Below are 65599 nucleotides of genomic sequence, written 5' to 3'. Positions count from 1 at the left end.
TGTTTATTTAATCATATAATTTATTCAGCTAGACTTTAATCTTCTTTTAATAGGTCTCAACTATCATTATGAATGAAGCAAATATCAACAAGACATCTCGGATTGGAAGACCTAGAAATGATCCTAGGCAAAAGAATATCAAGGATGCTTTTGGCCTAAAGCGAAGGGACGCCATTAACTTGAACGAGGAAGTTGTCAAAGCAAGTTCTCTTCGAGAGGAACATGACAATGTTGAGCCGCTTGAAAAGAAGGTAGAACTTTCATTCCACGATGGAAACAAATACATACATGGGCACATCCTTTTTTTGAAAATGGGAAAGTAAGAGTAAGATGCTTGTGGTGTAAAGAATTCATAATTCTAGATCTCCCACAGGCAACAAAATCTGATAATGTTAAAAATCAAATCAACATGTCCACCATTTGTAGTCCATCTCCCAATCAACCGGTCCCCCCACTGACTTTGCACCCCTAAGTTGCTCTAGACCCATTTCCCAATCTTAGCCCAGGCTCCCCTAATGGCAGGAAAATCCCAAAATGCATGCTTCCCATCTTCCAAGGTAGTCTTACATCTAGGGCAACATCCATTTGTAAAGTTCCTTTGAACTAGTGGGGGCAGAGATCCCATACACACTCTCCACAAAAAACCGGAGATTTAGTAGGTATTTGAGTCTCCCATATTGCCTTCCATTTCCTTCTCCAATAGCTTGAGCTCCAGCTCACTTTCCAGATTCTATTACAGTAGATGACATTATCCTCACTTATTCTCAAAGCATTGTACAAGACTCTGCTTGTTCCTCTGTGTAGCTTAGATCCATTAAACCAAGTCAATTCCCTAATATCTAGCAAGACTCATCACTGATGTGGATGTCCAGGCTTTCTCCACCTCCTCCAACACATGTCTGACAAGTTGATCTTCCCTATTAGATAAGGCAAGATCCATCTCCAGTTGCTCAGGCTCTTTCCAACCCACTGATGCCCCATCCCAGCAGCCAATAAATTTCCTTAAGAATTTGTTGTTCAACCTTTTGGCAATTCTAGGGTCTTGTAAAGCTAAAGGGGGGTTAAACTTATGAGTCCACCAAATCCCTAGACACATCAAAGAATTCCATGAAGCTCTACCACAAGCATCCCATGAGTTCCAACACCTCTTTCCAATTTAGTACAAGCATCCCATGAGTTCCAACACCTCTTTCCATTTAGTACAAAGCATCCTGCACAATGGAGGACCCTGTAACTTTGAGAGAAGCATGAGAAAACAATTTATCTTTCCAACCTAGACCTTGCCAAACTCCATCATAATAAATAGTTGAGCAGTCCACTAGTTCCTTTAGCATCCTTGAACAGATTTCCTTCTGTTGAAGACATTTGGGTAAGCATTGCCAACTTGGCAATAGTGTGAGAAGGGAGATGGAGAATGCCTAGACCACCTTCACTCTTAGGCAGGCTAATTATATCCCAAGCCAGCCAGGCCAATGCCCTTTTATTGGAACTAGCATTTCTCCACACAAAATCTCTTACAGGTTTGACTATCTTCTGCCAGTGCCCTTTTCCAAAGTCCAACACAAGGCATAGGAACATTATATAGGCATTCAATACAGTGTTGCATATAGCCACCCTATCATGGAAGGGGACCCTGATACCCTCCCATTTCTTGATTTTCACAAAGAATATGTCCAGTGCTCAATCTATCAACTGTTTGTTGGTCACATCCACCCCAAAGGGAACCCCTAAATACCTGACAACTTGACCTCTCTTCACCTCCTCACACCCCCATCTCTTTAAATCAAAGTCATTGTCCTCAGAAACACTGATTAATCTAGACTTGTGAATATTACATTTTGAGCCTGCATGAAATTAAAATTAAAAGGGAAGAAAAATGTACAAGATGGCTCATGCATGAGAGCCCCAATGTCCAGTCAAGCTAGTCACTATAGCTTACAATATTCATTTTGAAGGGTGACCACCCCGTGAAACTTTCATTCTTGCCTCCATCTTAGCAATTTATACACACGGTTCTAGGATGCATAAAATATGTATATATTCACCTCTAGAGTCTAGACTCAACCTTACGTTTACATCCTATAATTTAGACACAATCCTAGTATCAATTATCAATATTAAATAGCCGTTGAAATTTGGCAGACTATTGTTGTAACTACCGGCATTAGCATATTAGAGTCTCACTTAGGAGCTAGACTCTAGTAGCACCACGTTGCATCACATTCTCATTGTTAGTAGTTAATAGTTAATATATAGTAAATTATAACAAAGGCCTTAGACTTGAATAGTGACATATGGACTATTAATAATTATCTTATCTATACATGAATGCTGACAGGTGCAGGACTGAGGCTACATATTTTAGAATCTATTCCATTGATGACTTTAATTTTTTAAATTTCTATGTTAATTAGTAGTAGGCCATAACATATTCTTAACAAGATTTTGAAAATTAGTTTTTGAAGGTTAAATCAAATGATCAACCTTCTTTTGATAATTTTAAATATAGTATGGCTTTTTACAAAGGATTTAACAAAAAATTACATTTTATTAAAATTTAATTTATTTTCCACCCTTTTATATGAAGGGTAAACGACCCTAGGAAGGGCTGCGAAGGCTTCAGAATTGAGCCTTGCTAGCATTTATATCCTCATCTCAAGAGTCAAGACTCCACACTTGCAACAATCATTTACAGCCTATAGCTTAGACACATCACATAACCATACTAACCACATGATCTAAATACATGAAGAAAATTCTACCTTATTTATCTCCCTTATGAAACCATAAATATACACAAACTTAACTCCCCCCTGGAATAGACACTTCAAGGAAATGACCAACCTATAAATAAAGCAAATAATTTATATACATATATACAATGAGTGTTTTCTCAAATCTCCCTAGTAATAGTATCCAACTAAAGAAGTCTACGAACTTGGCTACCTTTGGAGTACCATCTCTATATTAAAATATAAGAGAAGGAAAGCATTGCCGGCACCCAAAGCCTCGCAAGAACAAAGGAAATTTGGAAGTGAGAAATTTTGTGGCATGGTTATGTGCATGGCTCTACACGTGGCTACCTTGCTCGTGGCTACAGTCGTGCTACGAACTCCAACAAAAATAATAGGAGAGAAATAGGGGAGATGTTTCTCCCCCGTTTTGCCTCTTTTTTTTAATGTAATGAACCTTGAAAACATTTAGATGTATATAACCCTTAAGAAAGACAAATATTGAGAGTCCAAAAAATAGCATAATTATCATAATTGTGCAAAGGAGATGCGAACAATGTATACATATAAGCCCAAAGAAAAAGTTACAAAAAAAAGCATTTCAATGAAGAAATGTTCTAATTATTAGGAGGTAAACTAATCTTCATAGTTTTTGTCCTCCTCATCGTCATCGTCCTCCTATCATGTGCTACATCTTCTTCACATCCTCTATCCTCATCCTACTTTATACACAATGAAAAATAAAAAAATAATTAGTAGTACATCAATTTCATACAAAGCTTCAAAGAAATTAAGACCATGATGATCAACTACTCTCTCCTCATAAATGCCGCTGACTCGTCAAATTGGACATCCTCCTTGGTTATTACTATTAAAATTGTTTTTTTAGTCATTCCCAAGTTTCATCTTCTTTATGGTGCTTACGATATTGATTCTTCCATTGCAACCAACTACCATTTCTTACAAATAATTACAAACGTACACAAGAAACAACATCATACATAGAAAATATGACAATTTAGCAATGCTTGAGAAACAACATGCATATGAATACAAAATGTATGGGAACTTACAAATCTGGTGATCCATGCTGCCTTTCCTCTTGAACCATATTTTGTGGTACCATAATTCTCCAATTAAGAATGATGTGTGCCTTTTGTGTGGGTATTGAGAGTACCATCCTTGTACTCTTTATATGCCTTATTTCAATCTTTTTCCACTTCCATGCAATGTGTTGGTAGAGACCCATTCCTTACCTCACATTTATCCTTATGCATGACCTCCTATTGTTGATTATTCGATCTCTAGCCCCATTCCTCAAAGAAACACACGCCCCGGGGATTGAAAAATCACTCATTAATGCATTGCACTATGTAGATGAAGTCTTTACTCCTTTTTTCTCCTCATGGTTGTTTGAAGGCATCCTTGTAAGTCAAAATCCCTTGCCTTTGATGTTTTTGGTTCTGGATTTAGGGGTAAGCTTCTTGCTCGTATAGGTATAGCCAAAAGCATAGGCATAAAGGATCCTCAAGAAATAGCCCAATCACTCCTTGAGCACACTCTGTCCAATAACAAGAGAAGGAAGCTCAATATTGTAAGAAAGCTTTTGTAAAGATGATGTATCACTTCTTATTATGAATACAATACAATTTTTGCAAGCTTATTTTCATCAAGTATATCATTGTTTTTTCTAGTTTGTACCATCAATGTTTTTGTGAATGCATCAAAAATGACCCTAGGAGCCTGGGGGAGTAGTGCCAGAACAGTGCGAATTTTGAGCCTGCACCTCTGTGTGAATTTTGAGCCTGCACCGCCGCTGTAGAACCTAAATTCGCACTGTTCTGGCATAGCTTCCTCAGTCCTCCAGGAGAAATTCTGATGCATTGGATGACAAACAATGTAATTTTACACATGATTAAAGCTGTTTTTATCTTATAAACTATTATTTCTCACAATTAGTGTACTCAACTTCATTATAAATGCATTAGAAATGATCTTGAGTGGCTGGGGAGCAATGCCAGAACAGTGCGAATTTTAAGCCTGCAACGCCGTGCAGAGCCTAAATTCGCACTATTCTGGCATAGCTTCCCCAGTCCTCCAGGAGAAATTCTGATGCATTGGATGATAAACACTATATTTTTACACATGATTAAAGGTGTTTTTATCTTATAAACTACCATTTCTCACAATTAGTATGCTCAACTTCATTATAAATGCATTAGAAATGATCTTGAGTGGCTGGGGGAGGAGTGCCAGAACAGTGCAAATTTTGAGCCTGCACCGCCGCCGTTGCAGAGCCTAAATTCGCACTGTTCTGGCATAGCTTCCCCAGTCCTCCAAGAGCAATTCTGATGCATTGGATGATAAACACTATATTTTTACACATGATTAAAGGTGTTTTTATAAACTACTGTTTCTCACAATTAGTGTGCTCAACTTCATTATAAATGCATCAGAAATGATCCTGAGTGGCTAGGGGAGAAGTGCCAGAACAGTGCGAATTTTGAGCCTACATCGCCGTTGCAGAGGCCAAATTTGCACTGTTCTGGCACAGCTTTCTCAGTCCTCCAGGAGCATTCCTGATGCCTTGGGTGACAAACTGGCACATGATAGACACTTCATGTTAAACAAACATGATGACACCAAGACATTGTAAGAGAAACTTAAAATTTTAATTATCAGAAGGTTACAAATGAAAGCCAGATAGGCTTGTTACAAAGGGGGGTTTGAAACAAAAGAGTTGCTTCAAAAAAAAGGTTAGCATCTAAGATCTCTAGATCATGTCTCGCTCGCCTCGATGCACCGAGCTAGTTGCATGTCCTTGGCAGATATGGTAATCCTCTTTATATGTATTACAAGGAGGTTGGTGTCTTCAAAAAGCCCAACAAGGTAAGCCTTGGAGACTTCTTGTAATGCTTCAAGGGCAATCCCCTGCACACGGAACTTTGTTCTATATCGTTGGAGAATCTCCTTCACTGTGTGAGCGCGAAAGTTATCAGCAACTTAGTGTTCCTCTGTGATAAAACTTGATTTCTTGTAGAGCCCTATGCCCTTGGCGTATCCTTCTCCTTGGGGCTCTCTGTGTTGTGTTAGTGCGTTGGTGGGGTTGGGACTTCCTTGGCTTGAAGAGCTTGACCTTTCTACGCTTGCATGCACTTGCAAGAACCTCCTCTTGGTCTCTCTCATAGTCTGAATCCTCCTCCTCCTGTTGCTGTGGTATCTGTGTATCAAGTTCCTCCCGGGTAGGTAGGGGACCCTGTCCTAGTAGTAGGGTCTTGCCACCTATGGTGCTACACAATGTAGGAATGTTTTCACCAACCCAGTCGAACTGCTCATCATCGGCCTCTCTGTCTTGATCTCTCTGGGGTGGCTACATTGTGGTGTCTTCTTCACACACTTGCTCCCACTAGAAGGGCCTGCATGTGTGTGCACTAGTGTTGCTGTGGGAGGAGGGTTGGTGGACTCTAGTGATCCCATTGGGCATGTCCTAGAATCCAAGGGGTCACTCTCTTCCGTGGTGTCGCCAGTATGTGGTCGTTGGGTGCCTTGCACTGTGTTTTGTGAAGGCATGGTAACACGTGCGGTGTTCTTGGTGCGTTGGCATATCCATGTATACGACTATGCTAACATGGTGATGTGCTGGTGTCCTTACGTGGGTGTCTACGTAGATCTTGAGCTCAAGCTCTCTAAAAAAGTGAAATGAAAATGAAGTGAGAGAGAAGGAACTATTAATAGTTTTTTTAAGGGGGAAAAAAAAAACCTAACTAAACTTATTTTCTCAGCCTTATTACATCTAGATTTATGCTGGTGCATGCACAACCCAACGCCTCCCTTGTCTCCTCATTCATGCACGCCAAGCACCATGCATATGGGGAGCATTGGTCTACAACCATTCAAGCCGAGCATGACTTTTTGCAACCTTGCGTGCCTCTTGTGCAAGCTTAGATTGTTGGGCCCGCTCCCTAACCAATAACCTTCCAAAGGTTGTGCGATAAAACCAATTGAACATCTCTTGTAGATAGTTTGTACGTGTTCCTCGTGTAGAAGCTCCACCTCCATGTCTTGTATTTTTGAAATAACCCCCTCTTGCTTTATAATGTGATTTCTCCATCCCTTGGGTACTCCACATGTCGAGCTTTCCATACTTGTTCATAAAATACACACCATGCGCATAAACTATGTGCTGTACACATGACAATAGAATTTTATTAGAAAAAGTCACGGTTAAAACACCATTTTATTTTTTTATTGTATAACTTACCATATAGTGTGTTACTTTACTCTCTCCCTAAGCACCTAGCACACTTTTGGTGAATTCTATGATATGTTTTTGGAATGATGCTCGTTCTTGGGTAGTTGTGCTACTTTGATTCATAATGCGAACCATGTTATTGAAATTTATCCAAAGCTCTTTGCGCATATTTACAAGAGCTGGCATTGGACAATCTACATTTGTGGTGATTGCACACAGGTCTCTCCAGAGTCCCCAAGTCTTCTTTGAATTCTCTATGTTTGCAAGCTTCTCCAAAAATCTCCTTGCCTTTGATCCAGTCATGGAGACCTTTTGAGCAACCTCGTATGACATACCAGAGGCCTGATTATTCACTTCAATTTTCACGTTTCCGTCAAGGCAATCCAGAGAATTCAAAAGATGCTCTAATTTACCAAGGGTTACAACTTTCCTCTCTTGTGTAGGCATTGTGAATGCATAATCGATATGGCACTTAAGCAATCAATCTTCAAAGATTCTCATGAATGCATGAAGTGTGCAAAAGTGAATATTCTTTAGTGGAAAATTAATGATGGGGCTCCAATTTGAATTCCTGTTTGGTTCTCCTAGCATATCACGAGACATGACACCTTCCACACACCCATCTTGCATTTGGTTGTTCCTCATCTTCATCATCAGTTGACTACTCGGTTGGATCTACTGCATCTTCTTATTGCTTCTTCCCTTTCTTGTTGGGACCTTTCAAGGCATCCTTCCCAACAGCACCAACCTTCTGTATACCTTTTCCATTCGTCTTTTTCTTCCTAGGAATATCAATCTGAGCATTGCAGTATGGACAAGGCCATCTTGATGTCGCGCCTTGAGCACAACCCATCATGCATTTAATTGTCTTCAAATCTCTCCCAAGATGCCAATCCACCTTGAACTTTCCTATGTTTTCTACATCTAAAAGTTGACCATCAATTTGCTTTTTGATTGCATCTGTTATCCAGGGAGTCCTTTCAAACATCCATGTCAATACCTCATGTGTCTCCTTCGGTACCTCGAATGCACCAAGCCACCAGACCTCTTTCTCAAATTGCACACTAAAACTTGGTTTGGTAGTCTTTTCCCATGCACAGATCATGGCCTCATTCATGAGCGTAATGCTCATATGTTCTAGCTTCCGACCTTTCACAATTTGGCACTCTTCTAGCTTGAGCACAAATGAAAGTGTGCTCCCCAAAACTGTAAATAAATGGTAATTTTCAATATTCAAAACAAAATAATCGTCTTCATTTTCTACTGAAAAACATGAATAGTAGTAATTGCAATTTCTCACCTTCTGGTGAAAGACCATAGAGCTTCAACATAGCTTGTTGTAGTCTCTCAATATGAACAAAGATGTTATTGTAAACATCATAGTGAAATTCTGTACTTGTTGTCTTGATTTTCTTTCTGCTCGACCCTGTGTCTCATGTTAGTGTTCCCTCAACGTGATAAAATTGTCCTATAGCTCGCTGCACATCATCATTATTGATACGCTTGACATTGTGAATCACCTTGAGTGTAGGAAACAAAGTGCCAGTGATTCCTTGTCTTAGAAATGCATCTTTTACAACCTGACGGATTGCTTGGTACCCTTTCATGCTGATTCCAGCCGCATCACAAGCATGTTGAATTAATGAAGAATCGATGGAGGTGGTAATCTCGCTCACTACATTGCTGACAATAGCTTGGCGTATTTTAGGATGATGAGGGTCAGTAATAATTGAGAGAATATCCTTGGTATTCAAAATTGGTATTCAGAATGGCTTTGACTAAATCCTTCCATCCCTCTTCATTAGAACCACACACCTCTTGCAAAAAATTCCTGGCAGAACACAAATCATGACTTTTGTTTAAATCGCTCGCTCGCGTGCGTGCGTGCACAAGGAAATAGCAAGATTGAATACACAATCTTTCCTCTTTCTCCGAGGATGGATTGTGGCATGATGTCGACAAAAGTGGATGGGCATTGTAAATGTGGTTCAATTGAGTATAGGTTATGTAAATGAGATGCCATTATGGATGCAATTAGCAAGGAGTATACATCATCTTCCTCATTTATAATCTCAAAAGCTTTAAAATTGAGATTAAGAAAAATCAAGGGTTAAGGGGTGACTTTCTTCCATCATTTCTTCATCAAAACATTCATGGTGACTAAGCAAAATCAAGGGTTAAGGGGTGACTTTCTTCCGTCGTTTCTTTATCAAAACATTCCTGGTCTCTTTGCACTACCCGCCAACTGACTTCTTTGCCTTCGTTATAATAGCTAAGCTATAGCTTAGCTAGCTTATAGCTGACTTAAAGCTAAGTCTTAGCTTTGCTAAGCTCTCTAAAAGCTATAAGCTTCAATACTAAATCTTATAATTTTAAGTTTTCTTTTAGGAGCTAAAATTAAAAGCTTATCAAAGACATGCTTTTGTGCAATTTTTTTATTAAAAAAAACTTCAAAACTTGAAGCAAAAAATCTATGTGAAAGCTTCTTCTTGTGACACAAGGAGAACTTCAAAAGGACTTTTCAAGGATTACTATCTTGGGAATTGTCAAAGTATTTTGAGATCAAGGTTCTCCACATTTCAGGCTCCTTTAATAACTTTTTTTTTTAGTACTACCAAGCTCACAAAACCACTTATGGGCTTTTGGACACTTGAAGCTATTAATTATTACTCCACAAAAGTTGGCTTAACCTATGACTTTCACCAAATTTGAAGCAAGGCCATAAGTATGATCTTGCACATTATTTTCTTACTTCTCATAATTACTATCAAGTTTTTACAATTTTATTTTTCCTTCTTTATTCTACATTATGTCAAACCCATAACCACCTTCTATTCCTAAGATTAATTAAATGATGACGAGCAAAGAGAAAGGAGTTGGAAGAACTAATCTCTAGTAAGAAATGAGCCTGAAGCGTTGAATTTGAACTTGACGTTCAACATACCATCAAGGAGACTTTCTGAGAGCAAGAACAACAAAAAAGAAAGAAAATCGGCCATAAAGCTTTTACGTTCTAGAATTTTTATTGTAAGAAGGATGCAAGGATGGTGTTGTCATGGATTAGCTAGGTTGATGATTATTTTTTGGGGAAGAATTTACTAAGAGGAATAAGCTACAAATCATTTGGTCTGAAGTGCATCATTATGGTGGAATGTAATCAAGCAAGGATAAGAAAGCCCAAAAACTTGGAAGGAGTTCTAAAATCTCATCAAAAGGAGTTTTGTGCCACCTCAAGCTAAAGCACGTCAACAATGGGACATGCTTTGAGACAACTTGACAAAGAGACTATTCAGGTATACATGGACAAGTTTTGGGAAATTCTCATCCAACTACAAGCCATTGACGAAGTGAGATCAAAGAACCAAAAGCCAAAATTTATTACTGAAGCTTCTTAGAGCAGAGATCAATATGTTTCAACCTCATTCTCCATTCTCTTTCGCTTACAATTGTGAGAGAAAGAATGGAGTGCAAACCACCTCAAGATTCTCATGCTAACAAATTTAAAAAGTTTTCTCCTTTTTGTAAATTTAACAAGCACACCAATGATATCATGGTGCTAACAACAACAACAACAAAAAGGGTGATGACACAAAGAAGAAGTAAGATTATGTACCTAAAAATGTGGTGTTACAACTGTGGACAAAGAGGACATATCACACCCAATTTCCCAGAGAAGAAGAACCAACCAACTATATGAGCCAACATGATTGATGGGGTGAGGAAGATGCGGAGGATGGAGGATAATGACTTCTTCTCTCTCAAGCAAGAGGGTGATTTCAAACATGAAGATATTTTTGATGATCTAGGTATGTAAAAAAAGTTTCACCTCATATGCTTCTAAAAATGAGGAAAACTTAAGAACAAGGAAGTAAATATATTTCATAATGATGAAAGTACGCATGACTTCATTTTTGCAAAGCTTATGCATGCTCTTAAGTTAAATGCTAATGCTATTCCTTCAAATTACATGATTAAGTTGCTTTTCAAGGAACAAAGTATAATTGTACTAAGACAGTGCTTTTCAAGGAACAAAGTATAATTGTACTAAGACAGTGAAAGATGCGATTTTATCTATTGCACCATATAGGCAACCTAACACTTTTCTTGTTGCACCTTTGCACTCATATGATGTTATTCTCGGTATACCATGGAGACACGAGAAAAATCCTTGCATTGATTATAATTCTCATGACTTATCTTTTGCATTCAATGGTGAGAATGTATGTTTGAAAGGATTACGAGAATCTAGTGGTTATATACTCAACCCATATCCAAGCTAGCCACATGAGGAAAATGAAAAAGGCTTACCTATTTATGGTTAATGAGGTTACTACCTTTAAACCAAATTCTAAGGACACCGCCACATGAGCCATTCATTTCATGATTTTTAGATTGTTTTTATGAATGAGTTGCCTCTTGGATTGCCTAATTCTAGAGTGAGAAACCATAGGATAGACTTTATCCCTTGTAGCATTCTACCTTGTAGAGTAAATTTTCTAGAGAAGAAAAGAGATCCAAAATCAAATTGACGACCTAGTCGATAGAAAACTTATTAGGCCTAGTAGTTCACCATATGGAGCACATATTTTTCTCGTCAAAAAGAAGAATGGAACATTTTGCATGTGTATAGAGACTAACGAGATTTAAATAAGAATAGATTCCTATCCCATGTGTATAGAGACTAACGTTTTGCATGTGTATAGAGACTAACGAGATTTAAATAAGAATAGATATCCTATCCCATGTGTGGATGATCTCTTAGACAAGTTAAGAAGATCCAAGGTGTTTTCCAAAATTGACCTTAAATTAGGTTCTCATCAGGTTAGAATGGTCAAAGAAGATATCTATAAGACTGCCTCTCACATGCAAATGGGTTATTATGAGTATTTAGTAATACTTTTTAGACTTACTAATGCTCTGGCTACATTGTTCTGTGCACCTGTGGTATGATATAGTTAGGATTAATGTGTTTAATTAGCTTTATGTCCTAACTAATATTATTTTAATGTAGGCGATGATTGAGTGGTAGACTATTTGTTAGTTAGAACATGCGTTGGACCACAATGAGATATCTTGGAAGACATGTGAACACCTATTATGGTTACATATTTGGCATTTATATTTTTGGAAGGCTAATGCATCAAATCTTTATATACACCAATTAGTATTTATGCTTTTAGTAGAAAGACTTGATATTTTTAGCTTGTGATATTTTTTGAAGAGCTTGAACGCTCAAGAACTCAAAAAGCTCTTAAGCTTTGTTTTTGGATTTGTCTTTTTGGAAAAGAAAGAATTAATATATTATAATATGGATGGGTGGTACGATGGGCCACACTCATCTTGGGGAGATTGAACCCAATCATGTGTCGATAGTGACCTCTCTCTTATTTTCAAGCTTTCATGTTTATCTTATCTCTCCTTGAGAATTGATGCTTCCAAGGTACTAAAGGTCACTTAACTTATCATCCAAGATACCATCACCTAGATACTTCAAGAATCTCTCTCCCAAGTTGATCACTTTTTGAGATTTACCCACTTGATTTCATCTTGGGATATCAACACCCAGATACAAGGCTTACACACTGGAGACACAACATCCTGTATTTGGGAAGCTTTCTACCGAGGATAAGCTTAATGGGACTAACTACCTATTGTGGTCCTATATGATATGAAATGTATTGGTCACCAAAGGGCTTTGGAATGTGATTTTTATGGCATTAATGCATACCCTATCTCACCCCAATACTACACATACTTTAGATGGTGATACGAGTTCTGATGTAACTATGGCGTCCACCTCCACACGTCCCATGTTGGAACAAGCCAAGATGCACATGGATATTCGCTCAATGACATGTAAAACTATGAATCATGCTTGGAATGTGCTTGCTACACTTTATGATGTGTGTAGTAAGGTAGAAGTGGGCTAATTTCACGAGAAATTACAGTCCAAGCATATGAATGAGGGAGATTTAATGGATGAGTTCCTCTTGAGGACTAAAGAACTCGGGGATCACCTTGCATGTATTGATGAGGCCTATCTGGATAGTTCTTGGTGTCTACTATTCTCACAACTCTACCCAAATTCATACGAGGGTTTTGCATCTAAACTTTGACTCATGACCTTACTTTTGATTAGTTGTTGGTTGCAGTGCTATTACTTTTTGATTAGTTGTTGGTTGCAGTGCTCTTGCAAGAAAAGCAATCTTGACAAAACCAAACTAGTGTGCATGCGAGAGATCAAGCATTTGTTGCCAATAAAAAAGCTAAAGGTAAAGCCTTTTTTGAGGGTAGCTAAAAGGAAAACCTAGATTCAGCCCAATATTTTGCAAAAGATGCCACAAAGGAGGGTGATAAGCCCTTTGCAATACTCTATGACTAGGGTTACTTGGCTCTTATGAGGTCCTAGGGAGACTAAGATGCGTGAAGAGAAAACCTAGAATCAGCCCAATATTTTGCAAAAGATGCCACAAAGGAGGGTGATAAGCCCTTTGCAATACTCTATGACTAGGGTTACTTGGCTCTTATGAGGTCCTAGGGAGACTAAGATGCGTGAAGAGAGATTCCTCTTGAGAAGATGCTCCTGATTCAATATCGTTTGAGGCACTCTCTTCAAGTGGGGAATTGAGTCCCAAAATCCTTCCTGATCTTATTTACATGTAAGGGTGATTCGCTTAGAGCGCATCCTTTACCGACACAAGTCATGCGATGGCCCTAGATATTCTAGATTCAGCTAGATTTTTTTATGTTTTATCTTTGTTTAACTTGTGTACGTGCATTCATAAGACTTAGTTGAGAACATGCAATCCCACTTGAGTATGTGCGTGGCTAGTGAGTTGGGAATGTGCATGGTTAGGTCCTAGTTAGACTTGAGAACATGCATTCATAAGTTTGGGAACATGCATGGGGAACCACAAACATGCACGGAGATCTTGAAACATTACAAAGCCAGCTAAGGTAGAAACATACATAGCCAGGTGAGAGCCAGGTAAGGTAGGAACATGAGTGGCCATGTGTGGCCCTTGGGGAATTCATAAGGCATATCTTATTGTATCACGTGAGTGTAAGGGATGGGGGTTTTAGGAAGGTGGGACTTAAGCTTATAAGTTAGGGGGGTCTATGGGGTTTTACGAGCGGTTTACAGAGGGGGAGAATGGAAGCAAGGGAATACTTTCTAATTATAGTTTACAATATGTGATATAATGGTAAAGGTTCAAAATTTGATTTGTTTAGTAATCTTATAAGCTGACCACCAATGCATACAATTTTAGGAGTACTTCTTAAGTAGAATTTTCTTAAGTAGAATATGTGCTTCTAATGTGCATCTCTACTACTAAAATGGGTTACAGCTTGCCACCACATGTATTACACCTTAATTAGGGGATACTTTAGTTTCATAAGTGGGACTTATAAGCTTAAAAAGGGGTATAGTTTATTTTTAAGAGAAACTTAAATAGGGGGTTTTTATGAGTCTCATGCATGCATATGACATCCCCTTTATATAAGAAGTGAATCCCCAGGGCTTGGCCAGCTCTTGCAAATGTACAAAGCTAAATAATGTAGGAACATGCGTGGCCAAGTGTGAACATGTGGGGCTAGGTAAGGTAGGAATGTGCAAACATGCAAGGGCCAGCAGGTAAGGTAGGAATGTGCATGGCTAGGTCTTGTGAATGTACACATGTAATTTTGACATATTTTGGCGACAGACATAGTCTTCACTTCCAATAAGCAGAAAGCAACTTCAAAGAAAAAAGCCAAAGAGCCACATGCACAAGCCCCAAAGGCTATAGTGGGCCCCTAAAAAGGCTAATGAAGCAGAATCAAAGGTCCAAAAGAAGGACCTCAAAGAGTATGTGGTACCACAATGTAGATTGGTTTTCAAGGGTAATGATGCTGTAACCATTGAAAATGGTTTAGATGAGAGCTTTGAAGCTACCTCCCTTTTGCAGAGATAGCCAGTGATATCCCACTAAATCCTTCCCTTCCCAAGGAAAATAAGTCTATAGAATATAAATACCTTTCGAAGAAACTCAAGGAGTACTCCAAACCCATGTTGGAGAAAGAGAGGATGAAACAAGCACATGATCTTGTGAGGAAGGTGCAGTTTAAGCAAGTGGTAAATTAGGAACCCCACTTGGGCATATCCCACACCCTATCCTAGAGCTAAAACCTCAAAGTTTGCTAAAGGACTCAGACAAACTGTAACCATTCTTTAGAGGCTATAACTAGAACCACTTCTAGAGCCTCTACCTCTCTGGAGCCAATCCAACCAAGCCCCACATTGCTAGATGCAATGAGAGAGGTCTCAATGGTAGGAGGTGAAAGTTGACCTTCCAAGTCAATGATAAATTTTCTCTAGAGGTGATCTGTAATGACTTGATCTCCTCCCCTTCAAAAAGGAACCACCTCATAGGGAAGGATCAATGCGCATCCTTATAAATAGTGGGTCCTAACCCACCTCAAAAGTGCGAGCATCGCACGTGCATAGGACGTAGGAGGCCTCATAGCCTTCTTGCCCTCGGAAGTCTGAGTACTGACAAGCTCTCTTATACAAGAAAGAGACTAGTCTCATGGGATGAATGGAAAGTTAAGAGAACACATAATTGAACCTGAAACTGAGGAGGAGGATGAACTATTCCCTATTGAGAATCCTCCCTCCATAACCAAAATCAAAGGATGACTACAAATGCCCATGAACAAGATGGGTTACTATTTTGAAAGTGATGAAATAAACCCTCTATTACATGTTCTATACAAGGGACTTACGGTCTCCTCGATCTTCGATGGTAATCCTAGTGTTGGCATAATCACCAAGGATTTCTTGGAAGCCCGAGTTACCCACACCAGTTATAGGCACAAGCGTCAATGTAGTGAAGCTTGCCAATAGGAACACATCCAAACCCTTAGGCATCCATGTAAGATGCAAGAATCATGCCCCATGTCACCACCCATCAATTATAAGGTGGTGCATAGATTCATGGAGCATGTAGGATGCTATAGAAGATTCATCTTCTTATATACCATATATGCCAGCTATAAGTTATTGATTATCTTCAAATAGACATACAATTGCCAATGCGTATACAAAAAACTTAAGAAGGCATTAGAGACTGCACCCATCCTGAGATCCCCCAACTAGAATCTAACTTTTCATGTAAATATTAACACTTCAGCAGCATTTGGCTATTAGATGTGTGTTAGCAAAATCCAAGGAGCGCAGCATGAACTTCACTATGACCTTTTGTTAGTCGTCAACTTAATGACATATAACACTCAACACAATTACACAACCACCATTGAAAGAGACATGCTACATCTGTGAAAGAAGTACATACATTACCTTCTAGCTACCAAATTTATTTTCTTTGTCAACCACCATCAAGCATTGTTGTATTTAGTGAATAAGCCTTGCACCACTGGACACAACACCAAATGGTTTCTTATTCTTTTGGATTCTGATTTCACCAAGGGGCTATACTCCTTGAGTGTCATGCTTGTCAATAATATGGCTATGGAATCCCCTTCTTCTATTAGTTCCCCAACAAAGAATGATAAATTTAAGCTTATTTTTGAATTCTTTTGTTCAGTCCCAAACAATTTCTCTTTCGGCTTGTTTGAAACCTAGGCTAGGAAGGTCATGTGGAGGTGAGACCTAGGCTGAGAGTAGTCTTTTATGTGGTATTTGACCCTAGATGGATTCAAAATAGCTCTTCATGGGATTGTATTTGGCATGATCTCAAACTAGGGGTCTTGGCCACAATGGCATGGTTAACGGCTATTGTTGTTGCCGATAGTGACAAGTAGCCATTTTGGCTTATCTGAAACCTAGGCCAAGAAGGTCATGTTGTGGAGGTGAGACCTAAGCTGAAAGTAGTCTTTTATGTGATCTTCAACTCTATCTATATGGATTAAAAACACCTCATCAAGATTGAATTTGTAGAACCCTTGAACTAGGGAGCTCGACCACGATTTTGGAGTTGACAGGGCTGCCTGCTGCCAGCAGTGAATGACAAGTAGCCATTGACAAGTAGCCATTTTTGGCTTGTTTGAAACCTAGGCCAAGAAAGTCATATGGAGGTGATACCTTTTATGTGATCTTTAACTTATCTCTAGATAGATTCAAAATAGCTCTTTGGGATCGAATTTGGCAACCCCCTAACTAGGGACCTCGACACGATGGTGGCAGTCGATAGCAGTGGTTGTTGCTTTACTGCTACTACCGACAGTGTGACAAGTAGCCATTTTTGGCTTGTGTGAAACCTAGGCTAGTCCTTTTTGCAACACCATTCTATTGAAAAGTGTAGTTACATGTGTCAATTGCCTCTTGATTCCCTGCTTTCTTAAGAAATCTCTAAACTCATTGGAGAAATATTTTCCCACCATCTGATCTTAGGTATTTGATTTGCATACATTTATCGTTCTTGAACGATAAGGCTTTAAATCTTTGGAAATAAGCAAACACCTCATTTTTCTTCTTCATGAAGTAAACCCACACTTTCCTAGTATGATCACATCAATGCATGTAACAATCTGCCAATTGTTGCTTTATTAGTCGATTCCCATTCATCAGAATGTATAACATTAAATGGCCTTCCACTAACATACTTTTCATGTGAGAAAGCATGTTCGGCCTACTTATCAAGCTATACTTTGTGAATATACCATCAACCTTAAACTTTGGTAAACCTATAACAATATTTTATGCATGCATTGACTTCAGCCGTTATATATTCACATGACCAATGCGCTTGTGCAATATGATGTCAATATCTTTCATAACACTTGTCCCATGCGCAAACATGGATGTGTTCACCTCAGGCATGTTAACATCCAAAGTAAACAACCTTCCATTTTTGTTAACCTTTGCAAGCCACAATGAATTTTGAAGTCTTTCACAACCCTCACTTGTAGACACTGTTTAACCAACTATCCAACAAAAACCATATGTTTTATAATATTAGGAACATGAAGTACATTTGATAGGTACTTCATTTTATCATCTTTCATAAACAATGGCACTTTACTAACATGTGCAATGGGGTGTATAATATCATCACTTGTTTCCACATACCCTGGTTTTTCATTTTTTGCATATCTCTAAACCACTCACCATGACTAATTATTTGGTTAGAGGCACCAAAATCCACATATACCAAATATGTGCCAATCTTGATACATCTTCTATCATGGAATTTGTTAAATTTGCAGCAATGTGATGAGCTATGGTGGATCAAATGCTAGAATCAACATCATTAGAAAAGAGATTAGATGATAATTAAGACGCGACTAGTGTTGATAGCTTAATGTAAGCATGGATAATCAAAACTAGCAAATTCTCATTAGGCCAATGCCTCAATTTATAGGGTAGCATCTAATCCCACTCCACCTCTTTTGCTTGATTCTCTCCACCACTTCCCAGAATACCTCCACACCTCCTAAATCTCCTCATGCTACCCTTTATTCTCTCCCAGTAGATACTTCACCTTTTCACAGCTTCTCTCACATTTACAGATTCTCTTTTACAACCTCTTGCTAAGGGCTTGTTCTCGCACACAGTCTATTCACTTGTATATTTCAACACCTCCCCTCAAGTGAATACTCCTAGCACACCTGGACCCTATACCAACAAGTTTCCCTCTTACTTGATAGTCCGCGACAAATGCCTCAAGTCCCTAAACTCATAGTCCTTGACACTCTCTCTCTTTATGTGTCCAAGGCTACTACAAGTGCCCGTGACCTTGACTAAAGTGCTCACACATACATCTACCACATGGCCTACATCATCAGTGGCTCAGAGGTGGTTTTACTCTCCTGAGGCAGGCTACATTGGGTTGTGGGGTTTCTCTCTCTCTCTCTCTCTCTCTCTCTCTCTCTCTCTCTCTCTCTCTCTCTCTCTCTCTCTCTCAGAAAAGATGATCTGACTCCACTTCCTTAGGAGCCTCCATGAAGTTTGCCAATGTCGTTCCTTCTCCCCACTGGGTTTGCTGTAGCAGTCTCTTGCCATGTGTCCTGGCTTTCCACAGTTGTGGCAAGTGAAGGTCCTTCCTCCTATTCTGCCTCTTTCTCGTCCTCGTCCTCGAGAGAATCCTCCTCGGGTGAAGAATACTTTTTCTTCTCCAGCTATTGAGTCTAGCCATTTCTTCTCTTTGACTCTGGTCTCTTGCTCTAGTAGAGCTCCTTCTATCTCATGCAGCTTCAATTTAGGTATATTCTTTAATGTTGCTACAATGTTTTCATATTCACCTTTGTCCACACTCTTCAGAAGCACTGCTAGTGCCTCATCATCTTCTACCTTTTTGTCAATGGTGGCTGATAGTTGTTGCTTAATGCTTTTATATTTGTTCAAGTGTGTGATTAAAGGTTCACTTTCCTTCATATCCAGTTTGAAGAATTGCATTAATAGATTTCTCTTTGAATTTTTTGTTTGAGTGCCAAATAATTTATTGAGTTCATCCCATGCATCTTTTGCCCATTGTATCCCTGTGATGTGATGAATTTAAAATGAGTGCGATAAGTCCTAATGCTTTCTCATTCCTGCTCTTCCACTCATTTTCCCCTCCCACCTCTGGGCATTCATCTCCTCCCGCAACTAGCCCCCACAGATTTTTCCTCATGAGCAAATACATGGTTTTTGTCTGCCATGTGTAAAACTGCTCCCCATTAAATTTGGCTATCTCTTGTGCCGTACTCATGATGATGTGAAGGGGGTCTTACCTCTTGATCCAATTTTAAGATTCAAGGGCAGTGTCTACCCTTTTACAACTCAATCTAGTGTTTAGGTGATGTGATTACACCAGATTTATTAGCATAAATTTACCAAAAATTACATTAAACCAAGGGTAACAAATCTCTACAGAATGGTTGGAGTATCAAACCATCTCCGAATTGCAATTTGAAGTTATAGGAATCTGTATCAGATACCCAATGGTTAATTTGAACCCTCAATTGTACCTAAAAATAGTAATTAGTGCTGATTAATCTTTGATTAGTAAATTAATCCTCTGTTTTGTGTGCAAAAAATAGAGTATGCAAGGAGTCCAGATCTGGGGCCTTAGAGTTCAAATGAGCTCAAATCCTTTCAAGGCCATCAATAGCAATTAGTCTAGTAGAGGATTAAGCCAAGAAACACAAGATTTGACCAAGCATTGAATGCTTAATCTCTATTTTACCAAAGTTACCTGCAAATTTGATGAAGAGCTTGGATCTCACCGTAGACTTGATCAAATCAAAAACTATCTCTCACCAGCTTGTAGAGCACCCTTGAAAACCCCTAGGGCTAAGAGGAACTAGATCTGGTGTAGACAAGATCTCCAATTCTCCTCAAAAAAAGGTGCCAGCGTTTTAGTGAAAATTGGCAGCTCCAGTAGGCGGTTTGACAAATTGTTTGAATGGGCTGGAGCATGAGGCTTTGTGGCTATGTGTGGCTAAAAGCTTGGAGGCTATTGTTAAGCCTAGAGGGAGATCAAGCCCTCCACTAGCCGGGGGTGTAGAGAGCTTGTTGAAAAAGAGGTAAAAATCTTAATTATCTACTAATCCTAACTAGCTAAGTGATTAGCAAAATAATGGGCTCATAAGATTGATGGATTCTAGGCTAGGCTCTGATACCATGTTAAATTTGTAGCAATGTAATGAGCTATGGTGGATAAAATGCTAGAATCGATATCATTAAAAAAGAGATTAGATGATAATTAAGATGTGATTAGTGAGTAATTAATTGATAGCTTAATGTAGGCATGGATAATAAAAAACTAGCAAATTCTCATTAGGCCAATGCCTCAATTTATAGGGTTTACATCCAAGCATCTAATCCCATTGATTTCTCCTTGATTCACTCCACCTCTTTTGCTTGATTCTCTCCATCTCTTCCCAGAATATCTCCACACCTCCTAAATCTCCTCTTTTGCTTGATTCTCTCCACCTCTCCACCTCTTCCTAGAATATCTCCACACCTCCTAAATCTCCTCATGCTACCCTTTATTCTCTCCCAGTAGATACTTCTCACCTTTTCACAGCTTCTCTCACATTTACAGATTCTCTTTTACAGCCTCTTGCTAAGGGCTTGTCCCTGCACACACCCTATTCACTTGTATATTTCAACAATTGAGCACGTGATGTATCTCAAGTAGTTACTTGTTGAATCTAGCAGCACCCTGTTTACTCGATGATACATAGTTGCCTTACTACAACTTTCCACTTTTGATATCATTCTGCTTTATATAACTGCCCTTTGTAATGTGTCCTAGTTTGCCATAGTAATAGCACTCCATGAAATTTACATTTTAATTCTTTACCAACCACCTCGGCCTCTCTAGTTCCCCCTTCCTCTAGAGTGGCCTCTTCCACTTGTATGAGACTGATTTTCTTATTGTTGCTTCTCGTTTTGATTTCTAAATTGACCGCTACCGCATCCTCTACATAACAATTTGCCTCTACGTCTACTTGTATCTCAGTAGAAGGCTAGCTTATGTGAATGTCTAAAGGATGAACCTCCCCAATATTCATCTCCTCATGGATGAGGAGAAAAATGAGTTCTTGAAATCAGGATAGTTCTCTCTCATCTCCTCACAGATGAGGAGAGTAATCACTTCGTGAAAATCATGAAAGTTCTATTGAATTCCAATGGAGGTCTGAAACTCATTGTATTCATTGCCAAGACCAATGGAGGTCTGAAACTCCTTGTATTCCTTGCCAAGACCATTCAAGGTTTGAAACTCATTGTATTCCTTGCCAAGACCATTCAAGGTCACCAATATATTATCGTCATCTACTTGTGATTAAATAGAAGTAAGGGCAGCTACAAGCCCTTTAACCTTCACCGAGTTATCATTTATATTGAGCTTCTCTATGGTCACATTGTGCAGATCCTACTTTATCCTACTTTATCTGTACTATATATCTTCACCAAGGTGCCCTAAGACTCCTGAAGAGTTTGTGCATCTTGAAAATATGCTCAATTATAGTGTCTGTCACACTACACCACCTTTTTGGATGCCATGCTTTGTAAATCTGCATATGCCCGCGGGGTGAGATTTTCTTTCTGACATGTCAAACCTCATCTTGATAAGTGGTTTGAGATTTCCTATGTCTAATCTTGGTGCTGTAGCATTATATGGTAGTGATGTGTGTGAACACACTTAGGACCGCTGGGGGACTTTTTCCCTCACTAGGAGGTTTTTCCCCCGTGCATATGTACACCCTCTTATCTACTCATTTTGGGGTGTGTACTTATCTTTTGTATCTGGCACACATTTGTTCATTCTAATCTAGTGAGTTTGTGTGCTCTCAAGCTTCTCTATCTTGTGTGTGTGCATTGTTGTAACCCTAACCCTAATTCTAACAATTGGTATCAGAGCTAGCTTCCTTGACACTTGATCTAGTAGTCTACCTCCCTCCTCTCACGACCTTGTTTTTCTATCTCTAATTGAGATACCCTCTTAGGAGAAGAAGGTATATACTATAGTGTTTTGTATATGCAATATACATAATTTTTTGGGCTCCGCGATCTTTTGATGCTAGTTTGTATCAGCATGCTTTTGGATCCCTTCTTTATGTATGCAACACAAGGTCAGATATACAGTATGTGGTCTCATAGTTGAGCAGATTTATGCATAACCCAGGTACGAAGCATTGGCAGGTTGTTAAGCGGGTTTTTCGCTATTTACAGGGCACTAAGTATTTTGGATTGTTTTATCCAAAAGGGGGTGAGTCACAACTGCATGCTTTTAGTGATTCAGATTGGGCTGGATGTTATGACACACGAGTGTCCACTAGTGGGTTTTGCTTTTGTCTTGGTGATTCATATATATCATGGCTGAGCAAAGAAGTAGTCTACAGTGGCCACCTCCAGCTGTGAAGCTAAGTGCAAGCAGCTTTATACAGCTACAATCTTGTTGATTTGAGGTGGAACATTTTTTGAGATCAAAGTCAGAGAAGTCATCACCGCCAACATCTTAGATGAGCACGCAGTAGATATGTTCTTCCTCATTTCCAAGACCTCAAGCACATCTTGCATGAGCAAATACTCAACACAATCTATGGTGATGGCACTTGATGATACAAGACATGGGTCATGACTAAGGGGGGGACACACTTGCTACTTGACGGACATCAAGTTGAGACAAGAGCTATGTGCATTGTCTTCTTGTGAAGGGTAAGAGTCGTCTCTATTAGCTTGCTCTCTTAGATAGTTCTCATGATCTTGCAAAACCTTGTGTAGGCTCCTCCTTAGTATGCTTCTCATCTTGCAAAGCCCTGGGTAGATCTGGTCCCCAAGGTGAGTTTATTGAGCAATAAACAAGCTCTCTAGCTCGATGCTCTTGCAAAACCCTGAGTAAATCTCCCCAAGGTGAGTTTATTGAGTTCTAGTGATCCAGAATATAACAGTGATCCCCATCTTGAGTAGACATCGAGAGGGAGTGATAGGAAAGCTAAGGAGAGTAGGTAAGATAGTAGAGAGTAAGAGAATATAACATGAGAATGAGCCCTAATTATTGATATTTATACTTACACTAACCTTATCTTTACATTTATAGTTTAACTTATATTTAAACAGCGAGTCATAAAAATGTGCACAAGTCATGAGTGCACATTCGTAAAAGGTCATCTACATTTGCTTAAGGTTTCGAGAAGCGGCTATTTTTTGGTGGGGGGTACTCCAAGTGGACTAGATGTTCCCACTTCTTGTCTCTCTGCGTGATTGTAGTTGTTCAGTACATCCAATTGGGGTAGGGTTGTTAGTTGTGGTAGCCCCAATTGCGTTTGGAATCATGATAGGATGCATGGTTCCATCTGGTGCTTGATTATACAGGACCTAGGTTTCCTTAGGTAATTGTATTGGCAACATTGAAATGTTGGTGCTTGTATACCATTAGTTTCTCCCCTCGAACCCAATAGTTAACTTGAGTGCATAAGTATCTTCAAGCACAACATCCCTTTGGCAATCTTGACCATCACATGAGCCGTGGAGGTAGGTATGGCATTCCTCTCTGAGGAGGATGGTGAGAGTTCTCACACTTCAGCTCACTTCCTTTGCTCACTTCCTTTTAGATCACCACCGTTACCATTGTTGGGCAGCCCCATTGGCACCCTAGACCTCTTTGACACATAGTGACTTGGGGTGGGAGCTCACCAACTCCCTTGCTAAAATTGGGGTAGGCCCACAATTCCTAGTTGTAGAATTGCTTAGCTCATGTCTCACCTCGTAGGAGTTCTGTTGGGACCAATAATTATATATATATATATATATAATTGCAAAATCCTTTTACATTAAGATCCTCTAAGCTAAGTGACAAGTCCCCTACTCACTCTTTGCCATCATTCAACAATCTACATAACAAGCTCCATCAATTACCATGTGTCTTGGGTGCTAGTAGAAGTTCTATCAGTCATGTAAAGCACAAGCCATTTCAGCACTATTCCCCTCGACACGCCCGAGCAAGCCTTAAATTTGAAGCTTGAGGTAAGGCTTCATTGAAAATAAAATGAAGCTTTGAGGTCGACTAATGGGCTTCAAATTGAAGCCTTACAAATAATTTTGGGATTCGTAGTCTCTCTCTCTCTCTCTCTCTCTCTCTCTCTCACACACACACACACACACACGAACACGCACATACACACACCATACACCCATACATGTACACACTACACAAGCTAAAAATAGATGTAAAGTACACGGAGATCTATACTCAAATAATACATTTCTCTCTCTGACACATACACACACCACATGCATGTAGGAACACACATACACACGCTCGAAAGAGATGTAAAGAACATGTAGATCCAAAGTGAAATAATACAATAGACTCCTACATTATAGGAAAAATAGTTTATGAGCATTTCACAATTTTCATCAATGGTCAAATCTTGGAAACATAAAAAATGAAAGAAAGCTCATAATTTATGATTATTATTACACTATATAAATATATTACATTATATATTTTATATATGTTATATTTTTTTAATATGTTATATATTTTTTTGAAACCTTAGTAATTTAGGTGGGCTTCATGTTGAAGCCTTGTAGGAAATTTTGGGCTTCATGATTGAAGCTTTTATAATAATATTGGGCTTCATTTGAAGCCCTACATTGCCATTGAAGCCCAAAATGGGCTTCAAATTTAAGCACTGCGCCCGAGTCCGAAAATTCAGTGGACAGGTCAGAACCTTGAAAAGAAAGCAAGCGCATGTGCTGACCTTGATTTTTACCAGCTCAGAAGATTAAGCAGGCTCAGGATTGAACCCTAAAGTCGGAGAAGGAAGGCCAAGCTACTACGGCGGGTTCAGAATGGCGTAATTCTTGGACATATACAGGTGCTCTCTCTCTCTCTCTCACACACACACACATACACACACACTGGCACGCGCGCGCGGGCGCAAGACACACGCACGCAAGCAAAAAAGGTAAAGGAAAAACAGAAAAAAAGAGTTTGCTTGTGCTGTATCTTGAAGTCTTCAGCCTGAAGGTGCAAGTTGCAAGTTGTCCAGATCCACAAAATTGATATGTAAGTTTCACAGAGGGCACCATCCGTTTGACTAAGTAGCCTACATCAAAGAACATGGGATTCTAGTGTATTCTATCATCTCTGATCAAAAGCCATGGGATTCTCAGAATCTACCTTGTGCTCATGAGACCCAGTCAAGTTGCCATCCATATTGGGTGTGAGAGTGAAATTATCAATTCATCATATCTCATCACAGTTTTGTTGAAGCATAGCTATGATTGCAAGGAGAAAAAGAAGAAGAAGGTTGTTTTAACGTCATACCAACTATGCCAAGAACCCTTGAAGGATTATCCGACAACACGAGAGACACTTCACATTGCATCAATTTATCCCGTAGAGGTAAACTAACAACCAACCTTCATCTTTATAGAATAAATTGACTCTCTCGTTTCATGTCTTTTTTTCTGCTTTTCCATGCCTTTTTTCTTAGCAATCTTGGCTACTCTAATACAGAACATGGGGGGCTTCGCGTGAGTCTTCGGTGATGCGAGAGCAGAGCAGACAGGACTACATGTGTGCATGTTTGTTGACGGTGGGCCTTTTGTTCGGTGTAGCACATGAACCCTCCCATATCAAGCCTTTGAAGAATCTGTGTGCAGCGTCTTTCTTTAAGAGAAGGCTGTGGCCGCGTTTTCTTTCTTTAGGTCTGTGAAGGCAAAGCTGTGTGCAGCAGGCATTAAGGCAAAGCAAGCAAGGCTTGCAACAACTGAAGGCAGCTGAGAGCTAAAGCAGGGCTGCAAGGTGGAGCACACAGCAGCAAGAAGTGGGTTGAGGCAGCCAGGAAGTAGAGGCGGTGGGTAGCAACAAGCAGAGGAGGTAGGCAGCAAGGCTATGGTGAAGTCATCACAGCAACAAGTGCAGAGCAGCAGCGTTTTTTTTGGAGCAGGAGAATTGGCCAAGCCAGAGCAAGGCAGCTGCACTTCCCTGCGTGCTTTTGCTTTTTGCTTGCGTTTTCTCTCCTGCTAAGTGACCGTTTCACACTGGATTCTAGTAAAAGGGGATTTGCTTCTGTCTTGGGCTTCATGTTGTTGAGCCTGAAGTATCTTCTGCTACGGATTTGCTGGATAATGTTTTGGTATTGGTGGTGATGGATCCTGAGGAAGTGTTTCATGCCATGTTACGCACCATGATGCAAAAACGCAGGTAGAGAGAGAGTAGAGAGAGAGAGTGAGAAGTGCTGGAAATTCAGTATATACTATGTACAAAAAAGGTACAAATCTGTACAGCCATGGGCTGCCTTCATAAAAAGGTTGTTAACTCCTAAATCTGTCCCCTATGGGACCTCCTATGATCCAATCCCCTAGTGGGAGAGAATGACTAAAATGAGGAGCACTTGGTGGCTTTTATAGTGTTCTTGGACATTGTGTAAGCTGGCCGACTGCTGGTCGGCCAGTTCCAAAAGCATTTAATGCTTTTCCTTTTAACGCAGCCGCCTGGTCTTGTTCATGATGCGCAGCCTGCTGCCTTTGTCCCCTGGTTCAGCCGACACCTCCTACAGCCAGCCGACTTCTTCCTCTTGATCAAGGTTTGCTCCAAGTCCTGCTCCATCATCTTCTACTGGTTCATGTTCTTTATCTGCTTGCCCCTTCTGGATTTAGTCGGGAGAAAGTCCATGGCATTGCTGATGCACATGACATCCCCCTCTGCTAAACTTGATGACGGGAATCCAACCTGCTCTTGGATGACTGTCATCATCCCAATCCTGTTCCGAAGTCCCTCTATCATCTTCCATCCCTGGCAAACCTTTTTCTCTGAAAATCCGGTCTGATTCTCCAAACCACTCTGTCTCTGATGAAGATCTATGCATCTGGTCTTCCTCTAGTCCACAATCCATTCCTGCCCTGGCTCTGAACACCGTCTTGGTCTTCGTTCCTGGAACCGAGTCTGGCACTCTCACATCACCCTTGGAGGATCAACCTCCCTTGGGACCGTTCCCTTAGAACCCATCTGGCTCACGGAACTGCCATCCCCATCTGGCACTGTGGAACACCACCAACAAACCTCCTGGGAGTTCTTCCCGATCTGTGTTCCCGCCTTGGGCTTCGAATCCGTGTACTTTCCTGTACCTTGGACCTGTACACCATCATATGGGACTGAATCAGTGTTTAGCTTTGCTGAGCCTGATGCTCTGATACCAATGTAACGCGCGGAAGCTCTGGGTAGTCTTCTTTCAGCCCTAAACACTCTTGAAGACCTCCTGATGCAAAAACGCACCATGATGCAAAAACGCAGGTAGAGAGAGAGTAGAGAGAGAGAGTGAGAAGTGCTGGAAATTCAGTATATACTATGTACAAAAAAGGTACAAATCTGTACAGCCATGGGCTGCCTTCATAAAAAGGTTGTTAACTCCTAAATCTGTCCCCTATGGGACCTCCTATGATCCAATCCCCTAGTGGGAGAGAATGACTAAAATGAGGAGCACTTGGTGGCTTTTATAGTGTTCTTGGACATTGTGTAAGCTGGCCGACTGCTGGTCGGCCAGTTCCAAAAGCATTTAATGCTTTTCCTTTTAACGCAGCCGCCTGGTCTTGTTCATGATGCGCAGCCTGCTGCCTTTGTCCCCTGGTTCAGCCGACACCTCCTACAGCCAGCCGACTTCTTCCTCTTGATCAAGGTTTGCTCCAAGTCCTGCTCCATCATCTTCTACTGGTTCATGTTCTTTATCTGCTTGCCCCTTCTGGATTTAGTCGGGAGAAAGTCCATGGCATTGCTGATGCACATGACATCCCCATGTCCCTTCACCTGATTGGACCCCAATTCACTTTCTTATTAAGAGAAAATTCGTGTTTTCTCTTCATGAAGATTTTTGGAGGTTGAAAACTTTGTTTTTCCACCATTTCTCTCCATTTCCAAGCTCTCCATAGCCATACCCAACTTGCTAGGGTGTTTTCCAAGCTTCCAAGAGTGTTTCCAAGTGCTAATCACTCTCCTACTCACTCCCAATGACTGAAATTCAGCAAAACAACTCTCATTTTTGCTGTAATTTCTGGTCTTTTTGCTGAAAACCCTAATTTCAGTCTTTCTTTCTCAAGTTGACCATAGGGGAAGCTTTCCCAAGGTTCCCTTCATTCTCTTGAAGACTTTTGTCGCGAAGAAAAGACCTTCGTCCACCCATGCCAATCATTTTCAAGGAGTCCTTGAACCATTTCGCCAGACACAAGGTGCGGTCCTCTGGGGAATATGATGCATCAAAGGCACTTGCTTTTATTGCCTTGTTTGATATTGCTTTCATTGATGAGGATTCCACTCAGAAATCCATGATCCGGCATGTAAGCATGTTCATGAAAGGCACTGCTGCCCATTGGTGGCTCACGGAGAAGCTCTCACCGAATCCTGTTAGATCATGGGAAGAGTTCAAGGAGAGGTTCTATGCTCAATTCTTGCCTCCCAATGCATTGAATGAGATAAAAATGAAGTGGGATTGGGTAAAGCAAAGTGAGGGGGAATTAGTAAATGCATATGTACAAAAGTTTTGGAAAGTGCTTTTGGAGGTGTCTCCATTTATGCATGTCACCGAGGCGGAAAGGAAGAGAAGGTTTCAATCGGGATTGCAACCCGTGTACAAAGCGGGACTACAAATGTATCCTGGTCATACCTTACACCAATTAATCGTAGCTGCCACCGCCACCGAGCAATTGGAACTCAAATTGAGTCGATCCAATAAGGCTAAACCCTCATTTTGAGGCAAAGAGAGGACTGTCCAAAACGTGCAAAATGATGGACAGCCATCTAAAAAGGACTAAAACCAAGATAAAAATGGTCCAAAGGCTCAAAATAACACTACCAAGAAGCGTCCCTTCAAACTGAGAGACTATGGTCTCACTCCGGAAGAGAAAAAGCAATATATGAGTGAGGGGAAATGCTTTACTTGTGGTAGCACCGAGCATATTGCAAAGGCATGTCCAAACAAGAAGCGTGATAATGCAAATGCATCAAAGCCTAATGTGCATATGGTTCCGGATGTGCAGGGCAACACTTCACATGATAGCAAAGATAGGGTTGTATATAAAGCTTGGGGACAGCTCAAAGATCAGCCCGCTTTGTTTATGTTTGATGATTGTGCATTTGAAAATTTCATATCCACACAGATGGCAACTGCTTTGGGTATTGAAGTGGAGGACATGGGTCCTCAAATTGAAGCAGGGGCTGCCTTTGTTGGTAGAGAAGTGCAGGTCATGCCTATTTTTGGCAAGTTGCGCATACACATTCAAGGCTATGTGGATCATGAGGATTTTCGTGTGGCACCTTTGAATGGCTGTGATGTATTGCTTGGAAAGCCTTGGCATACACCTATTGATCCGTGCAAGGCTTACAAGACCAACAGGATCACCTTCATGCATAAAGGCCGAGAACATGTAATTGATGCTGGTGAAGAGGGTGATACCATTCCCCTTGTATCTCATGTACAAATTAAGAAAGTAATGAAAAAGAGTGTTTTTGCGTACTTGATTTTTGTACGAGATCATGTTGAGGAAAATAATGTACATGTAAACACTCTTAGTAATGATAGGCTGAAATTTTTGCAAGAGCACGATGATTGTTTTGCTCATGAGTTACCACCTGCACAACCGGAAGATCATCGCATTGATCTTGCGCCGGGTAGCTCACCACCTAATAGGCTAGCCTATCGTGTAAGTGCATTCCACAAAGAGGAGATTATGAAGCAAGTGAATGAGCTTCTTGAAAAGGGTTTGGTTCAGCCAAGCTCTTCCCCATATTGTTCACCTGTCCTCTTGGTTCAAAAGAAGGATGGATCCTTTCGTATGTGTGTGGATTATAGGGCTTTGAATAAGCTTACCACATCAAGAATCGGTTTTCGATTCCACTCATAGACGACATTCTTGACAAGTTGGATGGATCCACATGCTTTAGCCGAATTGATCTCAAGAGTGGGTATCATCAAGTGCGTGTAGTGTCTGAAGATGTACACAAAACTGCTTTCAGGACAACATTTGGGCTTTATGAGTATCTTGTTATGCCTTTCGGTCTTACAAATGCCCCGGCTACATTCAATAGAATGATGGATCACATATTCCGTGGGTACAGGAAATTTACAGGTATCTTCTTTGATGACATCCTAGTCTTCTTGAAGACTGAAGAAGAGCATAAAGCTCATTTGGCCATTGTTTTTGAAGAGCTCCATAAGCATAAACTCTTCATAAATGCAAAGAAGAGTGAGTTCTTCTTGTCAGAGATACATTATTTTGGGCATATTGTGTCCAAAAATGGAGTGCGGATGGATCCTGCAAAGATTGATGCAATTCGGAATTGGCCCGAATTGAGTTCGGTGCATGAGATCCGTAGTTTTCTTGGATTATGCTCTTACTACCGCAGGTTCATGGCACTTTGCATGGATTGCTTCTCCTTTACATGATTTGACAAAGAAGGCGGCCGTGTTCAAATGGACTAATGTAGAGAGGGATGCATTCCTCAAATTGAAAGATGCAACTACTCATGGTCCAGTGTTGATCATTCCGGATTTGCAAAAGCCTTTTTGTGTGGAATGTGATGCATCTGGAAATTGCATAGGAGCTGTCCTTAATCAAGAGGGACATGCTGTGGCTTATGAGAGTCGTAGATTGCATGATGCAAAGCTATCTCTTGGCGTTTATGAGAAAGAGCTCTTGGCTGTAATTCATGCACTTACTATATGGAAACATTACCTTCTTGGGGCTGATTTCACTATGAAGACAGATCACCAGAGTTTGAGGTATTTTCTTACTCAAACTAAGTTGTCAGAGAAGCATATGAGAACGGCCAATTTCCTCTCTATGTTTCATTTTCAGATCTTGCACACCCCGGGAAAGAAGAATGTAGTGGCGGATGCATTGTCACGAAAGCCGTATGTAGCAGCTATCTCGGTTGCCTCTCATGGGGACTTGTCTACCATGCGTGATTTGTACCATACGGATGCTGATTTTGCCACTATTTGGGCTGATTTGATGGCTGGTCATGCACATGCCTCATATGTGATCAAAGAGGGTTATCTCATGAAAGATAACTGCCTATGTGTGGTGTCTGACATGAGGCAAAAGGTTTTGGATGAGTGCCATGCTCCTCCATATGCTGGTCATAGAGGCATAATGCCTACTACGCACATGATAGTGCGGTATTTCTTTTGGCCAGGTATGCGGAAGGACATAGAGGCACATGTACATGTATGTATCACCTGTCAAAAAGTCAAATTTGATAGGCAAAAGGCACCAGGTTTGCTTCAGCCATTGCCTATTCCCACGCAGCCATGGGAAAGTATTACAATGGATTTCATTATGGACTTGTCACATACCCAACAGGGTAATGATGCATTTTGGACAATTGTGGACAGGTTTAGCTAGCAAGCTCATTTCTTACCGGTCAAAAAGACCATCAAAGCTGAGCATATGGTTAAAATATGGCAAGGGTCACCTAGACCCTTAGGGTGGCCTAAGGCCTATCCCATGATACGAACCCCTTTCTAGGGTAGCCCAAAGGGCCGCCGCCTTCTCCTACATGCAACTACATGCTTCCTACTCATGCGTGTGGTATCGGGCTACAAGCCGAACACCCGGAACATCTGACATCATTCTAGACGGTGACTTACAATATGGACCGGCATTGCTTCATGTGCGGGACTTGCACACCTGATCAAGACCATGTAGGGACTTGTACACCTGACCTTGGACTCTTAGAGTGGGGCTTGTCCCAGACTGGGGCTCACAAGGGACCAGTGTCATGTGCAAGACACGTGCAGGCTAATCCGAGGGCTAATCCCTAAAGGGAATACGATAAAGAACTAGATTAGAACGAGATTTTGGAGCTTGTGCTGCTAGGTTTGGGCAGGAGAACCTTGTGGAGAGAATAGGAGACTGTCGGCAAGATTTGGATGGAGTATTTTTTGTCGAATGATGGAATATTTGTTCTGGACTTGGCTAGGAAATATTGTTTCAACATCAAGCTTAGCAAGGCTAAACACTGATTCAGTCCCAGATAAAGGTGCATAGGTCCAAGGTACATGAAAGTGCACAGGTATAACGCCCAAGGAAAGGAACACAAGACATGGAAGAAGTTCCCAGAGGTTGGTTGGTGGTGTTCCACAACACCGAAGGGGAATGGCAGTCCTGTGAGTTGGGTGCCACTTGGGGCACACTAGGAAAGGCTTTCAAGCAACGGTTCCAAGGGAGGATGATCCTCCAAGGGGTGGAGTGAGAGTGCCAAACTCAATACTCGGGAAAAGAAGACTAGAGAAAGTGTTAAAGGACAGGGCATGAAGGGAAAGGGGACAGGATGGAACATATGCATAGATCTTCATCAGATTTGGAGTGGAATTGGAGAACATGGCTGGGTTTTCAGTGAAAAGGTTGTTAGGAAGGGAAGGATGACAGGTTTAGGACTCCGTGAATAGATAATGGGATGATGACAGTCATCCAAGAATAGAGATTGGAATCTTGTCATCAAGTTTAGCAGAGAGGGATGTCATATGTAAGACATGTGCAAGCTAATCCGAGGGCTAATCGCTGAAGGGCAACAGATAAAGAACCATATTGTGTTGGAGGTGGCAATTCTCATAGCTACTCTTGCGTTATTGCATGACTAGAAGTTGTTATGGATTATCCCATATGCAAGAGCATGGGAAGTCGAAGAGCCATATATAGGGTGTGGTGGCACCTTGTCATAGATATCTCCTCCAGCCGGGTTTTTGGGGGGGAGCAACGGCTAGGAGATGGGAGCCTAGCCACCGACATTGCTCAATGCCCTAGGGTGGTGTGCATGTTGCTGCTGTGTGACTGACATGGTATCAGAGCTCGGCGTGTGGTCTTGGGCGGTCCTAACCTCTGTTCGATCGAGGTGCTTGAATTAAAGGAGGGTGTTGGAGGTGGCAATTCTCGTAGCTACTCTTGGGTTATCGCATGACTAGAAGTTGTGGTGGATTATCCGGTATGCGAGAGCATGGGAAGTCGAGGAGCCATATATAGGGTGTGGTGGCACCTTGTCATAGATATCTCCTCCGGCCAGGTTTTTGGAGGGGAGCAATGACTAGGAGATGGGAGCCCAGCCACCGATGTTGCTCAGTGCCCTAGGGTGGTGTGCGTGCTACTGCTGTGTGACTTTAATAGATTGGAACCTGATTTTGGAGCTTGTGTTGCTTGGTTTGGGTAGGAGAACCTTGTGGAGAGGACAAGAGGCTATGGGTATATGCCAGGCATATTCCACCCACATAGACAGATTCTCTGATCTCTTGGCGGATCTCACTGATCTGCTTAAGGGTGTCAAGACTAGAAGGCACGGATGTGAATGACTCCACGAGCATTGGAGGCATTCAAGAACCTCAAGGTGGCTTTGTCAGAAGCGCCTTGTCTTGCGCTTGCCTCATGGGACGAGCCGTTCCAAGTAATCACCGATGCAAGTAACATCGCGATTGGAGCTATATTACAACAGAATGGCCATCCAGTAGCTTACATGTCCTGTAAGTTACTGTCTGCATAAAAGAATTACTTGGTCTATGCGGGAACTCCTAGCAGTTATTCAGGCCTTGAAACATTGGAAGCATTTCCTTTATGGCCAAGAATTTGAGATTTGCACTAACCATGAGGTATTGCGCTGGATTCAGACAATGCTAAGTGCACAATGGAGTGACCATTAGCACCACTGTTGGAGCCAAATCTTCTAGCAATTTGATTAAGTAACTTCCAGGAAAGACCAACCCAGTTGCCAGTACTTTGAGCACGAAGGGAACAATGACATTGATTCAGACCACTAGACTCGACCTTATTGCTATGGGACTAGATGACATGAAGCACATGTACGTGGGTTTTGAGGAATTCGGTACACAGTGGGAGCAGGCATTGGATGCCACAGGACCATGCCACTTTTTTGATACGAGATGATTGGCTTTTGTACAAAGGCCGACTTTGTGTCATGAAGTCGTTTAGCGTAACTCTTCTCCATGACACCATCACTGGTGGTCACCGGGGAATGAATTTGACTGTGGAGAAGCTAGAAAGGCAATATTATTGGCTAAGAATGAGGCGTGATGTGTTCACTCATGTGCAATACTGTGACGTTTGTCACAACTTGCAAGTTGTGGTTACCATCTGAAGAATCGTCAGTGTGTTCCAGAAGTTAGGAGGAGCTTCAGATGGGGGTGGTAGCATCCCATTTTTGGGCATCCAGATGGCACCTGTGTATGATGTTGGCTCAAACAACTGCAGGCACCTTGTGTTACATGCACTAAGGTTGATCGTGGTAACGCACAACAGGGCCTTCTTTATACCTTTATGTGGTGAGAATCTTTAGCATCCAATTCAGAGAATAGAGAGAGTGAAGTAGATGACACCTTATTGGGTACCAAATAACCACTTAAAGCACCCCCCCCCCCCCCCACACCCACACACACAAGCAGGAGTATTTGCTTATATTATTCTTTGGAGAATGCTGTACAATGCTTGAGTAAACAAGTGATATGAATGCCTAGCCCAATGACAAGGAAGACTGTACGTCGACCGAGTATCCACCAATCCAAGGCTCTGCTGAAGACTCTTCGGGCCACTGATGCAAGTCCAGATAGCTGTAGGACTGCACATATGTTGGCTGAATGTTGAAGAGGATCTTCCTCGATAGCATGTTGCTTGTACTTGTTGAATACCTGAATGAATAAAGGGAACTGTTGCGCATGCTTTGCTGCTGCTTGGCTAGCAGAAGTTGTCGGCAGCCAGTAGCAGTTTGGACAAATTAGCATTAAATGGTAAATAATAACTTGCACATGGGAAAAAGCTGCCTTTTTTATGCTGCCCGATTGCCTAATGACGATGACCTGTTGTTGCTGGTGTGTTCACAGACCTGGCCGACTGGAGTTTTCTTACCATAAATAATATTGGCCTGCTGTATATGCTGGTCGATTGGGGCAAGACTGTTCCAGAAGCCTATCGGCTGTCCCATATCGTTGTCCAGGGCTGTGATTAGCCCTTGGACAGGCCAATTAAGCCAAGGGATTTTCTACACTTCTTCTCCTTCCCAACTCCATATCCAAGCTTGTTAGTGTGTTTTCCAAGCTTCCAAGAGTGTTTTCAGGTGGTGTTTACTCTCTCCCACACTCCCAATGACTGAAATTCAGCAAAACAACTCTTATTTTTGCTGCAATTTTTGGTCTTTTTGCTGAAAACCCTAATTTCAGCTTTCCTTTCTCAAGTTGAACCATAAGAGAAGCTTTCCCAAGGTTCCCTTCATCCTCTTGAAGACTTTTGTCGGAGAGGATCGCGACAAATTGAAGATTTCAACACTCCAAACGCTTTCATCGTGAAGACATCCGCTATCATCGACTCTACTTCTTTTTGGTTTATAAAGAATGCCTTTTTGCTTAATTTTCAGCTTAATTTGTTGTTTTTGTTGTTGATAATGTTGTTTTTTATGTTCCTAGGACTTACACATAGAGTGTATTAGGCTTAATTTGCATCCATTGCATTAAACAATACATTAGAATACAATTTTTAGTTAACGTTAGCTCTCTTTTGAGTTAAACATAGAACTAGAATCATTAATTTTAGCTTGATTTGTGTGTTTTTTGTTGGAATTGTATGCATTAGAGTGTTAGCAACCATTAGGAGTAGCTGAATCCTTCCACAAATTTTCTCTAAAGCATCAGAAAACTCTTGAAATCGACTAATTTCTCTTAATGGACTGGTTTTTGTCATTAAGGGTGATTAATCTTATTCAAGCTACAAAAAATTTAGAAAATGTGTTATTCGGGGTCTAAATTGATCATGTAAGTAGTCAGAATTAGTGTTTTTAGGGCATCTTGATGCATCAAAACACCTAATTACATCAATTTCTTCATTAATTGGAGAAATTTGACTCTCTTTTGCGTAATTTTGCCTTAAAAGAAGAGACCAAAATTAAGAGTCTGATTAATCTCTAATTATACATTGATTTACACATTAGTTGATATACATAGCTTAGAAATTCCTTGCTCTATCCAATGATGTGCTCAATTGTGTGAATTAATTAGAGAATAGTGGTTAATTAAAGTCCTTGATTAGTGTAAAAGAGTTAGTGAAAAGAATAATTCTTAATCACTTTTTTACATAACTCATCAAGGCTAATGAGCAATCAATGAGTAGATGCCGAGGAGTTCAAATTGTTCATTTTGGGGATCATTTATGAGCTTCGATGCTTAAAAATGTAAGCAAGTAGCAAGAGGGAGGAACTTGACTCCATGTTCACATACCCTGTGTAGTGTTCTTTGGTCCTATGTGCTCTCTTGCAGATTGTTGCTACCATGTGTTGGTGGAACAATAGAGAGCAGATGGTAGGGAACATGGGCACTTGAGAGGGTTGTGTGAGTTGCAAGTCTACACCGACAACACATTGTTTGCAATACTATATTCATATGCATTGGTATGGAAATTTGGCTAGAAATTTCCATGATACTATGTATTTGATTCTCCCAAGATCAATATGCTTTATTCTCCCAAGATCAATATACTTTATTTGAGGGAGGGGCCGACCGTTCCGGCTCATTATGCGTCTCTTGTCAATTCAACAAATTACTTCTTGTATTGAGCATGTTGTCCATTAAATCTTGGTGTATTTAAGTGTATTGATTAGCATTGTGTTCAATCAAGTTACACCAACTTCAAAACTGATGATTCAGAGGCAACTTTCTTCATTGCCTGGAATGTCTCTAGAGCCTTGCCAGTGACAGACAGTTTCTGCTGACGACGAGTCTTCACGTCCTTGAGCAAGTCAGTGAGAGATGCTGCAAGGTCAGAAAGGCCTGACAAAGACCCACAAATGAGCGGATTTCTTGGGCTATAGTGGGAACATCCCAACTGAGAATGGCTTGTATCTTTTTAGGATTGAGGCTATTACCTGATGAACGGATGATGTGTCACGTAGGCTGTAATGCCTGTGAGACCGACGGCAGACCGGATGGCCATGTCCGGGGTTCAGTGGGAGAGGACGCCCATGCGGAGTCATGGGCGGCCAGGCTAGTGTGGACGGCAGGCCACACACTATATAGCCTGGGGGATGAGGGGCAATCCTCATTCTTCCTCTATGGCTGGGTGGTGAGCCAGAGGCCGTCCCCTCTTATGTAATGCCCGTAGCGGCGTTACGGGAATGTAACACAGGTTCGCTCTTCGCCTCCAGCAGCTTTTTCACACAGTGTGGTCTGCGCCAGAGTTTCAGCTACGCATTTCAATTACTGGTTTTTGCTAAAGCTTCGTTGAAGGGGGGCAAGAGCGAACCTGTAGCCAGCCAGGGGCGGCTGCAGCCACAGCCCAGCCCAGCGGCCAGCTAGGCGGCCAGCTCAGGCGGCCAGCCAGCCACGGCCAGCCAGCCAGGCGGCGGCGGCGGCGAGCCAGCGGCGGCGGCGGCGAGCCAGCGGCGGCCAGCCAGGCGGCGCATCGGCCAGCAGGCAACCAGGCAGCCGACCATCCCAGCAAGCGCCACGAGCAGAAAAAAGGAATTAAAAAAAAAAAGATTTAAAAACCATTTTTTTTATATTTTTGTTATTCATTTTTATGCAAGACGGCGGCCAAAAATCAGCCCACGAGATCCTTGGAAACACACGCTGTGTGTGAGGAAGCAAAATCCAGTCGTCGACGAGCTGAAATGCTCAATGCCCTTATACAATTTGATCGAAGAGAACTGTTCTACTAGCATGGTTTTCTCTTCTTTTTATTGCCATGCGTTGACATCCCACTGCTCGAGAGTTTGTGGTGATCTTTCGAGGGGGGAAAGAGCCTTTTTATATGTCACATCAATTGGTTTGGTGGTAATTTGATGGTATGGGACATCAATTCTCACGGAATCGATTGTAGTCTTGGTGGAATGGGACGCCAAGGCTTGTGCATGTAACTTGACTCTTTGGCAGGTCTGTATGTACACTTGTCCGTAGTGATAAAGTGTGCAAGATAAAATTTGAACTTTGAAAATTACCAAATATAGCCATAAGTTGGGATAAAACCCAGTTACAGAGTTCGGAGAAGCTCTAGGTAGCAAGACCATGATGGTGTGCTAGTGCTAACAGAGTGATTTAGTTTCGGAGTGATCTAAATCTAGAGGTTAGCAGTAAGACTAGTTTGGTTGGACAGTTTCATGCATGGGGGACGCCCTATAGCATTTTGCAAGCGTAGTCTTGCCTATGTTCAACATAAGTGTGCGATTGTGAGCACATTTTAGTTGCTACCATATGAATTTGGGAAATATATTACTTTCCTACATAAGCAATTGTAATATTGCATGACCGGCTATTTTGCTTACAAAGTTCATGTGCGTGTAAACCCTATAAGTCATAAGACCCCTTGGGAATGAGTGGAGCATTCCATGGATTTAATAAGGTTTTACATGGCAATAGTGAGTAGTATCTCACTCCAGATGAGCCTGGTTGTTGTTAATCGGATCCGACATATATAGTGTACATTCACTAGGGCTGAGTTAGGATAGAAGGCTAAGCCGGAGAGCTTAGTGGTAAATCCTACTGTATCTGGTGAGTTTTGACTTAACCGGAGTGTTAAGAAGTAAACTCAAAGTCTGGGGCTGAACCGGAGTGTTCGGAGGCAGACATACCTTTTGTTAAATCGGAGAATTTAGCAAAAGATGAGCTTGGGGTGAACCATGGTACCCAGGAAAAAAGCTCTTCACACTAAAATAGTGCACAATAATTTTAGGGTGATAAAAATCCATCGTAGGAATGTTTTACAACTTTCCATAAATGTAGATGAAGACCATGTACTTTACGGAGTTAAAGTACATAGGTGGTGACTTCGGCGCCACATTTTTGTAGGAATCACCAGTGGTGTTGTTAGGTCAGCCGAGACTCCACAAGACCTATGCACTAGTTTTTTAAGTTGACCTCTATTAAGGACGTCCAAAAATTCGGGTTGTAATACCAGAGATTGTACTGCAATGTGAAATGGAGGGGTCAATTTGTGTAGTCACTTCTTAGCAGCAAGTGACTTCAGCATCTTGTTATAGATGGTTGTATATGGTACTCCCACTCGGGGGAGGTACGCCATTGGGTACGGAGTTACTCACAGACTAGTATGGAGCTACTAGTGTGATGATAGTGGGTACGTAGTTACTCACTACTAATACATAGCTGCTAATAAAATTAAGATCCTCGAGTGAAAGTTACTCTAGATCAACATTTTAAATTACTGAACCACAATCCATGAGTACCGAGGTACTCATAAATATATTGACGTTGCTCAAATCGAGGGACCGATTTGTTCGATGGTATGGAATAAGCAAGGAGAGTGGTAACTTAAAAGTTACACATCACTAGTCCTAGTGAGTTGTCGAGGTCATCCGTAGTTTGATGATCCCCTCTACCTATCAAATAACATTCAATTTTGCAAGCCCTGGCATTTAGTCCGTAGTGATTATGAGTTTGGTGTGAGATATGGTTATGAAGTTTTACAAGAGTACTCATTTATTTGCTTGTCATTGGTTATAGCTTGGTAGAGATTGCCACCTGTGATGGGTAGGTAGCTTTGCCGCTATGATGAGGAGGCAGCAAATAATGTTCTCATAGTTATACTTCATACCAACACCAAACAGGGATAGGATGAAATTCCTAAGTTCATCATCACGAAGTACTGTGATGTTTGCATTTATATTGAATGTACGATGTAATGAGACATTGAGCTTGTGTAATTACCATCAATTATCTAGCAACCTATGGCTTCGCAGAAAGCTCAGTCATTATCTGTGGATTGATAATGTGGTTATTAGTAGTTTGGAATTTTTCTTGATAGATGGTACAACCCACCCAAATGATTCATAAGTGTGTAACCGCTTATGAAGGGTGATAATATGCAACAATGAAGCACTTTGTTACAAGTGTGAAACCACTGATATGTTGCAAAGCAGTTTATCAATAGTACCACCATATGTGCGTAGACACTATACCACATCTTCGTTGCAAGATGTTTAAATTTCTTGGAAGGACTCAAGAATATAACATATGATATTAAACATGGTCTAGATTTATTCTTGGACCCATGACACTAGCGCGTAGTCCGCTTGAGAGTACAGTTTTTGAGGACAAAAAACCTTTCTTGAGGGAAAGGAGGGATATCCTCAAATATCACATAAACTCGAATAGTTGTGTGAGTCCAGACAATACTTGAAGGGATATGTCTGGTAATAGCAACAAAGAGTTGTAAGTGAATGGATGTAACTCCAGACACCCGTAGTGGTGCCAAAATCTTTATCAAACATCTCCGCATACTATATGGCCCCCGCATATATAGTATGGCATAAGAGATAGGAAGTTTGATTGTTATATTTGAAAGGAAATTTTCAAAAGTTACATTTACTCTGAGTTAGAGTGGAGTTTAACCATCCGTAGATTGATGGTAGTTAGAAACTCAACAAGATTCTAGAGCATATGCTTGTGCAAAGATGTTACCCTAAGAGAGAAAGTATCTCTCAGCTTTGGAACTAATCCTTGTGATGCATGATTAGATTGGCTCTAGTTTATTTCTCCTATGGCTGTAGAGCTTTCCAAGGAGAAGTTTTAACAAGTTGGTGATGCAACATGGTAGCGTAGTCTACAAATATCTAGTAGCATGGTCTAAGAACTTGCGCTACTAAAGTGCTCTCCAGTACATTAGCTTCTGTGCTAATGGCATGATGCAAAATCAAGGCATGAAATTTGCCTTAAGGTTTTGGTTGAAATACCAAATCATGGCTTGTGTGAGCATGATCCTGTCTTTACAGAGGTCTGGCGTGCTGTACGCGTACGCACTTTGTCACAGCCGCGCCCACCTTCCTCGCCGGCACGTAATGCTAGTCCGGAGAGACTGGCTGTAGGTGCGGCGGGTAGCGAGGCGAGAATTAGTCCGGAGAGGCTAGCCGAGCCTTCGGGGTATAGTTTTGATAGTCCAAGTGCGGGTCACCCTGTGATTCAGAAGACCTATGCACTAGTAAAAAGATAGTTTTATTGGCCTAGTTTGTTTAAGGACATCCAGACTTATGTGTTGAAATGCAGTAAGTGCCAGGTCAATAAACATGAACGTCTTAAGGTTGGAGGACTACTCCGTTCACTGGAGATTCCTCAAGGAAAATGGGAAACATTTCCATGGATTTCATTACCGGTTTACCCAAGACGAGTCGAAGGAATGACTCGGTGTGGGTGGTAGTGGACAGGTGAATTAAACTGGCAAAGTTTATTACCACGAGAAAACTGTTAAAACGCCAGAGTTGGCAAAACTCTTTATTGAACATCTCTACAAGCTATATGGCCTGCCCGCAGATATAGTGTTGGATAGAGATAGAAAGTTCAACAGTCATTTTTGGAGGGAAGTCTTCAAAAAAATTGGATACTACTCTGAGTATGAGTATGGTAGATCATCCGGAGTCTGATGGTCAAACTGAAAAAGTTAACCAAATACTCGAGCATATGTTGCGTTCTTATGAAAGTAAAAAGCAATCAAATTGGGAAGAATATTTGCCCATATTGGAGTTTGCTTATAACAACTCCAAGCATTCAGCGACTGGATTTACACCATTCATGTCAATGTATGGATTCCAGCCGAGATCTCCGATGGCTGTAGGCCTAGAAAAGGAGAAGATTCAATCTGTCAAGGATTTCCTTGAAAATATGAATGATATGCTCAAAGCTGCACGCGAGAGCATTCGTAGCGCACAGAATCGCGCTAAAACATTTCAGATAAAGGACGCAGACAAGTGACCTTTGCAGAAGGTGACTTTGTATTTTTTTAAGGTTCCTGCGCAGTCAGCAACCATGAAAACGGAAAAGTGTGATAAACTTTCTCCTAGATATTGCGGTCCTTTCAAGGTCCTTAAGAAGATTGGGGACGTAGCCTACAAACTTGAGTTACCGGAGAGTTCTCAAGTTCATCCTGTCTTCCATGTCAGTAAACTGAAGAAATCAGTTCACGGGTTAGAGAACGCAGTTTCTCCAGAGATTTTGGTGGAATTGATCACTCCACCAAAGATACCACATGAACCGGAAAGGATTCTTGGGTATCGAGACGGACAAACCCGACATAAAGTGTACCAGGAGGTACTTGTTAAATGGACAGATAGGGATGAGGAGTAGCAACCTGGGAACTCCGCAGTGCAATTTCCAAAAGGTTTCCCCAGTATGTTTTCGAGGACGAAAACTCTTCTTAAGGGGGGGGTAATGTCACGTAGGCTGTAATGCCTGTGAGACCGACGGCAGACCGGATGGCCATGTCCGGGGTTCAGTGGGAGAGGACGCCCATGCGGAGTCATGGGCGGCCAGGCTAGTGTGGACGGCAGGCCACACACTATATAGCCTGGGGGATGAGGGGCAATCCTCATTCTTCCTCTATGGCTGGGTGGTGAGCCAGAGGCCGTCCCCTCTTATGTAATGCCCGTAGCGGCGTTACGGGAATGTAACATGATGTATCCTAGGTAATGGATTTCCAGTTCTCCAAACTCACTCTTCTTGGCATTGATAAACAACTCATTGTCTTGCAAGAGTTGCAAAACCTGTGCCACATCTTGCTCATGCTGCTCTGCAGTCCCTGAGAAGATAAGGATGTCATCTAAGAAGATGCATTTGCTAATGAGATCCCGAAAAACCTAAGACATCATTTTGTTGAATGTCGCTGGTGCGTTGGTGAGTCCAAAGGGCATCACCACAAATTTGTTGTGGCCACACTCAGTCCTAAAGGCGGGCATCATCATTCTAATAAAGCAAATACACTATCCGTGGTGGGGGCCCTATAGAGGGTATTTGGGACCCAATACTGTGTCCTCTCCTCCTTCCCTCTCTCTCTCTATTTTCTGCACATCTTCATTCAGTTTTGTGCATTAATTCCGTCGTGCAAAGAGTGCTGATTTTTGAGCATTGAAGTTACCGATCTTCTCTGAAGCTTCTGCATGTTACAGTGGTATCAGAGCCTACTTCAAGTGCAAAGATTCAGCAAAGAAACCATAATTTTTTCTCGCTCGTGTGGTTGGTTTTCAGACGCCGGTGAACTACCCCTTTCGGAGTGACTCCTGTTTCTCGAAGGACGGTTGGTTTTCAGCCTCCGGAAGCCTCCGAACGTCTCCCACACACATAGTGGATGGTCAGATTGCGCTCCGGAAAGGAAGTGCGTTTTCCTGCTATAGCGAGCTTTGACGACAAGAGAGACCAAGAACCCTGGGACCAGAGTGCACCGGGCAGCCCAGTTAGGGCCCGAGGCTTGAGTGTTACAAATATGTTCCAGCAGATGATGCGAGCAATCGCAGACCGAACAACCAAGTTGGAAGAGCAGAAGGCGCAGATTGAGGCTCTGGAAGAACGTACCCTTTCTCCAGCGTCGCGTTTTCCATCTCCTCCCTCTCCTTCCGTATCCCAGATTCCAGATCCTCGACACAGGGATCCTCTTGCGGGGTCACGACCGCAGCCGAGCTCTTTGCTTGAGTTGCAGATGCGTGCATTGGAGATCTGACAATGTGAAGACGAAGCCATGAGACGCGTGGAACACGAGCGTTACCTAGCAGCTTTGGACGCCAGATTGACACCGGCGGCGCCCTCGAATCATTTTCCCGAGAAAGTGAATTTCTGTAAGTATAATGGTAAACTCGATCCCACAACTCTTTATTCATGGTTACATTAGTTTGAAGCTTACTTTGCCACAGTTAGAAAAACAGATACTGACAAAGTGATCTTAGCTAGTTGGTACTTGGAAGGTGAGGCCATTCCTTGGTGGACTTAGTGGGCTCATGCCCACACCAAATTAGGTATGGTAGCTTATGTGTTAGACGAGTTTGTCCGCGACCTTAAGCAACGGTTTCTACCGTCCCACTACCTTGAGTTACTTGAAGACGAGTTTAGGGGAGCGTGTCAGAACGCGCAACCAGTCCTTCAGTTTGCCAATAGAATTTCGACTTTATGTCTGCAATTAGGCTTATTTTATGCGGACAAGAAAGGGCAGTTTTTGTATGGCCTTGACACGCAAATCCAATGGGAGGTGCGTATGTTTAGGCTAGCCACCTTTGAAGACGCACTCTCGCTTGCGCAGAGTGCAGAAATGAAGCATAATGATGGCAAGCCCAAGACTTCCCAGCGGGCTTCTCCCAAGGCTACCGCCTCGGGGGGCAAAGGCCAGAACCAGACGGGGTCTTCCCTAGGACAGAGCCCGGAAACCTATGGCTCCAAGAACTCGAACAATGCGTCTAAGCTTACTCCAGACCAGAAAGCGGAGGTAGGCAAGACAGGTGGCAAGTTGAGTGCTGAGGAGCTTTCTCAGTACAACAAGGAGGGTAGATGTTTCTTTTGTCATACAAAAGGACATACTTCTCGGGAGTGTCCTAAGAAGCCTCCAAAGCCCGCCAGCGTTGCCTCCACAGCTTCCATGGTGAGCTCGGCTCCCACACAGACCCCAGTGGTTGCTCCTAGTTCTTCAAATCCCAGTGCATCAGTTGGAGCAATTATTAGCCGGGAGCTCGAAGATAAGCAGCAGGGCGCCCATGACGAGGAGTATGAGCGCAACGAATTGCTCAAGTCCTTTGGCTACATAGGTGGCCAGAGAATCGTCTTGTTTGACAGCGGCAGCACGGAGGATGTGGTCATGGAATAGGCCGCTAGACGTGCCCGTTTCGACCTGACTTCGGTGGATAAACAGGTTGAGGGTTGTAGCACAGGTATGACAACGAGCGTCAAGTATGAAGCTCTAGGTGCTAAGTATTCAGGGCATAGAATTTGTGCATGATTTCATGGTTGCCCCTCTAGTAGGAGCAGACATAATTTTGGGTATTCAGTGGTTTCACAAATTTCTTCCAAATGTCAAGTGGGACAAGCACACGTTCCAGATCAATCGGAATGTGTCAAACGCCCCAGTGACCATTAAGTGTGAGTCAGTAATTTCGAACTTTCCGCTCATAAGCCACTTGCAGGCTAAGCGAGCAGTCAGGAAAGGCGCACAGTGTGCGATGATATACATGCAGACAGCCTAGACGGTGGCCAGTGCTTCCGAGAAGTACTCGGCTCTCCATGACAAGTTCCAGAAGATTTTTCTTCGAGACAGCCTCCCTCCCCAGCTCCCCCGTCCAGACCGGAGGACCACAAGATTGACCTCCTCCTAGGCTCGAAACCCCTGAGCAAGTTTTTGTATCGCCTTTCCAAGGCAATGGAATCGGAGTTGGACCATCAACTCCAAGAATTGTTGCAATCTGGCTTCATCCGCGCTAGCGTATCGCCATTTGCAGCACCGATTTTATTTGTCAAGAAGAAAGATGGGTCTTCCCGTTTGTGTGTCGATTATCGTGCACTCAACAAGCTGACTATCAAGAGAAGATTTCCGATGCCTTGAATACATTATATTCGCGAGAGACTGAATGGAGCAAAGGTGTTCTCGAAACTTGATTTAAAGAGTGGGTACCACCAGGTGAGGATTGTGGAGGGGGATATTCCCAAGACAGCCTTTCGTACGGAACAGGCCCACTATGAATTTGTGGTCATGCCATTTGGCTTGACGAACGCCCCAGCTACATTTAACCGCATGATGATGCGTGTTTTTCGGGATTTGATTGGAAAGTGTGTGTTCATATTTCTGGACGACATACTGGTATTTTCAGCTACGGTTGAGCAGCATGACATTGATGTGGAGAAAGTCCTTGGGAAGCAATGAGTTCTACGTCAATGAAAAGAAGTCGGAATTTTATCTGTTCCAGGTGCATTACTTGGGATACATAATTAGTGCCGAAGGCATTCGACTTGATCCGGCTAAAGTGGCCGAGATTGTCAATTTGGAAATACCTCAGACAGTCTATGACATCAGATCCTTTGTGGTTATATGTCAGGCATACTCCACCCATATAGACAAGTTTTCTGATCTCTTGGCGGATCTCATCGATCTGCTAAAGGGTGTGAAGACTAAAGATTCGAATGACTCCACGAGCGTTGGAGGCATTCAAGAACCTCAAGGTGGGTTTGTCAGAAGCGCCTTGTTTAGTACTTACCTTGTGGGACGAGCCATTTCAGGTGATCACTGATGCGAGTAACATCGCAATTGGAGGTGTGGTCATCCAGTAGCTTACATGTCTCGTAAGTTACTACCCGCAGATAAAAATTACTCAGTCTATGATCGTGAACTCCTAGCAGTTATACAGGCCTTGAAACATTGGAAACATTTTTTGTATGGCCGTGACTTTGAGGCTCGCACTGACCATCAGGCATTACGCTGGATTCAGACAATGCCAAGTGCACAGTGGAGTGATTGACAACACCGCTGGAGCCAGATATTCTAGCAATTCGGTGGTATGATTGAGTACCTTCCAGGAAAGGCCAATCCACTGGCCGATGCTTTGAGCAGGAAGGGACAAGTCACTTCGATTCAGACCACTAGACTCGATCTTGTTGATACAGGACTAGATGACATGAAGCACATGTACGCGGATTCCGAGGAATTCGGTACACAGAGGGAACAGGCATTGGATGCCACAAGACCATGCCACTTTCTGATACACGATGGTTGGCTTTTCTACAAAGGCCGACTATGTGTCATGAAGTCGTTCAGGGCAGCTCTTCTCCATGATGCCCATGACGCCATTACTGGTGGTCATAGGAGCATGAATTCGACTCTGGAGAAATTGGAACGGCAATATTATTGGCCAAAGAAGAGGCGAGGTGTGTTTACATATGTACAACGCTGTGATATTTGTCAAAAGGTGAAAGCTCCTCGTGGAAAGAAGATAGGGTTGTTACAGCCCTTGCCAATTCTGGAGGGTCCTTTCCAAGATATTTTAGTGGACTTTGTCACGAATCTGCCTCCCAGTCCGAGTAAGCGTAATACGCAGTGCTTAACTATTGTTGATAGATTTAGCAAATTTGTTATGCTTATTTCTTGCAGGGCCAATGTGACCGCCGAGGATGTTGCCCAGTTATTCATTCGGCATTGGTACCCGATTGGCCAGATTCCTAGGACCATATTGTCAGACCGAGATGCCAAGTTTACCAGTCATTTTTGGAGGGCATTGTTTGATAACTTTGGTACTAAATTGAATTTTTCCAGTGCATTTCATCCACAGATGGATGGCCAAACAGAGATATACAACCAGTTGGCCTTTGATGTGCTGAAGTGTTATATCCACGATCAGCAAGGTAAGTGGGAATCTTATTTGCCTTTAGTTCAAGCTGTTTTGAATGATTCTTTTTCTTCAGCTATTGGCAGGACTCCATATGAGGCAGCATTTGGAAGGCCTTTCGAGTCATTGTTGATCAGGACCTCGTCTTCCGTACCTGAAGCGAACAGAGTGACGGAGTCTTACAAGGAGATTTTAGAGTCAGTTATAGACAGGTTGGCTAAAGCGCAAGAGGCCCACACTCGACAGGCTAATAAAGACCGAAGGGATATGAAGTTTTCGGAAGGGGATTGGGTTTATCTTCGGATTATGAAGCAAAGGTTGAAGCAGGTGGGCAAGCGATGCCCAAAGTTGTCTTTTAGGAGCTTCGGACCTTTTTCCATTAGGAAGAAGATTAATGAGGTGTCTATGCAGTTAAAGTTACCTCCGAGTTGGACTATTGTCACATGCACTCTGCACTCAGTGCATGGTGACAAGATGGCTCATCATCAAAAGTGCAACAGTTGTACAGTTTTAGAACCCAATAGGATGATATTTGTTGTACGCTGTGATCCTATTGTACATCCTCAGTCCAGGATAAGTCAGGCACGAGCTACGTAGGTCATTCCTCAGCCTTAGCGGGTCAGTTAGTCAGTCAAGTCCCTTAACCCACTTGGAGAGAATCATTCATGCATGTAGAGTCAGTAGAAGCCTTAGGGTTTGCATCAGAAAGCACTCTGCATCCTGCATAATATGCATTCATATGCCTGTGCATCATTTAGAACATCCTAGAAGTCTTAGGGAATTTACTAGGATTTATCTGGTATTTTTTTCATATTTTATAGTATTTATTTAGCATTATTTGCATTATTTGTCATTTATAAATATAAACTTTATTAAATGACCAGCCAACTTGACCAACCTCCAGCCTAGTATAAATAGGCTTGCATAGGGCTTAGTTTCTCATTCAGTCTTCAGTGTGCTAAGAGCTTTCCTCCTCAGCCCTAGGAGTTCCCTTGCCTTTAGCACTAGACTAGTCTCATCCAGCCCTTGGAGTGCTTGAGGTTGCTTCAGTCAGCCCTGTTTCTCCAACACATGCAGTTCAGCAGTCCCTACAGCACTAGGCGCTTGTATTCAGCATTTGTTCAGCCCAATTCAACGCAGCAGTCCCACAGATTCAGCAGTTCAGGTTTAGTCCATCTGTGCAGCCCATAGGTGCCTGCAGCCAGCCTGCGTTTCTGTCCAGCAGCAGCCGTACACCTGCGTTTTCTGTCCAGCAGCAGCCGTACAACCAGCGTTTCTGTCCAGCAGCATCACACCTGCGTTTTCTGTCCAGCAGCATTCCTACAGGTCTGCGTTTCAGTCCACAGCAGTTCTCAGCCCTGAATCATGAGTTTTCATCAGTATCCAGCCCTCTGTGCATCATCCATACATGCAGCAGTCATCTGGTGAAGGTAACACAGCATTCATAAGCATTTACAGCATTCTAACATAGCTTAGAACAGTCCACCATCTCCTTTTCTCAGCCTCAGGTGTGCAGCCCTTCCTCATGCCCTTGGGAAGAGTGCATAGGCTCGAGATCAGGTCATCGAGGTGTTTCTACAGCCGTGTACAGGATCTTCCAATACTGGTATCAGATTCAGATTGTCCACACACCGTATCCTAGCGCGGGGGCATCCTTGGATGGTTAGATTGCGTTCCGGCACGACCACCGACTTCAGCATCATGTCTACAGGAGAGAGTACTCATCAGCCGGAAGACGTCTCCCCCGAAGGAGACCATGTTCTTCCGCCTATAGCAGACACCATAGCTCTTCTTAGAAATCAAAACTTGCTGCTCATGGAGCATCTCCAACTCTTGGAGGCAGCAGCAGCACGTCCTTCTACACCTCCAGCAGCACCCGACTACATCTCCCTCTTCTTTCAGATGGAACAACAAAGGAGAGAGGACGAGGCCGGAAGAAAAAGAGAAAAAGCAGAAAGACGGGACTATGAGGAAGCCCAACGCAGGATGGACGAAGACCGGCGTCAGGCTGAACTCGCCGCTCGGGAACACCAACGTGAGCTTGATCGAGAACGTATGTTACTCGAACACCAACGGGAAAAGGAGGCCATACACTTGAGGTATCAGCAGCTCTTCTCAGTCTCCCCAGTCATAGGTGTCACCAGCCAGCAGCCCGATGCAGCATCAACCACCATCGTTCTCAGATAGAGATTCCAAGTTTACCTCGCATTTTTGGAGGGCATTATTTGAAAACTTCAGAACTAAGTTGCAGTTGTCTAGTGCGTTCCATCCGTAGACAGATGGCCAAATAGAAATTTATAACCAGTTGGCCTTTGATGTTCTCAAGTCATACTGTCATGACCAGTAGTCCAAATGGGAACATTATCTTCCATTGGTCCAAGCTATCTTGAACGACACTCATTCATCCAGTGTCGGACGGACTCCATATGGGGATTGGGTCTATCTGCGTATCATGAAACAAAGATTGAAACAAGTGGGCAAACGTTGTCCCAAGCTTTCATTACGTAGTTTTGGCCCTTTTCCAATAGTTAAGAAGTTAAGTGATGTCTCCATGAAGTTAAAGTTGCCTACCAGTTGGACAATGCATGATGTTTTCCATGTTTCTTGGCTAAAACCATATGTTGGTCCAGAAGTGTTTGATGTTTCAGATGAATAGCTGCCAGACGTGGTAGACGAAGTAGAAATCATTGAGCCCGAGGTCAAGAAGATTGACACTTGACTGACCCCTAAGGCTTGGAGACTGACCTACGTAGCTCGTGCCTGACTGTCCCTGCACTGAGGGCTCACAATGGGGTCACAATGTACGACAAGTATTTCTATAAAAGGTACTACTTCTGTACAAATGTTGCATTGATGATCATGCCAGTGTGTCACTGTGTACCCCAGTGTAGGGTGCACGTGACACCTTGGAGGGTTTTAAAAAATATATGATATTTCACTCCACTTGGTCCAGCTAGTCTTTACTTGTGCAACCGAATTGAGAGTCTACACTTCCAAAACCTTTCAAGCTAACATATGAAGATTTTACGTGTTGGGTTGTTGAGAAGTTTTGTCTGACTGAAAAGTTTGGTATTAAGTTATGTTTGGCTTAATTTCAAAACCAATTTTATGAGGATAAGCTAGTTGTTCTTTTCTGATTATAGGATGGAGCTTGTGGCAGAGGATGGCTGTGTTGTTTTTATTTTACCAGGGTGCAAGAAAGAACTGGGTAGAGGGCCAGGAATAGCAACTAAGGATTGTACAGTTTCCCGACACCAGATCTTGCTTGAACTCCAGAAGCCAAGTAAGGAGGTCAGCTTAGTGGGTCATGATAGCAGTCTTGGCAGGCTTTTGGTCAAGGTTCTGGGGCCAAATCCAGTTTGTATTGTGCATATTCAACAAGGTTTGAACCCAACAGGGAGGCTGAGTAATGGCCAAGAAATGGTTCTGCTTAGAAAAGGAGAAATGGATACACTATCACTTGGAGATAAAATCTCACTATCAATAAGGCTTCCGATGTTCTTCACTGTAAAGGAAGGAGGAGGAAGGATGAAGGATGCTAGCTCCGGATTTATAGAGAGATCTGGCTGCAGTGCTGTGATGCCTAAGAGGGAGGAAACTTTGCCAAATGCTCAAGTTCGCAATAACGCCACTGAAGATGACTTACTGGGAAAATGGAGAGAGCGAAAGAAAGGAAAAGAGACTGGACCAAGCAATACTGATGGCACAAAGCTCCTAGAAGCTGTTGGGAGTGCATATTCTTCAGGAGATAAAGACGCTGCTGCCAACGAAGAGGAAGAGGGTATTGCTCAAGCAGTAGCCCGGCGACAGAAGAGGGCATACGAACGCCGCCAGCAGCAGGAACAAAAGCCTCAGGGTGAGCTTATTGGAAGGTTGAGAGATGCAGGAGAAACATCTACTGTTCAACTTGGTGAAGGTCAAGAAGAAGAGTACAAGTTTGTTGAAACAGAGGGTGTCGATCCCGTAAAAGGTAATGTGTAAATTGGCAGGTCAAAAACACCACTAGCAGCGTTTACCTTTTTTATTATTGTTTACCTTACAGTACCGGAATTTTAGGCTAGGTACAGGAGCAATCCCCGCTCTGTAGCAGGGCCCATCTTGGCTGCCCATCAGAGACTTACAGGAAATCTTGCCGTCCTTGAGTTTATTTTTATCATTTGTTGCACCTTACTTGTCTTCTATTCTGTTTGATAGAGTTTGGGTTCTTAGTGGAAGGTTCCGAATTCGAACAGTATAAGAAGAGTCATAGGCCGGATGGAAGCAAATGGGTTTGGCCTCTTTCAAAGCCTTCTAGTGATCAAGATAATGATGAACAGGATAGTAAGGCGGTTGTTACAGGGCAACATACTCCGAGTAGTAGAAAAAAGCTTAAAAAAGACGAGGATGATGAGGAGTGGAGGGGAGAGGATCAGGATGAGAAGGTGGCTGTTGCTAGTGCAAAGAAATCCAAATCGGGTGCAAAAGTAAGCCTTCGGTCACATGTGCCGAGTTCATCTAAGGTGCCCACTGGAGGAAAAAAAGCAGCTAGCCACAGTGTGGACAGGGACCAAAGTGAGGAGGATGGGGATGAAGATGAGGACGAGGAGGATGAGAGTCTGGGCGGCTTCATTGTTGATGATGATCAAGAGGACGAGGACCCTTTAGATGATGGTGATGAGGAAGAGGAGTCATGTGATGATGAAGAGATGGATGAAGCAGAAGAAGAAGATGAAGATGCACAGCAGCAGAAGCAAAGCAAAAAAAAAGAAGAGGAGAAACCCTTGTGCAAATATGGGAAAGGCTGCTACAGGTTCGATGGAGAAAAAATTATTGATACCATTATCAAGTGATTGCACTTCTTAAAAAAAATCTAATTTGTATTTTCTTCTGCAGAAAAAACAAGGAGCATTTGCAGCAGTATCAGCATTAGCACAAGTGTCGAGGAGGTGGCAGACATAATCATTTACAGCTGTAACTTTCTTGGTACCAGCATTGCGTGTGCACAACACTGACTGAATGCATAAGCTTTGTTTTCTTCACTCGCTTCACATACTTCTGGTAAATGCTTTTCAAATATGGCAATATGAATTCTGTCCTAAATTGTGCTAATACCCATCTTACATTTGAGCCAAGTCTCTTAGCTTCTCGTTAGTCTTGTTCAAGAGATCATGGAAATGTGGAACATAGTAAAGCTACAATAAATGACAACACAAGCTGGTCTCCAGAAATGCATCTTGACTAAAGCTTTGAATCATCTTTTTCAGAAGCTAGGCATATGCATATCTCACTCTACCTAAAGATGGGAAAAACCTGAAAAAATCCTTCCCAAACAAGTGAAATTTGCAATTTGCATCACTAAAAAGGAGCACAAAGGATATTGTGGTGGCCTAGAAACGGTCGTGTCGTACAAAACAAGTACATTGTGTACAAGGAAAGAGAGAATAAAGGGTCATTACGATGCAAGTAGACTTTCACATCTATTGGAGGAGGGGGTATGCGAGGTGAATCAAGAGGTATCTAATATAAGGAATAGGAGAGTGGCTTATCATTGTAAAGCATGTGTCATCATTATGGCGAGGTGTTTTAAAGGTCAATGGCTGATACATGTATGCTTACTTGTTTCTTTCATACAATCCAAGTCCCAATGGTAATTAAAGGGCAATGTTGACATAGACTAAGAGAACTTTTTGTACATCTAGCTAATTATTTGATGAATGTGCCATTCAAAAGATAAATTTGGCCCCTCGTAACAAATAACAAGGGGGGGCATGACTGCATACTCTTTCAGTATAAGTACTTATAGTGAGGGTGCACTGCACAATAATAAAAGCCCCCTTCTATAGGATAGAGGTTGATGAGTACTTATAGTGGATTTCTGTAAGGGTGCATTGCACAATAATGAAAGCCCTTGTATAGTATAGAGGTTGATGCAATGTTGAAAGCGTAGTGATGAATTTTTTGTTATGGCAGTCGTCCTACGAATTCAAGTCTTCTAAGCATGCTTAACAATGATGTTGGTTTCTTGTACATTAGTGGAAGTGTCACAATGTTCGCACCATTTAGCCGGCGAGTGCCCATAGTGTGGCAACATTATGCAGCCTTTTACTTGTGTGTGTGTGTGTGAGAGAGAGAGAGAGAGAGAGAGAGAGAGAGAGAGTACTTGATCGATGGGGTTGAGAAAGTGATGATGGAGGAGTTTGGACTTCATGGGTGGTGGGATGATGGAAGCTTATAGCGAATGATGAAATAGCTTATAGCTTATGATGGACTTCATGTTTTGAGACGATACTATGCAAGAATGGGTCTTGTTTTCACAACTCTTTTGACCTAACCCCATCTATATGAGGACAGCATGGAGTAGAGCGTCCAATCTCTCCTCCCACCTTCTTTGCCATCCTCTCCCGCATCATCAACTTAACGTAAATGAGTCTCAACACGCTCTTCTTTCATGGCCAACCTTCTCCTTCATAGAGTTCACCCTCTTCTATTCCATCCAATCACAAACACCCTCTTGTGTTCAACCATGTAACTTGCTACCACCTATTTCTCAATTCCGAACTTTGGGGAAGACCACTTGAACTAATGGCACCTCATGGCCTCAACAAATTCCTTATCAGTGAGAAGACATGATCCTCTCTAAGTTGAAAGCCATGAAAACCCTTCTATAGCAAAGAGGGAGGGTTAGCGTAGTATGCCCAACAACCAATACCATTCAAAAGGGCATAGTATGGGTGCACCGATTTGCTACCAGGAGCTCTCAATCTTAATGTGTTATACTATCACTCATTCTACTTTACACCCCAGTCTAGGAGTATATACTTAAGTTAGGTCTAGTATTATTCCATATTTGCGATGGTTTGAGAGATTATCGAGATTAAAACTAAGTGAAATTAGTACGGGCGATTATGCACAATTTACAGTAACACTTGCAAAGACGCATCAAATCATTGGGTAAAGAGAATGCTAACTTAGAGAATAATCCTTAGTTTAATATTCATTTATACCTTAGCTTAGAGCTAGCTTAGGAATAAGAATTGACAAGAGAGGTGATGCTCTGTTTCTTGATTTGAAAAGTTATATGCACTATACTAATCCTTGAACATATAGAATAATATGATATCATATGATATTTTGTTAGTATACACACTCAATGCCCATCTCTTAGCATGTATCTAACACCTATGTTTGGTGCACATTTGTAAAGGCCTCCATTATGAGGAGAAGGCATCAGTGCACATGTCTTTGGTAGGAATCTTGGCTTAGACACCGATGGGGTTGTTATTGTGACCATTGATGGTGAGGGGTTCGAGCATTAGTTGGGGCCTGGTATGGGTGGTGGTGGTTGATTGAGGGTGTTGTGATCGTGTCTGCCACGTAACCACCCGCGTTGTATATGCACCTACTATATCACCTAAAGTACTATGTATGGACATAGTTATTATAAGCTAAGGTATGTGAGTATCCATACCCTCTACACTTAGTACATTTGCTATCTAAGCTTTTCTTGAGAGTGCACGGGTGGACATAACCATCACATTGTATCTATCTCACAATTCTAAATTCTCTTCATTCTCTATCTATTGTATTGTTACACTTTGTTTTGATATCTGTTTATCTGTTCTGCTATATTTTTATATGGTATCAGAGCTTAGGTTCTTTTAATAGAAATAGTGCATAAGTCTTTCTTTGCATAGAATACTAGAAATAATGGCTTCTACCTCGATTGTTGTTGCTACTTCACTAGTATTGTGCATTCGTCCATCACCAGCCTTCATAGAAGGCAAGCTTCTGGAAATTCAAAATCAATGCGATTCTACTCTTATAAGCTTCTAGAAACTATTATGGGAATGAATGTAGAACGAGTGGGAACCCCCAACCCCAACAACAACGTGAAAACACTTTCACTAGATGCTACACTTCTTTGGGCATGGAAGTGGCACAATGCTGATGCACTTTGTACCACCCTCACTAGTGTAAGTGATTCAGTTTTTACTCCGATTCAACACATAATTAAGGCATTAGAGTTCTAGACCATATTGAGGAATCAATATAAGACCCAAAATCAGACCAGGGTTTGAAACTTGGAGAATCAGCTTGCTACTGAGAAGTTTGTTGTGAAGCAACTGCTGAAGCATTTATCATGCAGATAAAAAATTTACAACATCAAATGGCTGTTGTGGGGATTATAAAGACCAGTAAGGAACTAAGCACTAAATTCTTCAAATGATAGAGGTGGTACTCTAACCTGAGTGTTTAGTGCCATAACTAAGCTATGATACTTTTGCAGAGAAGAATTCGAATACACCTCCGAGCATGTTGCTTTAGGAGAATATACGACTGAAGACTCGTGATGATGATGATGTTGCATTTTTGGCCAATACTAAAGGTAAAGGCATGACATCTTCTGATGACAAGAAGAAGAAGCCAAAGAAGAAGAAGTTTCAAGGGAGCTGATATTACTATGACAAGAAGAGCCACACTATCAAAGACTATCGAAAGAAGTAGGCATGTCACCCTGAAGTCTTCATGGAAGGGAAAGGAGTTAGTTAACAATGCTAAGATCGAGCTTGAACTTTGGGTCACCCTTGAAGAGGTATGGTCATCTACTCAAGCTCTAGTTGTTGATGATTCGTGGATTTTGGATAGTTGAACATCCTAATACATGACCAATAAAAAAACGGCTGGTATTCTTGAAAGCGTCTACAGGAACCCATCAGTGTTATTATTGGGAATAATGTTAAATGTCGAGTTGAAGGGTCTAGAACCATCTCTTTTGTGGTGGATGAAGGGAAGAAACTGTCAGATATGCTCTCTATACCTTAAACCAAGAGGAACCTGTTGTCAGTTGGCTACGATGACAATCATGGACTTAAAGTACACTTTAAGAAAACTGAAGCAAAAATTCTAAAATGATGCTGACAAGTTAGTCGACAAAGGAGTAAGGTTGTATGGGTTGAGTGCCCTTATAGTGGTGAGACTGCAGATAAGAGAATGAATAGGCTTTGGCATGAGCGATTTGGTCACATTGGATTTGTAGTGTTGAAAAATGTGGAAAAAGGAAATGGTAGCTAATTTGTCTGCATTTTGAGAATTGTAGTAACCATGTGAGGCTTGCATGATGGGCAAGCAACAACGCACAACATTTCCATAGGAAAGCAGTAATATGGCAAAGAGTCGTCTAGAGATGGTACACGCTAATCTCTGTGTAATATGTCTACGACAGCATTGGGGGGATCTTCTTACTTTCTCTAAACTGTAGGATGTTGTTTAGTTGTTCTTCTATGATGGATAGGGAACAACATTATGACGCTCAACAAGAGTGTCGTCAGCTCTCCACATTGGTAGTAGATGATCTAGGGCATGAGAGATGGGTCAAAAACTGGGATGGTGACTCTTAGGTGATGAGGATGATGTTAACATGTAAAAGATGATGCCAACATACGGACAATGGTCTCGGGGGATTCACTATATGTAAACTCTCTATATCACGTGAGTTCAAGGCCTAATTTGAAAACCCCTTATCTGTAAATTTTTCATAAATAAAACACACCCTTTTTCTATTCAATCTGCAAATACCCCCTTTAAATGGTACCCTTCTGTATGTAAAAAAGAGATTAAAAAAATCCCTTATGTTGAACCCACGTGCTACGCTTATATATCCATGAGTGACCTTCCCCCCGCCCCCCGAGACAATGGTAGTTTGCATGGACAAGGTCTATCAGCAGCTAGCACCATGAAATCTATTAATAACTACTTTTATTTGTCGGCTTGGGTGCATACCTTGGCTCAACACATCATCTAGCCCCTCTGAATCTAGTTGGACTCATGGTGAAGAGAGCATCCCTACCTCATGTACTACTGACCATGGCTTAGTGTATGCCCTTCAACAAATGCCCAAAGTTTCATGGCAAGAAGAAGGAAGATTTAGACACATATGTAGCAAATTTTTAAAATATATGGCAATGGCATATAACCTATTGTTCTGGTAGACTAAAAGCACATGACGGCCATGCCATTATATAGCCCTACATGATGCATTTGTGCACCGATTTTGGAAGGACAAAACATCCTCATAGGTGCTAAAACAACTACACCGTTTGAAGAAAAAAAGCTCACCGATCGAAGATTATGCATCACTGATCGAAGATTATGCATCACCGATCAAAGATTATGCGTCCAATTTTTTCACCCTTGTTGTGGAGTCGTGTCCATCGTGCAGATCGGGCCAACTAAGGCGCTCATGGTAGATGGTTCATTTGAGGCCTGCAAAAAAGAAATTAAAGCCTACACTAGCATCCATTGATCTCACATTTAGTGGTTTTGATGGTTTGGTGGTGTTGAGATTTGAGGTGACATGAGAGCTAGAGAGAATGTGATAAGAGTTGAGAATTATCCCACATGCAAGAGAAAAGCCAAATTGTACTCTCCTCATATAAAAGGGGGACATTTCAAGCAATGGAAGATAAGCGAGCTCTCAAGCCTCTTTATGAGTAACCTTGTAACCTAATTGTGCTTGAGTCTAAAGCTTAATTAGTTTAGTTCATTTTTCATGATTGTTCTTAATTATCATCCACTCTAGCTTAGTTTAGCACTAATCACATGCTAATTAATATAGGATTAAGCCTTCTTGTCATTACCATCTCCATGCGAGCTTGGATCCTCAAGTTCTAACATGGTATTAGAGCCAAGTTCTTGCTCCCTATAGCTTAGCATTCACCTCCTGCAACTCTCATTACACTAATCCTAGCTCATTAATCACTCTTATCACACAAGCCCTATCCACACTCCACCTTGTTGGAATTTCCATAAGATTGTTCTCTTGGAGGAAGTCTTATCAATTGTAGACGCAACCTATCACCAAAGGGTTTCACTTAATTTGTAGCAAATCGATGAAAATCGCTCCATTAATAGTCGCTATAGAATCACATCATCATTCTCCCACTGTAGTCAAAATTGAGTCAAATCCTTCATTAGGAGACCTTTGGACATCTTTTGGGCCTTATAAGGATTCCTAATTTTTAGGGATTAAGGCTAATTTTGTGCTTTCTTAAGGAGACAAGGTCAATCAAGAGGGATACTTGGAGCCTATAATTTGAGCTTTCTAGCCCATAACTCCCCTACAAAATGTTATCATTTTCTCTCTTCTCTTTCTAGCAAACATGTAACTAAGGGGGGGCCAGAATGGACAATTTTTTTTCCATTTTGTAAGTTTCATACCTTGAAACTGACCCCAGACCCATATATATGTAAAACATTCAATTTTTAACCTTGATTTCCCCGTAAAATCCACTCTATCTCATCATTGAATGCCTCCACCTTTTTCTCCTTCATTTAATGTCTACTATTCTTGCGCCCTTCATGTATCTGGCAATGGGAATGTGTTGGAAACTCATGTGCAAGCCCTAGAGTGATTTTGGAGCAAGTGTGATGCATTGAAGTAATTGGAAAATTTCTGTTTTGAAGCCCTCACAAAAACAGTGATTGAATAGATGCTCAGTTTTTTGCAAAAATCATAAGGTTAATGGCTTGGGTGCAAGGGGTGTTGGCATCTGATATATACCATCATTAGCCACACATAACTCCCCAATTCCCCCTAATTGCAGGTAGCGCATCTTGGGAGGCTAAAACAGAGCAGATTTTACCTTTTTTACTTGATTGAGGTCAAATTAAGGCTTGGTTGATTGAGCAAATTTTACCTTTTTTACTTGATTGAGGTCAAATTAAGGCTTGGTTGATTGATTCCTTGCACAATTTTTTTAGCAATACTATGCTACACACATAGGAGAAGGATGCTATGTGTTTTTTTGGAGAAATTATGCATTTGAGAGCCAATTATGAGCTGATTAAGAGTGTTGTCAATTGTGCTTAGTGAAATAGAGGGTCGTTAATCGATTAATTACTCACTCAATTTTGACAATTGGTCTAATTTATTTTACATGGAGTTGGTAGAAATCATTTCTAAGCTAAGGAATGCCTGGTCCCTCAATTTGGACAAGAATTGAAGAAATTAGAGCACTTTTTCTACTGGTTTTTCTCAAAACAGAGAAGGGGATTTTATATTTCTAGTATGTATGCACCTTGTTTGGGGTTAATATGCAACATTGAGCTTGTTTGAGTGTCAATGCAAGTTATCCACACTTGATTGAACCACTATATTGCAATTTGAAGCATTTGGAAACCTTGGAAAGTGCGCCAAAACAGGGTATTTTGGATTGCGTATGCTAGTTCAATTTGAATGCACTCAGTGTGATTTTCTACATCAATAGTGAAGTTGGTTGAGTAATTTAGAGTATCTAGAACACTTATTAGAGTGTGGTTGAGCTGAGGAAGGCTCATTGAGCAAATATGTCAGACAACCCAGTATAGATTGTGGGTAAGAAGTTGGATAGAAAGAACTTCCAAGCATGGAAGTAGAGGATCAAAAGCTTTCTGAAAGGAAAAGGATTTTGGAACCTTGTTACAGGTACGGAGCCAGAGCCGGATCTACCCCGACAACCTACACAACAACAAGTTGTAGCTCATAAAGAGCATCCAAAGTTTTTCATTACTTGTCTATATGCATCTCGGATCTATACTCATACATATACATGATGCTCAGAATCCCAAGGGTGCATGGGATACTTTGGTAAAGCTGTTTGATCCGGATACTAGTGCTCAGAAGTCTCAGTTGAGACAAGAGATTCACAATGTGAAGCAGAAAGGAAGGAGTATTCATGATTATATACAAGAGATTAAGAAGTATGCAGATGCATTGGCAACTATCAATGCCCTCATGCCTGATGATGGTTTGGTAGACATTGCCTTGTGTGGCCTTAGCAAGGAGTACAAGTCTTTTGATACACATCTATCTCTGTTCGGAGTACAGGTTTACCAGATTTTGATGAGTTTGTTTCACTCTTTCTTGTTGAGGAAATCAAACTCAATGACCCTTTTCATGATGCATCTACTAGACATGATCATTGGCAAGAATCAGGCTTTCTATTCGCAAAGGGGATTTAGAGGCAGGGGGAGATTTGCATCACGAGGTCGTGGTGTTCGTCGTGGATGGCAGGATAGGTCACCACATTTTCAGCCTTCAGGTGGTTGTGGATGTACACCTTAAAGAGGTAGAGGTAACTCTCGTGGAAGAGGACGTTGGGTGGCAAGGCCAACAAGTATCTATGCAAAATGTGGAATTGTTGGTGGGCTGTCTAGATTCAAGTATGATGGGAGTATGCATGTAAGTGATGCTTGCCAGTTTGGAAATGATGCATTTTTGACACCTCAGTGTGGGGAATTCCCCTCATGAAGAAGGCTCCTATTTCACATGTGTGGAGGAGTTTTAAACTCACAAATAATGAGATATTTTCATCTCTCCTCTCTCCTGTTTCAACTACTGTGGAAAATTCTAGAATCAGTTTGCTTGGTTAGAGGCTCACTTTTTCCTATAAATAGAAGCCTCCCCCTTTGTAAAAGCTTAATGGTGTTTATGCACTGTTACTCTACTTCTGTCCTGAGCCATTTAACATTGAATTTCTTGATAATTCAATTGTTTTTTGGCCTAAGTGAATTTGGTGGCCACTCTTGCTGTGTAAACAAGAGTAGAACCCTCAATCCCTCAAGCCAAAGGAAAGCTTACAAGCTCTATGTAAGCTTAATTCTTACTTATTGTGAATTTTTAAATCTATGGTTTTCTCAAATTTTATGCTTTGTAAATGTTGAATTAAAATCTGATGCTATGCCTTGATGGAAAGGCCACCCAATCAAGAGAGGGGGAAAGCCTTTCCAACAAGGCATAGCATCATTTTTCATTTTAAAGAAAACAAAAATTAAAAAACCATTAAATGGAATAAAGAAAAAGTAGGATTTCTAGCTTACATGAATTTTTGTGAGCTTTCCTTTGGCTTGATGGTTTGAGGGATCTACTCTTGTTTGCAATAGGAGTGGCCACCAATTCTTTTAAAGAGGAAATGGTCAAAAACTAATGAATTATCAATAAGTTCATTGTTTTTGGCTCTGGGGAGGAGTAGAGTAACAGTGCATAAAACACTATTAACCATTTACAAAGGGGGAGGCTTCATTTATAGGAAAAAGTGAGCCTCTAACCAAGCAAACTGATTCTAGAATTTTCTAGATCAGTTTGGTCAATTTTTGACCATTTTTAGGTCAGTTTAGCTTACTCTTTGGATCTAGTTGAAGCAAGAGAGAGGAGAGATGAAAATATCTCATTATTTGTGAGTTTAAAACTCAACCACACATGTGAAATAGGCACCTCCTTCATGAGGGGAATTCCCCCACACACTAAGGTGTCAAAAATGCATCATTTCTTCTAAATATCTCTTCTTTTTTAACTAATAACCTTGTCCTTAGTCAACTCTTCATCTTATGTGAGTATTTACTCATTTTTTGGGGGATTTCCTTTTATTCTTCAATTTATCTTCTCCCTACATTTGGATTAGTCTAATTGGTCCATAGGAACCTTAATTCAAAAATTTCAGAAAATATGGACCCTTAAGCTAAGGTCCTTTTTACCTGATTTCAATTTATTCTAATTGCACATTGGAAATTTCTTTTTGAATATCTGTTTCAAGGGAAACCATTTTAGACACCAGGAGGATTTTATATCCAAAAATATCTCAATTTTGAATTACCTCCCTCTAGATATTTTCTCTCTCTAGGCCAACATAGGGTAAAACAAGATCTTTCTTTTATTTCAGAGAGGGGAATAATTATAAGATCATAAGGGAAGGTTTTTACACCTGCACACCTCAAAAGCCAGAGGCAGGAATATTACAAAGCCTCTAAGCCCCCCTTGAGTGTGCCCCATGCCCCTATTATATAGGAGGGCCCTCAAGTGACTCTTGACTATCCATTATAATAGGTCCCTCCTATATAATAGGAGGACCCTCAAAAGTGACTCCTGACTCTCCATTTTCCATGTGTGACCCTTAGATGTGTGACCCTGACCTTAACCCTTAAGGTTAGTCATAACCCATGCTCCACTAGAGCTTGTTCCCATGCTCCCATGCTCACAAGCCTAATGTGGGTTAGCCTCCTAGTATATGCACACATAATGTGCCTTTTATAACAGTTCTGTGTGGCTGGAGTGGTATCTGGTTAGTTGTATGTTAGTTACGATTAGAAGAGACTCTAAAAGGGAAGATGAAAGGTAATGGAGGTCAGAGATGGCCTAGGAGGATAGCTAAAGGAGGCAGCTAGACTAGATAGGGAGGTTGGGAGAGTGTTGAAGTGTCCAACAAAGATAGCTGGAGAAAAGAGGGCAAGTGCAAGTCTGATTGGTGATCTTGGATTTGGTATTTTAATGTTCCCCAGTTTTGATCCCATTGTGTTCTTTTCTTGTGTACCTATAGGTGGTGTAATAGAGGCCATCACCCAGCCACCACACAGTGGGAATGAGAAAATATATTTAGAAAAGCTCACCAAAATAGCAAAAAATCTCATTATAGGAAGCTCACCAAAAAATATCCCCATCAGCCTCCAACTATCCTATCCATGAAGATTTGATTCACTTTACCTTTGTAGCCATGAGGACCCTTATTCTCCAAGGAGTGAAGTTGACCTACCATGCCAGTTTTCCATATTCCTAATAGCAAATACATCCCCCATTGGGCATCCTATGGCTATATCAAATATTATGCACACTCCACATGAAAACATTCATCTCTACTACATAAAGGTTCCCAACAATCAAGCCATAGTAGAGAGTTAATTATCTCCATTAAAAGGGTGAGCACTTGTACTTATTTTTGTGGAATTTTAGGACCTAAACTAGATTTACCAAACATATTTAAGGTCCCTAAGAGGCCATCTACATGAAAATTGGTTGAGTCTTTACTCTTCTAAAGCCAACATCTCACCAAAAAGATTAGTTTGAGCTCTAACGCTACTAAGAAAACATCTCAATAAAAAGAAAATAATAAGAATGATGGTAGCCAATTTAGGAGTTGTAAACTTCCCCATACATATGAAAATGTCTACTATAGACCTAGAAGCTAGCATCAAGAAACTGCTTAGTTTATTCCATACATAGAGACTTGCCATATAAGCATATGTGTTAGGGCTCTCACATCTAAATGATGAAAAATAGGTAGAGGGAGAGGAGACACACACACAGGAGCAAACCCTAATGTATTATCAAACCCTAACCATAGAGGGAAGCCATGTCCCTTCTCACACAATGCATAAAGCCATAATCCATAATCTACAACACACTACATGTGTTGTGTCCACACACTGCTAACCCTAGCTAATTTCCACACACTATGACCAGCTGGACGCGATCATTTATGTCTCACACATGTTACTACCTAACATGCCAGCACATACTGTAACTGGCGCAAGCTGATATCGAGCTTGAATCTCCAGCCCCTCTCAAGCTCATGGTGTACTACCATAGATGAAGATGTAGATGAGCTTGGGCTATCAAAGCTCTCAACACTCCCCCTTAAGTTCATCCCATGTACTCCAACATAGTACGGAAGTACTCAAACTTCTCCCTGCTAAGTGGCTTTATAAAGATGTCGGCCACCTGTGCTTCAGTCTTCACATACTGCAAATCCACACTGCAAATCCACTGTACCATCCAACACTTTCTCTCTAACAAAATGATAGTGGACCTCTATGTGTTTGGTCCGTGTATGAAAAACTAGATTCTTGGCCAACTGTATGCTGTTCATGTTGTCACAATGAATGACAACCTTGCCATCAATAGGCTCACCCAAATCAGCCAAGAGACTCTTTAACCATACTCCTTCACATGTAGCAATGGCTGCAATCCTGTATTCATCCTCTATACTAGAGATAAAGCAACAGTAGGTTGCTTCTTACTGCTCCAACTTACCACTGCACTCCCAAATGTAAAGGCATAACCACTAGTAGACCTCATGTCATACGAGCTACCTGCCCAATCTGTGTCTGTGTAGCCGTGTACATCCAAGCCTTTACCATGCTCATAAAGAAGACCATAATGTGCAGTGGTCTTTACATATCGCATAATGCATTCACTGCATCCAAATGAGGTTTTTTGGGACTCTGCATAAATTGGCTTACTAGCCCCATAGCATAACTGAGATCCGGGCGTGTGATATTCATGTAAATAAGACTGCCAACCATCTTTCTATACATAGATGGATCATCCAACTCTTCACCAAAATCAGCCCGCAGCTTCACATTCTGTTCCAAAGGTGTACTCATTGCAACCTTGCTTGCTTTCCAAATTGACAAGCATCACAAACATGCATATTCCCATCATACTTGAATCTAGGTAGCCCACTAACAATGCCTTTTTCTTGCATGTTCCCATCATACTTGAATCTAGGTAGCCCACTAACAATGCCTCTTTCTTGCATGTTCTTTAACCTTTGTATGTTCACATGTCCAATCCTTTTATGCTACATGTCAATGTCATGTACCACATTTTGGCTTTTAGAGAACATGGCTCATTTCAACTTAGGAATCCCAGCATCTAACATAAATAACCTGCCTTCTTTCTTGCCTTTGGCAATGACTCTACATCCATTTTCAACGAAGCAACCATGCTTGTTGAAACAGACCTCTAAACCCTGTTCCACCATTTGACCAACTAAGTCCAAACTTTTTGTGATAGAAGGCACATACATGACATCTACTATAGACTTTGTTTCACCATTGTGCATAACCAATGGTACACTTCCAACATGTGTGATAGCATGTTGGGTATCATCTCATGTCTCCACATAGCCTTTCACATCCATAGGCTTCATATGCTCAAACCATTTGCCGTGTGACAAGTCATATGGTTTGATGCTCTAGAGTCCATATACCAAGTGTCATCACTGTCACTCCATTTGTCATCATAGATCCCACGACATGTTTCATGGCAAACAAGTGATTTGCGCTGCCATCATTATTGCTTGATGCAAAATTTCCACCATTTGCATAATTTCCACCATGTTGTGCATAATTTCCACGATGTTGTGCTCTACCCCCTCTCAAATCATTTTGTTTGATTTGGGCCCCCCTTCTCTTAATATGGAAAATAGTGGGCCATCATGAAAAGGAAATGAGCCACCCTCCTTTAACCATGCATTGATTTGGCCTGT

The 65599-nt window shown here is 41.6% G+C and overlaps 1 protein-coding gene across 3 annotated transcripts; it reads left to right on the top strand.

Annotated features, from left to right (window-relative positions):
* Positions 1–25099: 25099 nt before the first annotated feature.
* Positions 25100–52649, top strand: LOC147631618 (SMAD/FHA domain-containing protein). Of its 3 annotated transcripts, none has more exons than XM_086808151.1 (5): positions 25100–25299; positions 50171–50365; positions 50684–51510; positions 51735–52329; positions 52413–52649. In XM_086808151.1, exons 2-5 carry the CDS (start codon positions 50340–50342, stop codon positions 52447–52449), a joined length of 1485 nt encoding a protein of 494 aa, XP_086664277.1. In that variant the 5' UTR covers positions 25100–25299; positions 50171–50339; the 3' UTR covers positions 52450–52649. The 3 variants fall into 3 exon arrangements, with proteins under 3 accessions (XP_086664277.1, XP_086664279.1, XP_086664278.1); XM_086808153.1 differs by lacking the exon at positions 50171–50365 and adding an exon at positions 25716–25829; XM_086808152.1 differs by lacking the exon at positions 50171–50365 and having other exon boundaries at positions 25101–25299.
* The last annotated feature ends 12950 nt before the right edge of the window (positions 52650–65599 follow it).

Source organism: Cibotium barometz, chromosome 14 (assembly GCF_041138505.1).
Source record: "Cibotium barometz isolate CiBa-2024 chromosome 14, ASM4113850v1, whole genome shotgun sequence".
Classification (NCBI taxonomy): domain Eukaryota; kingdom Viridiplantae; phylum Streptophyta; class Polypodiopsida; order Cyatheales; family Cibotiaceae; genus Cibotium; species Cibotium barometz.
Note: the sequence above shows the minus strand (reverse complement) of the source record. Positions and strands in the feature narration are given on the sequence as shown.

What these genes read in the sequence shown, in the direction of transcription:
- LOC147631618 (XM_086808151.1), top strand. Translation starts at nt 50,340, where the DNA reads ATGTACGACAAGTATTTCTATAAAAG. An exon ending in GACAAGTATTTCTATAAAAG is followed by an intron (nt 50,366 to 50,683) that starts GTACTACTTCTG and finishes TTCTGATTATAG; the next exon opens with GATGGAGCTTGTGGCAGAGG. An exon ending in GGGTGTCGATCCCGTAAAAG is followed by an intron (nt 51,511 to 51,734) that starts GTAATGTGTAAA and finishes TCTGTTTGATAG; the next exon opens with AGTTTGGGTTCTTAGTGGAA.